This window comes from Parasteatoda tepidariorum, chromosome X2 (genome assembly GCF_043381705.1).
Source record: "Parasteatoda tepidariorum isolate YZ-2023 chromosome X2, CAS_Ptep_4.0, whole genome shotgun sequence".
Taxonomy (NCBI): Eukaryota; Metazoa; Arthropoda; class Arachnida; order Araneae; family Theridiidae; genus Parasteatoda; species Parasteatoda tepidariorum.
Window position 1 is genome coordinate 41,216,604 of NC_092215.1, and position 72,089 is coordinate 41,288,692.

The window sequence follows — 72,089 nt, forward strand, 5'->3', positions numbered from 1 at the left end:
CTACAGTTTAATTTCATTTATTTTGAGGATAATTCTAAATAATATGAAAATAAAAAGAAGTAATAATAAAACCTGAAACACTAAACTACTAAATCAAAATTTATCCAACGGAATAGTTTATGGAGATTTCGTAGAGGAACTGATTGCTTTGATTTTGAACGGGAAAGCAAACTAGACACTTTTCTAAAGACTAGGCAGTTTTGGAGTTCTGTCCTTCTCGCAATTTCATACTCATTAGAAAAAGCTGGAAGTGTATGAACATGAAGCTCACAATATGGCAACATTTCAAATGATCGTAATATTCTAGTTACTTGCGCAATATCTACAATTTGTCGGCAAACTTTTATTTTGGACATAAAAATTAAAATACACGTTTAAAAAAATAAACATAATTGTGATACGTCACTAGGGATCTAGTGAAAATGGACTTAGCTCTAAGTTGCTATTGAAGAAATCGAGCCTAGTTTAAAATGCGTATTTGAGAAGAAAAAAAATGAGATTGTTAAAAATGCGTGTTTAAGAAAATGGACAGCGCTTGATATGAGCTTTTGAAAAAACAAACCTAACTCAGAATGAATATTTAAATAAATGAGCATGCACTTTTATTCTTTTTTTTTATCTACTGTTACGACTATTGTTTTTGAAACAATTACACCGGAAATCCAAACATAATGAGTAAAATCAGCAGTTGACAGTTATTCAACAAAATTTGAAGATCAAAAAATTCTTTCATGCAGCTTTACTCTGTTATTTTAGGAGTTACACTTGTGTTTAAAGGTTAGATATATCATTTAACATTCAAAATACGTATTTTGTGCTATATCCATTTTTTAAAACGCACACAACTTTCTTAAACCACGTTACTCTTTTTTTAATAGTTACATTGTTGCTCATATGTTAGATATATCGTTTAACATTACAAATACGTATTTGTGCTATATCCGTTTCATTAAACACACATTTTGAACTATGTTCAAAATGTGGTAAAAAAAAAATAACCTTATCACTTTATTCGAGAAAGTTAAAGCTCTTCTCTGCAACCCGTCATCCTCACACACTATAATTTGTCTACGGTAAGAGCTCCCCCCAGCACAAAGTTTGAGGTCTTCTGCTGCCATGGAAACAAAAATAGCTCATTTCAGGGAGTTACACTCTTCACAAGATTCCATTTTTCTCACTGACTCGAGCCAAACCTGTCCTAAGCAATAACCCCACACCCCTACTTCAAATAGTTAAACCTCGTTACCATGGTCACCGCCACGGGTCCAGACGAATAGCAAGAGGAGTTCTTACTTTAGGCAAACTATATTCATTCCTTGTGTTCGTTATTATGTTGTGTCATGTCTTGTGTGAGTTAATGCGTTAAGTCAGATGACATTTACGTGTGTACTATGATTGAGTTGATAATATGTGTCAAAAACTATTTTGTCAAGTTTTTCTGCTTTTTTAAGCATTTTTCAAAAGCTAAGAGAAAATACTTTCATATGCAAAATATAAAATATATAACTGATATGCATATTAATTTGAGTGCTGATATTTTAGGCGATAAGGGTGAAAAAGGTGATCGAGGACCTGAAGGCGTAGGTGTCGAAGGACCAATGGGTCTTAGAGGTGTTCCAGGTAAAATATGCTTAAACCTTTTCTTTTTTAAAATTAATGGAACGATTTTAAACATTTTAATATATCTTGATCATGAAAATAAATCATTTTTGCACAGAAATTATTATACATGGCCAAAAACAAACCACTTGGAAAATTTAGAAACGAACTTATAAAATAGAAGTCTAAAACTAATTTTACGTAAATAATAATTTCTAATAACCCAATAACCAATGATATCACCTAATAACCTAAAGTAGATGTAATTTAAAGTTAGTTTAAAATTTATGAAATGCACTTTTTAATTAAAATTGAGTAATGAGAGATCATAGCGAACCAGTAAAATTGAGATTAAAATACTTTTTTTACTTACTCTACCATGAAAATAGCAATTTGCGTGTATTTTTTACGTTGATTGTGAGTAACTCAATTAAATTCAAAGCATATTTTATTTGCATAAAAAATTAAGTTAAAGAAATAAAATGTAAAAATAAAATTTAAAAATAACATTAAAATAACATTAAATTTAAAAATACATATTAAAATTTTAAAAAAAATATATTAAAAAAATAATATTTGAAGAAATATAATATTATAAAATAAGAAAAATATTAAAAAAATATTATGTCAAAATTATGTCAATATTATGTCAAAAGAAATATAATATTACTATTATCATAAAATTTAAAAAATAGTCTCTCTTCAACGTGGAAAAAATTGTACGTACATTTCCTTATTTATTTGTAAGCTAAATAAGCTCAAAGCATATTTTATTTTTATCAAAAACAAGTATAAAAATTAATTATTAGAAATAAAATTAAAATTAATAAAATAAAAAATTACTGAAATTAAAATAGAATTTCAAATTAAATATAATCGAAATTGTTTTGTTCTGTATTTTTTAATGTTGTTATTTTTAAAATAATTTACTTTCAATGTAAACGAAATTTTTATCGTAATCTAAAAAATATTGAATTGTCTTTGGAGAATGAGTTATAAAATATTAGTAAATTCAACATCAAAGTGTTGAACAAAATATAAAACTACACGTTGTTATTTTTGCTTCATTAAGCAGATTTTATTGTTAACAGCTTAAAATAAGGTTAATAAACCATTCAAAAATAATTTTTTCGCTTTTCTTCAAGTTATAATGTTAGAAACCAGAAATCACTTCTACGATAGATTTTCTTAAGAGCAATTCGGAAAAATATGTATCTCATACTTATATTAAAATTTAGATCATTTTTAGAGTACAAGTAAACTATTCAGAACTTGTATCCTATTAGGGACTTTCACCCATAATGCAATAAAAAATGCAAAAATTAGTTAAATAATTAATTTAATCTGTCACTTCCTTTATGAAACAAGTTGTGATAGCAAATAAGATATTTCTGACTGTGACTTTAACATGAAATATCATATAGTTGATAGGTTGTTAAGAAACTTTAATTGAAGAATGAGATAAAAGGGCTTATTTTATTATGCATGTGAACTTCATGCTGAATTTTTGTTAAAGTTGCTGTCATTTAATTAATTTTTATATTGAAAACTCATGCACTTATTATTTTGAAAAATAGACTTCGATGCCTTGGTTAATTTTGAGTTCTCTTATAGTATTTAAAAGTTTTTATCTAAAAAAAAAAAGTTTGATATGATAATGGATTTAGCATTAAGTGATGTTGACACTCAGTACTGGGGGCTCAAGGTACAGTACTGTAAAATCTATATTTACCGGAACATGTTACGGAGCAAAAAATTTGATGTATCGCAAATTTTACAATAGTAATTACAGCAAAATCACTGAATCACTCTAATTAAATAGATGTTACTGCAAAAATTACGGCATAATATTTTACTGTAAAATTGATTTTTCGGAAGATGTGCACCTGAAGTGCCATTACTTCATTCCGTAATTTCATCCGTACTTTTTTTAAATAAATTAATTCATAAAACATAAAATGAAAATAATGAACTTTTGCTGGAAATGAAATTAAGCTGTTTTATGTCTAAATTATTGTCATTTAATTGGCTTATCGACTAATGATTCATACATTCGTTACTATTCAAATTGGACTTACAGTTTATTCTGAATTCTAAGCTATAGTTTTGTTTCAATGAAGATCACTCTCCGCGGGAACTTGTTATGAAATGACATTAAGTTGTTATATAGTAAATTACCCCAAGTTATTATTATTGGAAATAGAGTTAAATAGATTTGTTACATTATGGCTGTAACTTCTATATTCTGAAATTAGATTAAACATACTCTTGTCGATTTAAATTCTTGTTTAATCATTTAAATTCAATTTTATTATTATTATCCAATATAGATGTCGATGAATTCGGTAATTCCTAATACTAGCCTTAGTTTTAATCTTGTTCAAGTGAATTACGAACCATTAATTTAAAATTAGTTCTAAATATTTAACTCCTTCAGAACCATGATTTCAATTCGGTATTTGCGTATTATACTTCGTATTCGTTCGTAAACGTACTCCGTAGTACGTTTACTCTCGGAACATGCTGGCTTTTAGAAGCACTACTATCTCCTTCCACCGGTGATGAAGGGGTTTAAAATAAGGGTAATTAAAAATTGTAAACTATGTTTGAAAAAAGTACTTTGTGTTATACTGGATTCTTGTCTTTTGATAGGTCCACCAGGACCACCTGGTACAGGAGTACCTGGCAGACCTGGAGATCGAGGTCCACCAGGTCGTCAAGGTACTAGCGGAGTAAGAGGAGCTCCAGGACCACAAGGCCCTCCAGGATACTGTGAGCTTTGTAATTATCAGAATTCAGATCTCGCAAACTTTCTGCACCCACCTCATTCTCAAGTTGATAAGGGTAATACAGAAAACGACTGATTTTTCAAGTCTTTCGCTAAGTCAATCACTGCCAATTATATGGAATTACGGACTAAGGAAAAAGTGAGAAAAAACTGAGTTTAGTACTCGTTTTTTTATCTGCTCTAATTTATTCCGTCTGGAGTATTGCAATTAAAAATAGCACATATTCCTGGTGTGCACTTCCTAATTTATCAAATGATGCAGTCTAGAATAAGAGTCATAAGAGCCGTCTTCAAAGAATGCTGTTCGTAAAAAGAATGTAGCTATATGGAACGATTTGAACTCAAAAGTTTAAAATGTTGTTAAACGGCTCAAATGAATCCGTTCTTTGGTTGCATCCAAAATATAACTTTATCATCGATTTTTAAAGATTTAATTTTTTTTTTCACATTCATCTATGAAAGTGTGAATATAGTTTAAAATATTTTAAGAATAGTATTAGAGTTTGAATTACTTTAACAGTTGTTTGAAAAATTATGAATAAAATCAATCTATAATATTTTCAAACTTTTTTTAAATCGACGATTTATTTTTTGAATTGTTTTTTAGCATAAAGTTTATAAAGCATTTATGTCCAATTTTGCACAATACTCAATCAAAATTTTATATGTCATGTGAAAATAATGCTACTGAATATATATATATNATTAATATATATATATATATCAGTAGTAAATAGTGCTGGGTGATATCTGTATTTTGACATCCATCATAATTTGTCTTCGTGAAGTATCGATATTTCTCTATGTATCATCGTAATCTTTCTGAGCTCTTACATTAGTTAATATTTTCATTAAACAAATGAAATTTATCAATCCTCACGTTAATTTCTTATTCACTAAATATAGTTATTACTAATATTCGTATTGTTATTGTGCTCGAAAAATATCAATGTGGATAATTACAGATATTCACAATATGTAGTAAGAATACCTTTGAAGTATTGTTAAAAATATCAGTATTTATATATATATTTCTTAAATTTAGTGTTTATAACTAAATAATCTGAAATCTAAAGCACATTATTGTGAAATGAAATTTTTTAAATTATGATTTTTTATAAAATTTTTTTGTTGAAAGAAAATTTTGTTTCTTTCGTTTTTTGTTTAAAAATTTTATAATAAAAATTTATAACTTTATTAAGATTTTATAATCAAATTTTATTAATTAAGACACAAACTTTTTGAAAAGAGGTTTGAAATTTTAATACTGTGATTAAAAATTTAATTTTTCGTAAAGTATCGCAAAAGAATAAAATATTAATTTTTCTGAAACATACATTCAACTTCAGATTTTAGATTCTTATTCATTTATTAACCTACGTTTTAATTTAAATTTTAAAAGAATTAAAAAAGAAAATAAATATCTATTTTTTTTAAATACAGCATTCATACTTTTATTGTTTTCGGTACAGCATTCAAACTTTTTATTGACTAGTTTCAGTATTTTTAAAAATAACCTAAAACAATTTACTTTAACTCTCGGTTAATTTTGATTTATTATTATTAGTATTAATATTATTAGTATTAATGTTATTTAAGTAATGGCACTTTAGAAGAGATTCTTTTTTCCTTGTGAGTTCTTCGATTCTATTAAAAATCAAATATCGCAATTTTTTCTCCAGACATTTTGTATTATGAATTTGATTGCGCATAATGAATTTTTTAGTTAAAAACACTTTGAGAGTCATTTTTTCTGAAATTCTCAGATGCATAAACATATTTTTTACCCGGTGAATAAAGATGTAAGACCACGTCTTGATGTGATTATGCGGTGCTTTTATATTATTCCTTAATTTTTTTATCGCCATAATGCTTTCTTTGTGATATGTTAGTTATAACTGCCTTTTCTATATTTTGCTCAAATATAAACACTGCCATTAACTTCAAATAAAATATTTAAATATTTTTTTCCAAATTTTCTGCTAAAACAAAATCAACTTGTCTTGAACTAATTCTATGACTTACATTTTATTGAAAGTATAAATGTCAAATTGAATAGCAAAAGTCCTGATTGCTATAGATATAAACATGTATTTTTAATAAAAATTTTAGCAAAATTTATTTTAAGTGTTGTCCTTATTAACTATTTTGTTAGTATAAACATGTTTCATTGTCAATTTTCTTATTGATGATATTCTTCAGTATAAAAAATAGTGTACACAGTAAACAATTCCGGATCAAAAAAGGTGAAAAGTACTGGCACCCTGGGTGCCCTTACTTTTTATTATAATTCAATCCGGAATTTTTAACAGTGTATTTTGGATTGTTTTCGATATCATATTTGTGAAATTCATTTCATTTTCACTTAAAAAAATGTTTGATGTATGATAGAAATAAAATTGATTATGACAAGAAATGTGTGATTTATTTATGTTTTTGTTTGTTGTAGCGTGACATTTGTTTAAATTATCGACTATTCTTTCTATTCTATTTCGAGTAAGCCAAACCCTTAGCCAAATTCTGTTAAGTGGCCCATTCTATATTCTTTCGCAAAGATTCCAATTCTTTCACTATTTATTTCTTACTAAACGCAAGGGGAACATGAAGTCATGTAAATCATAAGTAATCTAATTATGTATGGAAGTTTCCAGATGCATGAAACAAAAATATATCATAAGCAAATAATAAATTTCAGGCGTATATATAGAAAGATTTGTATTCGGTGTGCGATACGGTGTTGTATTTAATTAACTTCATGCTAGTTAACATTTAAGCTCATGTGGAGAAACGTAGCTCGACTTTAATTTTGTTTCTAAACATCAACTGGCGCTGAGGTCTTAGGTCACATGTCTGATTATCACTGATAGTCTTTTTCTCTAGTTGCAAGTACCCAATTGTAGTTCTTGATCTTTTCTTACAATTTACCACTGTAAAAATACATTTAAATGGAAAAATAATAACATGCATACTTCAATGTATCTATTTTCAACCCTATGTTTTCGTTTAATTTCTTGAAAGAAAAGAAATCATCACAATTCAATTTAATTGAAATTTTGTGACTTTTGTTATTCTTCCAATAGGTGGCACCACCACGACGCATTAACACTCATTTAGTAATAACCAGGCTCTAAGGTGCCATTATAAAATAACAATTGTTACCAAATTTTACCTCATTTACAACAAAACTTATAGTAAAAAGAAAAAAAAAAAAAAAAAAAAACATTTCTGAGGCAAAAAAAAAAACCTATATATATTATTGATAATTTTACCAAAATAATTACCAAAGCGCTTCGGTAAAAATTTGCCAAGATTTTGATGTTCCCATAGAGCTGCCATTGTATTACAGGAAGTTTTGATCAAACTTTAAGAAAAGAAATAAAAACGATATAGAAATCTATTTTAAGATTAGTTAGGATGGCGGGATGAAAGACATCAAAACAAGCTTGGTGATTTTATTTAACTTGGATGCGTTTCTATAAATGTTTTTTAAATTGTCCATTCCCTCCGGCAATCAAACAGGTTTTGAAGATGGCATTTTTGTTTGTTTCTTCCTTAAATATTAATTTGCGAACGTAATAAATTTATATTTTTAGCTTTAATTTGGATAAGCGTTTGAAAAATATTTATTTAGGGTGGTTACTGCGGAACACATAATATTCATGAAGAGTCACTAGAGATAGTAATACGAGATATTATTATCTATCCTTATAATTATTGCTTTATCGTTAGAACTGTGGTTTCTTTTTTCGTGATTCCTCATTGAGCTAAATCTACTGTGAGAAATTTTTTTTAATCAAAACTACCTAAACTACCAGAATATAGTGTTGTTTTGGATCTATTTGAACATCAAAAGGCTCGATAATTTTTATCAAAGGGCTTTAGTAATTATTTCGGTAAAAATAGCATTGAAATATGGTTTTATAACCTGTGATAAAATTTGGTAATTTCATTATTTTACTTTCGAGTGGAGCCTCAAGGGTGTTTACTACGGAACACATAATATTCATGAAGAGTCACTAGAGATAGTAATACGAGATATTATTATCTATCCTTATAATTATTGGTTTATCGGCAGAACTGTGGTTCCTTTTTTCGTGATTCTTCAATGAGCTAAATCTACTGTGAGAAATTTTTTTTTTAATCAAAACTACATAAACTACCAGAATATTGTTTTGGCTCTATTTGAACATCAAAAGGCTCGATAATTTTTATCAAAGGGCTTTAGTAATGATTTCGGTAAAAATAACATTGAAATATGGTTTTATAACCTGTGATAAAATTTGGTAATTTTTTTATTTTACTTTAGAGTGGAGCCTAAAGCCTATTTATTCTTTTAAATCTATTTTTCAGTTCTGTATTTTTTACTATATGTGCAGTAATAAAAACTATAATTTTAGAAACCTAAATTTCTTTCAAACCGTTACCATATCAACAGAAAAATTACCAAATCGTTATAAATATAGTCTATTTTGGAGTTTATTTCCAGAATTATGTTTTTTATTTATTTAATTAGGAGAGTTATTATTGGGATACTTATTATTTGGAATTACTTTTCTTTTAAAATCAGAAATGCCATCACTATACAGTACTGTAATTTTGCTAGAAATTTTTCTTAGTGCATTATTAACTGTAATTTATAACCGTTGTTGTTCTTGTCATGCTACGCATGCAGTGCTAGTGCAAAGATTAGAGTCCTCCAAAAGTCTTTATAACAAGATTGTAATTTATAACTAAAATAATTAAAAACAAAAGTTTAAAAAAGAATCCGCAAAAATGAAAAGTATTGGAACTAAACTATAACTAACTGAAGAGTCGCTGTAACTAAATTTTAATTGAACGAACTTATTAAAAGTAATCGGACATAGAAACAGTGAGAACAATTAAAAATACAAATGATAAAAAAAACTTAAACGCTTAACTTTTTTATTCTTATTCACATTTTGGTCATAAATATTAAATGCTGAATGCATACTCATTTAAGATTTTAAGTATGATTAAATCATGATATTTAATCTTTATCATAACTATTAGTTAGCCGTTGAGTAATTTCTAAAATTTGTATAAGAGTTTAGCATTGAAATATTTTAAGTACATAACTTTTAAGTCCGAAATATAAACTGTATAATGATTGTTATCTTATGGTATCATATGGCATATGTTTTATGTTTTTTAACTTAACACTAGTTAATCATGATCTAGATGAACATTTAGGGAGAAATTTTATCTGCACATTCTGCAAAAATCGGAAAATATTTAACTTTCAGTGTAGAATATTTTAACCTCAACCCAATAAAATTTTATGTCCATACGACAAGACATCTCGTCATTAGTGTACAACGAAAATATGTCGTTCGCTTTAGTGAAAATTGAAAAACACTGTTTTAATGTTTCTTAAACCAAAAAGTTTCGATTCACAACTCATTTTGGCCTTTCCTGAAACTTTTTATGTTTTTGAGATTGCTGGTTTTGCAGCATTGCAACACAAAATTACAATATACAAATCTGTATAAAAGAAACTCATTTTTATTCAATAAAAACTTATAAAAAAGCATATTTAAACCCAACTCCGTAATGAATCATAGTCATTTTCGGATAAAGTCCATGGAATAAATACGCATATAGTCAACAATAAATGAACTCCAAAATCAACAAAATGCTCACGATGTGTACAAAATATAACAGGCTGAATAAAATGAAACCATATTGTGATGAATGTAGAAAGAAATCTCTGGATGTTTTCTTCTCGCTCCCACCATAAGCACTGCTGCCCTCCTGTAACAAAAAAGTAAACTAAATTAGAAACTTAGAGGTAGAATTAGCTCATTTGACATATTTACATTATCAATTGAAGCCCTCACAACGACAGGTCTCATTTTATTTGATATCTACGTTTGTCAAAAGAATAAAATTAATTTTGCTTAACTTCTGACTTCAGACAAATTTTGAAGGTTGAATATGAATTCTGATTCATTTCATACTTCACTTGAAATATAGATGGCAGTAGTGTAGTGTTAAAATACATAAATCTTAAAATTCGTCTAGCATCACAAATGTTCATTATAATGTTTCTGTAAGAATACGTTTATACTATTTTTCTTTCTTTTTCTTTCACTTTGTTTCTCTATTCTTAAAAATTTATTTTGTCTAACTTATAAACGACTTTCTATGCTATCTATTTAATATAACAACTTTCGTGTAGCGTAATTATTTTGTCGGTGTTTATTTATAAAAATTACTTTAAATGAGAAATTTAAATTTTTAATTTACTTATTTATTTATTTTTTTAATTTATGACAGCCATTCACACCAGATGAATTTCAATTAAATTCGATTGTACGCTCACAACAGCAGTATAATAGTTTCCTTTTCTGAGAAACCCTGAAAGAACTTAAAAAAATAAAATAAAATAAATAAAAAAATTAGAAAAAAAAAGTTTTTTAATATATAGCAGATCATATAGCATTTTCAATTTATGAATTTTCTCTGTACTCATGCTTAAACAATTTAGAAAAAGTACAAAGAATAAAACGTAAACAAAAACACTTCGAAAATAATAACTATAAAACTATTTTAACGAACAGAGCTGAAACTAACACTTTCTCTACTAGATGGCAGCAGTAGAAAAAATACTCATTTTATTACCGACCACTAACTACTGGTAAAGCCTTCTTAACTGGTTAAAAACCTTGACCCGCGTTTATATGAAAGGAGTTGAATATTTAATGTTTGTTGATACATCAGCGAAAGTCAGCCATCCGTTCAGCTGGATTATGGGTCTATAAAATTTGTATTCATTCATGGTAAAGAAAGTAAACGAATAGCTTTTATGAATAGAATAGTGTTTCAATAAAATGTTTACGTTAAAGATCATTAATTAAATAGGAACCTTTTTTTTTCTGTTTATTGAATTGGAACATTTGGCTCGTTTTTCCCTATAGTTGAGATCTAATTTTATTTTAAAGATATTTGTTTATAGATTGATTTGTTTTATGGGAAATAGAATTTATTGAATAATATAAGGATAAATGATAATAATAAATAATAATAATAAATGAATAAATAAATAATAATAATAATAATAAATAAAATAATAATAATAATAATAATAAATAAATAAAATAATAATAATAAGTAAATAAATAAAATAATAATAATAAGTAAATAAATAATGATGGCGCATAGTTTCCTTCAGATATAGTTATAGTATCCCCAAAAATATCTTAATTGCATACTTTTATTCGAAACCTGCTTTTATTTTCCAATACTTTTACTTTCTAACACAGAAACAAATACTTTGGATTTAGGACCTTAATTCAGATCTAAAAATTCCTCATCAAATTGAAAAAAAAAGAAAAAAAATCGCTCTTTAAAGAAGCCCATTTTTAAATTAAAAAAAAGAAAAAATATGAAGTATTTTTACCTTAAATTTTTTATTTTATATGAGAGCATTGAAAAATTGTTAAAAATAATGCTAATACGTTAGGGAATATGGTGGGAATGTTTAGGGGGGGATGGAGATAATATTAGGAGTTTGGAAGTCATTTCCCGAAAGATTGGCGTTTTAAAATTTTTTTAGGCTTCACCTGATCCTCGTAATATTATTTATTTACTTATTTACTTTTTTATGGAAAGGAGTAAAACAATAAGAAATTGCAAAAATGCTGTTTCAAAATTATAAAGTTTACCATTATCGATTGACAATATAATTTTTTGCGAAACTTTAATTATACAAGCAGTATTATTTATAAAAGTAAGGGCAAGCTTCAGATGCTGTCAGATTTAAAAATAAATTATTAAAATTAGATCTTCTAAGTATTTCGTGTCTCAAAACTCTTGAAATTTAGTTTATAGTCTTAATATAATTTTTCTCCTCCATTTTTAAGGTCATTCAAACTGAATTTTAAAGGAATCAACAAAACCAGGCTGTCTAGAAAAGAGCTTGTTTCTCCATCAAAATTTATTTATCTACAACAAAATATTTTGTTATGGAGCTTAATGCTCTGCAAAGTATATTAACTGAAAAGTACTTGGAATTATTTGCTAGTCAAGTTTTCATTTGTTGTGAAATAAAATCATGAAAGTATTATTTATCCCCCAACGAAGACATTTTAAATTGGATATAATTTTTTTTTATTATTATACGACTCTATTGTCTATATCTTTAATAATACGGCCTCAGGTTTGATAAATTATTCAGCTTCATACGTTTTGCCAATGCATTTTTTTTTTTTGGAACATAGTATTTTTATGAAGAAAAAAAACTTTTTCAAAGAGAGAAAGAGAGGCATATAGAATGATAAATGCTTTAAAAGTCAGACTTTATTAATTATTTAATCAATTACAAATAGTATAAATCATTAGAAAACGTCTAACGGAACTTACACTAGTAATGCATTCGTTGCTTATCAATAAACTGATAAGGGAATAAATTTTTTTTAAAAAAACTTAATATTGTATGAATTAAGAAACCACAAATATGAAAAAAATCTGCTCCATTGCATCATGAAACGTTTTCTAAAACTTGCCAAATTTTGCATTTATTCACTTTAAATGTATTTGCGATTTCCTGTGCAAATATTAGAACTGTATAAAAATGAAATCTAAAATATGTCTAAGCAAAATTTGAGATCGGATTTTTGAAAATTCCTTATTGATGTCCTCTATGAGTCTTAAACTAAGGAAGTTCAACTATCACAAGGCCAAAATATTTAAGAACATCATTAACATGCTCATATTTAGGTAACAGGTCACAAACCGGTTGGTGTAACAACATAGAATGATTAGAAAATTGTACCAACATTAACTCGCCAACATGATATTATCATCTTCAATGCCCATTGCGATTAAGAAATAATCTTACTACGCTAGAAATTTAGTGACGAGAACTTGTTTTCTTATCTTTGATGTGTCTTGTTTCGGCGAATAAAAATGAAATAAAATAAAAATAAATTAACAATACAATATGATAAAATGATATTCCGGATGTCTGTGTTCCATCTTTTAACACGCTTTTATTTTCCGTCATGCCTTCCTGCCCCTGAAGAAGAAGATATAAATCTGAATAACATTCCTAGTATTCTACAACCATTGAGAAAATAATCGTCATACCGTTTGCCGGTTTCTATTCGCGGCGGCGCTTTATATTATATCAATTTTATTTGAAGTTTCTGTCTATGTGCGGTAAACTTTCTTTATATTTCAAAATGGCATTTTACAGGATTATCATACAATCGATGTTTAGAAAAAATAACATAAATAAGCCTATTTGATACTTAGCTTATTGAGGAGGAGGCAATAAACAAGAAAAGAAAATGCTCGAGATGCTTATTGATTTTTGTTATTATTATTATTAATAATAATATTTATTTATTTGTTTGTATTATTATTCGGTTTGCAAAAAAGCAAAGCAAGTATAACATTTAATAAACATTAATTTCGCCATCACTTTTTATTCCATTCTTTCCTTAATTATTGAATTGATATAGGCAGGTATAGAATTATTGATTCAAATTAAATTGTTCGATTGCAAAAGTACATTAAAGCAAATAGTGATAAGTATCTTTTATACTTTTTGGCGGTATCTACTTGAGGCGGCGCTTTAGTTTATGTAAATTTTATTTTAAATTTCTGTATATGTACGGTAAACTTTCTTTATATTTCAAAATGGCACTTTACTAGATCATCATACAATCAATGTTTAGGAAAAATAACATAAATAAGCCTATTTGATACTTAGCTTATTGAGGAGGAGGCAATAAACAAGAAAAAAAATGCTCGAGATGCTTATTGATTTTTGTTATTATTATTACTAATAATAATATTTATTTATTTATTTGTATTATTATTCGGTTTGCAAAAAAGCAGAGCAAGTATAACATTTAATAAACATTAATTATTAATTAATTTAATAAACATTAATTAACATCACTTTTTATTCTATTTTTTCCTTAGTTATTGAATTGATATAGACAGGTATAGAATTATTGTTTCAAGTTAAATTTTTCGATTGCATAAGTACATTAAAGCAAATAATGATAAGTACCTTCTATACCTTTGGCCGGTATCTGCTTAAGGCGGCGCTTAAGTTTATGTAAACTTTATTTTAAATTTCTGCATATGTGAGGTAAACTTTCTTTCTATTTCAAAATGGCATTTTATAAAATTATCATACAATCTATGATTATTGAGGAGGAGGCAATATACAAAAAAATAAGGCTTCTTGCTTATTAATTTTTTGATTATTATTCTTTGATACTTATTTATTGATTTATTTCTTCTTTGTATTGTTATTTGATTTGTAACAAAGCAAGGCAAGTGCAACATTTAGTAACATTATTTCGCTGTCACTTTTTATTCTATTTTTTCCTCTTAAATATCGATGTAAGCAGATATAGAAATACTATTTCAAACTAAACTTTTCGATTGTAAAAGCAATGTAAAGCAAATATATACATAAATTTTATTTGACGTTTCTCTATAAGTACGGTAAAATTTCTTTGTATTTCAATCAAAATGGCATTTTACAAGATTTCCATACAATCTGTGTTAAGAATAACTGTCATAAATAAGCCTATTTGATACTTTAGCTTATTGAGGAGAAGAAAAGACAATGTACAAAAAAAAAATGTTTCTGGTGTTTATTGAATTTTCTTCGTATTATATTTTGATGCTTATTGTTTTATTTATTTTTATATTGTTATTTTATTTGTTATAAAACAGGACAAGTATAACAATTAGTATTATTAATTTCGCCATCCCTTTTTTATTATATTTTTTTCTTAGTTACCAAACTGATGTAGGCAGGTTAAAAGTTATTGTTTTAAATTGAACTTTTCGATTGCAGAAATATTAGAAAGCAAATAAAGATAAATATTGTCTATACCATTTGCCGGTTTCTATTTGAAGAGGTATTTAAGTTAATAGCAATTTTATTTAAAGCTTCTCTATAAGTACGGTAAACTTTCTTTATATTTTAAAATGGTATTTTACAAGATTTCCATACAATCGATAATTAGAACCGCTGTTACAATTAAGCCTGTTTGATATTTAGCTAATTGAAGAGAAGGACATAATTTTTTTTGACGTTTATTTATTTATTTCCTATATTTTTATATTATTTGTAACAAAGCAGAACAAGCAAAACATTTCGTAAAATGTTTCGTAACTTTGCCATTTCCTTTTTTTTCCTTAATTATCAAATTGATGTAGGTAGATACGGACTCATATTAAATTTTTCAATTGTTAACTATGTACAATAAAGCAAATAGAGATAAGTATATTCCATACCGTTTACTCGTTTTTATTTGAAGAATAGAGAGAAGTATACTCCATACCGCTTACTGGTTTTTATTTGAAGCGGCGTTTTAGTTGATATCAATTTTATTTAACGATGTACAATAAAGCAAATAGAGATAAGTATATTCCATACCGTTTACTGGTTTTTATTTGAAGAATAGAGAGAAGTATATTCCATACCGTTTACTGGTTTTTATTTGAAGAATGGAAAGAAGAATATTCCATACCGTTTACTGGTTTTTATTTGAAGCGGCTCTTTAGTTGATATCAATTTTGTTTGAAATTTCTCTATAAGAGCGATAAACTTTCTTTATATTTCAAAATGGCATTTTACAAGATTTCCATACAATCGAGGTGTAAGAAAATGGACATAAATAAGCCTATTTAGTATAGCTTATTGAGAAGATATACAAAAAAAATTGCTTTTGACGATTTTTGCATTGTTATTTTATTCATAAAAACGCAGAGAAAAGAATCTATCAACTTCAATTTCGCCATTAATCTTAATTTCATTTTTTCCCTCAGTTATTGATCATTAGTCACTTATCATTGTTTCACATTAAGCTTTTCGATTATAAAAATCAAATCAAATCAATCTAAGTCGATCAAATACAAATATGTCAAATCAAATTCGATCAAATGCAAATATGTGCAAACAATATCGATCTCAGATTTTTATTTAAACCAATTGTTTAGTTTATTTAATATTAAGTGTTTGTATATGTGAAGTAAAAATTATTTATAAATTTCTAAATAACATTTTACAAGATTAGAAAACAAGTATAAAATGACGAATAAAAATTAAATTACTAAGCTTCTTTGATGCAATATATTGAGTTAGCGGAGGCGATAATTGCAGTAAAGATTGTAACAATATTATTAGCTAATTATACATTGCAATAATATATTAATAGAGATTATAATAATTATAATAATATAGTATTATTATTTAATTCATAATAAATCAGAGCAGTGGAAGCTTTAGCAATAAATAAACTGGTATAAATTCATCATTGTTTTATATTTAATTGAAATATTATTAATAAAAATTAAACCAAAGAGGGCTTTACTATAAGAAATTTCCTATCAAATTACGGTAAAAACATCAGGAACTTAGCGTGCCGGTACGTTTTACTATAAAATCCATTTTTACTGGAACATGTTACGGAACAAAAAGTTTAATATACCGTAATTTTTACAGTAATAATTACAATAAAATCACTAAATCACTCTAATTAAATAATTACCGTTGAAAAATTAAGGTGCGGTAAAAAGGATTTTTTAATCTGTTAGCGGATTAAGTACCGGCACTCAAAGTGCCGGTACTTAATACCGTAATTTGATTTGGTTGGAATTTTTTTTACAGTATATGCTAGCTTCTGATGAATTTATACAAATTTGCAATATATTAATCGAAAGAAGAAAAGAAAGAAAACACTAAAACTCTAAAATACACATGATTTAGGCAAAAAAATAAAAAAGTGCTTAGGTACCAAACTTGGCATACTGGAGAACTATATTGAAAAGGCAACCTAACAGCAATTGTCATACGGAGTAAGGTGTGCGAAGTAAGGTGTCATATAAAGTGCCATACGAAGTAAGGTGGAGAATACTGAAAGAGCTATTGATAAGACTCGGACCGGCTAGTGGTCATTGCTCAAGTTGCTTTTGTTTTTATTGTTACTGAATAACGACACACATTTAAATGTTTAAAAATATCGAACTATAACAATTGTTAATAGATTAGATTTTAGATGTTTAAGCACTCAACGGAGCGAAGGTAAGTAACTACATTTTAAAAGGTTTGACTAAAGAATCCAAAAGGAGTTAAATGGAAAACGTTGAAAATAGTAGCTCTACACAATTTGCCGTAATTACTTTTCCAAAGGTGATGATTCCTTTAGAAATTTTCCGAATATCCAATAGATAATAAAAAATCTCAGAATCATCTTATTGCCAGCATTGAAATTGAGTCGTTTTCACATAAAACGTTCCACTGGAAAATTTGATAATGTGGCGCCATCATTATATTGCCCCAAGTTATTAAAATAAATATGCATTATAATTGCACTTTTGAAAATAATGTTAATCAAAATAAAAAGATAGATATAATTTATCATGTTCAAAAGTCGTTTAAAAAACCCACTTTTAGCATTTTAGATGGTTAGTTAAAGATAAGAGAATTTTTTATGAAATAAGTAATTATGATTGATAATAATAATAAAAACATCAGTGTTACACCCATACTCTTAAGAAAAATAAAACTCTATAATTATCTAGTATTACACCCAGCGATCTGAATTTACTTTCGATTGTTTTACTGCCAATTAATTTTACTCTTAACTCATCTCAAAGTATTCACGCAATTTTCATTCAAGAATACGAACAAGAAATTACGACAAACTATTCAACAGGTATTTGAGAGTCACTTAACTTTCATTTCATTTGTTTTCAATTTGAATTTTCATTTTCGACATAACCTGCGGCGACTTTTTGGCGATATTCCAAGATTTAAAATCTGGTTTTCCTTTTCTCACTGTTGAGAAGTAATTTTTTTTTCAAGGTGAAGAATCAATTACTATTTATATTTTTACCTCCTTACTAATTACTCATTGAAACGTGAAAGGATTGTTTAATTTATCACATCTAAGAATTTTCTCACGGTCTACAAATAGTATCTCATATATGCTTGGGTGCCCAAGGATAATGTTTGTCCATTTAACTGTTTTGCTCTTCTTTTAATATCCATTCAATGTCCATTAAACTGGTCTTATAAGTCGAACTTGGTATCAAAAAGAATGCACTGATTCATACAAATTCAATAAAATTTAAAAATTTGTTTTTACGAACTGCTATTTATTATATTCAATTTTATTATTCATCAATAGAGCCTGGTAAAAAAAAAGAATGCCCTCATTCAGGCAAATTGAAACAAATTTAACAATTATTCTGAAACAACTGCTTCGCTAATTATTATTCCAATATTGTTACTTAATAGAGCTTTATGGGAAAAATAATGCACTGATTCAGTCAAACTCAAACAAATTTAACTATTAGTCATGAACAACTGCTTAGTTATTTATTATATATCATTTATTACTCATTAATGGAGCTTGAAGTAAAAAAAAAGAAAAATAATACACTGATTCAGCCAAATATAATGAAATATTAACATTTAAATATGAACAACTGCTTTGTGAATTATTATACTCAACTTTCTTCCTTGTGAATAGAGTTTGATGAAAAAAAAGAATACACTGATTCTGCCAAATTTAATCAAGTTTAACATTTATTCATGAACAACTGTTTTGATATTTATTTTATTAAATGTTCTTACTTATTAATAGAGCGTGTTAAAAAAAGAACGCATTGAAAATTTGCCTTAAAATTTTATCCCACATATTCCTAAATCCAATAAGACAAGATAGCTTTCAATCAAATTCAACTAAATGTCACAATTATTAATGAAGAACTGTTTCTTTCATTCAGTTTTATTACTTATACTATTGTTGAACTTGATATAAAAAAAAACACACACCGAAACGTTGCTTTTAAATTTTACTGTAGCTTCTTTTTTCCAAAAAGACTAGACAGCTGCTCTGCTAAATGCAACTAAATTTAAGAATTATTTACTGTTAAATTTAGTTTCAACTGTTCTTCTGATGATTCCATGATATTACTCATTAATAGAGCATAATAGAAAAAAGAAAACACTGTTTTTTAAATTTTTACCTTCAGCTTTTTTTATCCAACAAGATAAGACAGCTATTCAATCAAATTCTACCTAACTTAACAATTATAATTCATATGAATTTAAATTTTACTATATACTAAATTAAGCATAAGCACTTCCCTAAAACATCATTTGTTGAAACTTCTCCCAGATAGAAAATAGTACAAAGAAAAATAGTCCAATAATAGAAACTATCATACATTTAACCTTATTTTATTTTTAAATCTTTAACCGAAAATTTTACTGTAGCTTCCTCTATCCAACAAGACTAGACAACTGTTTAGTCAAATTCAACTAAATATAACAATTATTCTTTTTTAAATTTCGTTTTACACTTTATTCAGTTTTATTACTCATAAGTAGAGCGTGATAGAAAAACGAAAACACTCTTCTTAAAATTTACCCAGCAACTTCCTTTAACCAACAAGATAGACAGCTATTTAGACAAAATCAACTGAATTTAACTATTATAACAGATCCGATTATAATGTCTGCTACAGTACTAAATTAAATATAAACACTTTTCTAATTGAACATTACTTGTTGATACTGCTCCCAAATAGAAGTTAGTACAAAAAATAGTCCTATGATCAAAAATTAACCGCTCATTTATTTGACCTTATTTACTCCCCATCAACCGAAAGCAGGTCATCAATATATTCCTTGAAAAGCTTAATGAAGTATTACATCTAATTCTTTGTGCTTAAATTATTAGGAGGACCCGAAAATAATGTCGTTTCGGTTGAATATGATATTTGTTAACAAGATTTTATTTTTAATCAAAAGCGTCGCTAGCAACAACCTTTCAATGTCGGATAGAAAATGAATCGAAATGAATCGAGGAAAAAAATGAATTGATTATTAAGACTAACCAATTTTTTATCAAGAATCTATTTTTAATCAATAATGTATTCACCCTCGTTAGCAACAACCTTTCAATGCCGGATCGAAAACGAATCGAAATGGATTGAAAAAAATGAATTGATTCCTGAGAATTACGAATTTGCTATCAAGATTCTATTTTTTAACAAGAATGTATTCACCCTCGTTAGTAACAACTTTCCAATACCGGATCGAAAATGAATCGAAATGGATCGAAAAAAAAATGAATTGATTATTAAGACTAACGAATTTGTTATCAAGATTCTATTCTTAATCAATAATGTATTCACCCTCGTTAGCAACAACCTTTTAATGCCGGATCGAAAACGAATCGAAATGGATTGAAAAAAAATGAATTGATTCCTGAGAATAACGAATTTGCTATCAAGATTTTATTTTTTAACAAAAATGTATTCACCCTCGTCAGCAACAACTTTCCAATACCGGATCGAAAATGAATCGAAATGGATCGAAAAAAATGAATTGATTCGTGAGAATAACGAATTTGTAATCAAGATTTTATTTTTAATCAATAATGTATTCACCCTCGTTAGCAACAACCTTTCAATGTCAGATCGAAAACGAATCGAAATGGATCGAAAAAAATGAATTGATTCTTGAGAATAACGAATTTGTTATCAAGATTTTATTTTTAATCAATAATGTATTCACCCTCGTTAACAACAACCTTTCAATGCCGGATCCAAAATGAATCGAAATGGTATCAAAAGAATGAATTGGTTTTTAAGACTAACGAATATTTAATACACCGAAACGACATTACGTTCCTGTCCCCCTAACATCATCAAAAAATTCTTAATAATGATTTTGAAAAGCATTTTATACAATTATTTAAATTTGGCACCAAATTTTTAGTTGCCTTAGTACTATTTTAAATCGAATTCTAACAAATAATAAATAAACAAAGCATTTACCTTCATTTGCCTTATCCAAAATTTCTTCTGAAGTGTTCTCAGAAACGTCCTCTTTACCCTTACCATATTTCCATTTATAAATTACACCCAGCAAAAACAAGGGCAATAACAAAAATGTATAAGACACACACAGATAGCTAAGTATTTCATTTTCTTCTAAGGAACTTTCACACAACAACAGTTGTAGTCTAACCACTTGAGAAGGCCTTTCAGCGGGTGATGAAATCCAATAACTGAATGAAGAGTTACCACTTTTAGTCGCAAGATCAGTATAAAATGTTTTACTATCACCATCATGCATGAAGTAGCTCCGGCACAAAATGAGAATCGTAACATATGATGCAGAAAAATAAACAAAGGCTTTATGTTTGATGAAGGATAAAATGTAATTGTTGCTCTTTATTCTTAGTGAGTATATGTATTCTAATATCCAATTTATAAAAATTAAGTTATGGAGAGCAACTGCTATCATACAAACAAATTTTTGGGCCATACATAAATACCCACTGTCCAATACAGAACTGACTAAATCAGAACTAACAAGGAGAAGGATTAAAGATTGTGGTAGTAGACCAAGAAGATATGTTATACCCGCAAGGGCAAAGCACCGCTTTTGGCAATCTTGGACAATGTTTCGTTTGGAGATGGCACGTAGCTGTATCCACATACCGCAACATATCAGCACCAGGCGGAATATGGCTATACCTGTTGCTAAATGTGAGATCCAATCCATGTTGAGTTCATGCGTTAAGACATTTAACGTGATATCTAAAATAAAAATGAAATTATTTTAGAATGTATCTAAAATACTTTATAGAAACTACATGAGCAATGGAAAATGAAATATTTTAAATAACCTTTGATCTAATAATCGGATTATTATGTTCTAGGAATCAATCTCAATGGCTCGATGCTGTGAACTCAAATATGCTAAATCACAAGTACAGACGATATTTTAAGTTATAAAATCAGACACAAAAACGTACTTTCTCTGAGTAAACATACCTTTTTTAAACGGATTCAGATTTCTGACTCCAAAAAAATAGGGGGGTAACCGCAATCTGAGAAATATGGTCCCAATGGTTTGGTCAGGAGAGCGCTCCAAAGTTTGGACCCCTTAATCTTAATTTTATTTTTTTTTGTATTCGAAAATTTCGAAAATTTTCAAAGCGAATTGTAAAAATTTTGCACACAATTCTGAAATTCTGTTTTCCAAAGATAATTCCATGCAAAACTAGTTTTTAGTAAATATTTATTATATTATGTAATTATGTTATTTCATTTAATAACAGTTGAAATTTTGGGCATAGAATTTTTTGCATAATTTAAAAGAAGGAAATTTTGCATGGCAAAATACGAAGCTTGAGCAAAATTGCTCGAATAGTTCCTGAGAATATTAATTTTGAGTATCTGACTTATTTGAAATTCAATTTCTCAGGAATTATTCATCCGGTTTCGATCAAATTTTGTATTTTGCAATGTAAATTTACATTCTTTTAAATAATGCAAAAATTGTATACCATTCAATTCAAAATTTTGACGTCCATTATTGAATAAAATAATAAAAAATACTAAATATTTTTTTGCATGGAATTTTCTTTGTATAAATGAATTTTGTAATTGTACGCAAAAACTTTTGAATTCCTTTAAACATTTCTTGAGATATAGCAAAATACCCAGAAAGTAAAATAAAGTTACGGGGTACAAACTTTAAAGCTTTCTTCTGACCAAACCATCGGGACCATGTTTTCCAGATTGCTGATACTCCTTATATTTTCGAAGTCAAAAACCCGAATCCGTCGAAAAAAATGTTTTTTTTTTTAGAGAAAGTGCGTTTTTCTCCTGACTTTATAACTTTAAATATCGTCCTCACTGATTAATTATCATATTTAAGGTCACCCCCTTGAGTCATTAGGATTGAGTCCTAGAACGTGAAAATCCGATCATTAGATCAAAAATTATTCAGGGTGATACTGAATGAAGTAAAATAACAAAAAAAGTGTACTCAAATATAAATAACAAATAATGTAACAAAAGTATTTAATTACTAATGAAGTAAGTGTTTTATTTATGCTGCTCGAGTATTTTGCTTGACACTTATAAATTTTAGTGTTTAAAACCTTTATATACTATAAATTATTAACCTGAAAACATGAAAAAAATTGTGTCAATTTGAAAAGTTGAGAATCTTGAAGTTAAAACGTTTATCATTCCATTTCTATACAAGAGTAATAGAGATTTAGCGATAAATAGCTTTAGAACATACACGTACTATCCTGCAAGTTCACGTACGCTCTTATAAAATTGAGTACGCGTTGCTTTAAGAAATTCGATCATGAACGATTTTAAAATATACCTCCGTGAATATACGAGATGATGCTAAAAAGTGCTGAAAATAGAGATTTCGTACTTTAATAAAGCATCTCGAACGTTCGTGTACGCTACAATACATACTGGAACGTGCGTAATATTAAGTATGTTCTGAAGTAAGTGCGCAAGTCTGCGACCAGATTCTCCACTATTGCTCATCCTCAGTAACTTAAGAATATTCGTACGTGGATGCATAAATGGTTATTCGTCTAATATTGTTTAATCTCTATAATTAATGTTAATCATTCTTTTGAAATTTTTTATTCTACAAACTTAAAGTTATTAATTTAATGACGGTTTTATATTTTTATTTATTTTTTACAGTAGTTTTTGATTTGTAACAATCTCTAAAAAATTTTTAACTGTTTTTTAAAAATAATGCTTTATTATTTTTTTTACAAAATTCAATAAACATTATTAAAACATTTTCATTCTAAAAATGTTGATTTTGCCAGAATAATACAAATGGTTTTTTTACGCTTTGCATTCGTTTTGAATAATTTGTAACCCTTTTTCTAGTAGAACCTCATATAGTGATCATTTTTTTTCAAAACACTTGTTCCAATGAAAAAATTATCCTATTTAGTCACATTTTGCACTTTTATTTCCCGTTTAATATCATTGATAAGTAAGTAATGATCATGTAATAAAGTTAATATGTAAGAAAATTTAAAACACAATTCAAGTAAGTGCTACTTATTTGTATTTTATCGTCAATTTCCTATTATTTTAATGATTAAAAACATTTTCTGCTACAATTAAAAACCCCAAAACTCATGATGCATAAAAATTCAACCTTATTTTTAAACTGAACTGAACATAACTAAATCAATAACCCATAATAAGGAAAGGAATTACTTAATTTTTTTTTCTGTTATATTATTGGTAAAAGAAGTAACTTCCATTTTTTAATTTTTTAATCATTACAATGTTTAAGAAAATATATAAATCCTTCCTTGATTTTAGTTTCAGTGTCTAAGAAAATATCTAAATCATCCATTCTTTCATTTTCCTAATATTTTTATCAAAATACAAAAATCCCTTGATAAACATGAAAAATTGTGGTTTTTTCCGAATTCCATTGTTAAGCAACAAAGCAAACTCCCTTTAAGAGGTCACATGCAAAATAAAATCAACTAAAAAAAGAATAGAGTATCATAAAATATGTTTTTATTACTTAGACCTATGCCTTTCAAATGATTGATCTGGATGCAAAAATTGTGCAAGACAGTCATACAGTTATATGACTTTTATAGCCGTGTTTGGCTATTTATACCGCCTTTGAACTATAGCAATGTATTCTAACCCTATTTCGCTTTATTATAAGATAGATATAAAGTTTTATAGATCATTAAGTACTGGAAAAAAGCTTATTGTTTGAAGAAAGTTAAGATGAGTTTTTTGTTGTATGGTATTATAGAACTTTTATTTATTTTGCATAGTATGATAATTCGAGGAGTTTTGTAAAAGGTTTGTTGATTTAATCTTAAGTATTGGTATTGTATATGACTTTTTTGAAAGATTTTAAATTGATTGGAATGCATAAATCTTTTTTAAAAAGTTTAAAAAAAGTACCATCACGGATTTTAACACGTATTTTAATTTAGTAATTTTATTATTATGATTTTTTAAAAGTCGACACAAAATTATTTTGATTTAAAAAAAAACGTGATGAGCGAAATTGTTATCATTTTTTACCAGTTTTTGAAACATTTGAAATCAATTACACTAGCGAACAATTATTTTCTTTTGTTTTTTTTTGCATGGGAGTTTTTAACGGATCTTCTATATTTTAACGTAGCTGATTTCAAATCTGCAATCAATTTATTTTTCTCTCAAAAAATGGTAAATGCGGTGAAATCTGGTAATTTTATCATGATACCATAGAGCATGACATATGTCATGCTCTATGGTATCATGATAAAATTACCAGATTTCACCGCATTTACCATTTTTTGAGAGAAAAATAAATTGATATTAAAACCATTCATTCGGTTCAATTTACTTTTCAGTTATGTATTTTTCGCAAAATGTGAAGCAATAAGCGCTAGAATTTTTAAAAACCAAAATTTTCGATAAACCGCATAAAAAAATTACCAAATAAATTATTTAAAAACCGTATATTTCAGTTTTATTAACAGGATTTAAGTTCTTTTTTTACAGAAATGGCATTACCATATAGTGAGGTAATTTTACCAGAATTTTTTCTCCCTATAAAAATTTAAATTAAATCGCTAATAGGAAATGCGGATTTTATGCCCTCTGAATGTTAAAATTTACTTATCTTATATAATATAAATAATTTCAAGATCAAATGATGCCAAAATGTCAAGTTAGTTCAGAAAAAAGAATCATGACTAAGGAAAAAAAAATCCAAAAGTGACCTTTTCACTGCTTATTATATTCGACGCTTTCACAAAGCTTGAAACTTTTTGAATATAAGAAAATAAAGAGAGCAAAATCTGTTTGAAAAGATTTCTAAAGACAGTAATACGATCTTTTCTTTGTATCTACTGACTTAAGTCCACTAAGTTTTGTGTTCTCTTTTTTTAAGTTCATTGGCCTAAGATAGACAAACAATAGCATTTCTAAAGATGAAAAGCAAAGGCTATAAGTCACTCTTATAGAGTTACGAGCAGTATATTTCAATCGTAAAGAGTACTATATAAAAAAAAATCTCTTCCGGAAATCAGTACGAAAATAACAATTACAAATAGTTGAAACGAACATAAATTTTCGAATGTGTAATCAAAGTGTCAACGATAAGAATATTTAGAGGTGAGATTTTGTTAAGTAATTGTGTTGTTCTAACATTCCAATTATCGCGCTTGTCACAATATGTGTAAAAAACAAAAATTTCTTGTAATGCATAAAAGCTTTTTTTATGGAAAAAAAACTTTCAAAACATAAAGAAATGACAAACTACTTAGGAAAACATGTTAAAAGCGAATTTTTAACATATTTTCTGCCAATAAATTATTTTAATGTCATAAATTTTAAATTGTGATTTTTGATAAAAAATGTTTTGGAGTTTCACTTAAAAACAAAAATCACGTATTTGCTGTTCAGTAAGCAAAATAAAAAAAAATCGTTTGATATAATGATTGGAATGACCCTAGGGCTAAATTTAAATGGTGCAAGGGTGTGACTTCAAATTTTGCTAATTAATTAGAGTAGGCGATATTTCAACGTACGTATTTTCTTTGTATTTTCATTTGTTTTGTACTTGTACAAAAACGTTTAAGCATGCCATTTTTTCGAAAGGAATTTTGACCATCAAGATATAAAGAGTAGTCGCAATCTAGGAAATATGGACCCAATAGTTTGGTCAGGAAAGAGCTCCAAAGTTTGAACCCCGTAATGTACTTTTGGGGTATTTTGCTATAGCTCGAGAAATTTTTCATTAAATTAAAAAAAATGTTTGCTATAAATTATAAAATTCGTTTATTCAAAAATAAACCATGGAGAAATAACATTTAGTAAATATAGATAATTTTTTATGATTTTATTCAATAATGGTTCAGGGATCAAGAGAGAAAAAGAAAAAAGCTTTACCATATTGCACAATGCGCAAAATAAAAGATGAACCACCCGGAGTAACTTTTAATCTAAGGATAGGATCTACACGTTCTAGGTCTCAATCTTCAAGATTCAAGGGGATGCCATCAAATATGCTGATTAATCGGTGCAACCGATATTTTAAGTTACAAAATCAGGACTGAATTCATCCTATACAAAATCCTATACAAAAAATATAGGAGATCAAATAGTTTGATCAGGAGAAAGGATCCAAAGTTTGAACCCCTTAATGTTCAATTTTACTTTTGCGACCAGGAAAACTTTGACGCGAATTGAAAAAAATTTACACACAATTATAAAATTCGCTTATGCAGAGATATTTCATGCAAAATGTAACTTATAGTAAATATTTACTATTTTTTATTATTTTATTTAATAGTAGTCGAAAGACTTTTAAATGGTAAGGTATACAGTTTTTTACATTGTTTTAAAGAAGATAATTTTAAAAGGTAGAATACAAAATTTGAGCGAAATCGGTCGAATTGATCGTAAGAAACCGAATTTTAAAAATACGACTTTATTTTCATTAATTAAAGAATTATTATGTGGTCTTTCTTCCTTAACAATTTGATGCAGAATTTTTATTAAACATATTTTTTATACTGTACATTACATTAATTATACATTACATACATTAATATCTCACATGTTAACAAATGCTATTAGTTATCATCATAACTGAAAACTTAAATACTTTTATGACATGTTTTGTTTTGAATACTAAACGTTAAACAAATTTTATAAAAGCGTTATTTCGATCTGGCACGCAGGAGTATTCAAAAATGAATAGCAGCTACTAACAAACATATGAAAACTAACAAACATATATTCAGAAAGCTACTAAGCAACTAACAAACTATAAGCTATAAGCTACTAACAAACATATATTCAGAAAAAAAATTTAGTTGTCTTACAAGCATCTTTTCGTCAATATACATCACAGCTCATTAAAATATATCGTATGCTGACGAATATTCTTCAGCTATTGACGTTACTTACAGTATGAATTCTTGTTTAGAGAAAAATTCACAACATATTAAAATATCTCATATGTTAACAAATACTCTTAACTATTACCGTAACTCAAAACTTAAATATTTTTTAGTCAAGTTTTTTTTTCAAAACTGAATGTCAAAATAAATTTTTACCAATCTTCATTTATGTCCGGCACGTAGGAGTATTCAAAAATAAATAGCAGCTACTAACAAATATATGAAACACAATTCAGAAAAATAATTGAGTTGTCTTACACGCATCTTTTCGTCAATATACATCACAGCTCATTAAAATACATCGTATGTTGACGAATATTCTTCAGCTATTGACGTAACTTAAAGTATGAATTCTTGTTTAGAGAAAAATTCACAACATATTAAAATATCTCACGTGTTAACAAATATTCTTAACTATTACCGTAACTCAAAACTTAATTTTTTTTCAAAATTAAAAATTAAATAAATTTTTACCGATCTTCATTTCTATCCGGCACGTAGGAGTATTCGAAAGTGAATTCGCAGCTACGACCAAAAGTACGACACAAAATTCAGAACATTAATTAAATGGTTTTATACGCATCTTTTCGTTTTTATACACCATCGCTCATTAAAATATGTTAACGAATATTCCTTAGCTATTGTCGTGATTCGAAGAATAAATCCTTATTCCGAGAAAATTCAATTAAAAGCAGAAAAAGAAACCAAAAAATCTTAGAAACTGAAAATTTGGTAACATCCTTTAGTGCATTGTCAGTAGTTCTAAAAAGATTTATGTCCTTCGTCTTTTTACTACCTAATCATTCAACCATTTTAACGTTTCTACGTATTGTAAAAACCCTAGTTTCAGACATGTTATGACATATTATTGACTACAACTGCATAAAAGTTTGTTTTATTTGGTGTAGTCTTTTTTATCCAACAATTTCAATCACTTCCTATAAGCTTGGCTATTTTTTATGAGGTAAATTGTACTTGTACGTGTAGTAAATGTTAATTTTAGCCTGACCCAGACGATAAACTTAGTCCTACTTTTTTATTTATAGTTATAAAGTATTTGTATCTTTATAACAGGCTATCAATTAATAATAATTGATGGCATGTTATATTGAAATAGTACATTTTGAGAATAGATAAGGCTTAGTTAGATTACTGGAACAGTGATTGGTTAAAACTTGCTGACAGTTTTTCCAATACGGAAATATTATGTTTGTTTCTGCAGCGCTGGCAAAACTTTCAAGATTTATTGGGTTATTTTAATGGTTTCTTTTTTCTAAAAAAAACAATCAATTATTTTTTGATTAATGTCTTCATATTTTTTTCAAATTATGCACACAACTTACCTTGTATAGATTAAGCTGACATACAATAAATAAGATTTCTAGTATGAAAAATAAAAATAGTTCGTTTTTAAGGTTCACTATCCCCTAAAGTTTTGGATATGAATATATTGCTTTCGATCAATTTTTTTATAAGAATTAATATCCTGATTAAGGTATGCCAAAACTTTGCTTCGTAATAATTAGTCGCACTATTATTTAAATCTTGCTATATTGTCAGCAATGAAATCTTTACTTTTACACTGTTAAAACTTTCTTTGAAAAAATGGTTATATAATAAATTATTTAATTGTTGTTTTACCACATTCGACCAAAACAGTCAAATAACCTTGAAAAATGGTATTCAAGCTGTTAACTGTGGAAAGAATCGGTTATTGACTGTTTTCACCTTACATGGTTCAACAACCAACATATTATCCGCGCCAATTAGGCCCTCAGCCTATGAGAATTGAGAGCACGTTCTTTGAAAGCTAGAAGCTAAGTCATATGACAAAGATTCATTTTAACTTTCTGTCATCAGATGCCCAATAATTTTGTAGTGGCAAACACCTTATGAAGCCATTTGGATCCTTGCAGCTGGATATGTACTTCAGCCGAGCTAACTATCAATCTCATGATCAACTGAAGGAAGGTTCGAATTCCAGCGTTGACATTACAATATTTCCTCCATTCCATCAACATATGAAGAGCTTTCAGTTCCCTGCACTCCTCAATTGGTGACCCTTGACTATTGAAGAACGAAACACTTACTCACACATAGATGGCAGCAACATAAAATAGCTTAACACAAAAAAAATCTGGTATTTCAATTCTCTCACGTTAGGTGGCACCATTAGATAACCACTACCTACCTCCCCCTAATGAAAAGTTTTTCATTACTTAACTCCAATATCCAGTTAAATTTGCTTCTACAGTTTTTAGCTCATGTTGTAAATGGCTACAAGACCTTAGAGTTTTGTACTCATGTTTTTTTACCATACCAGTTGTAAACGGTTTTAAATCCGTAAACGTAAGGAAATGTTCCTGCACGTAAACGTTATGGTTAATTGAATGGACAGACTGCTGCCGCTTGTTTTACCAAAATTTAAGGATGAATATTCTGACAGTGTACTTAAGATACTTTTAAAATAATGGAAACCCTGAAAACTCAACTATTATTAAAAAAATTGTAAGGATAATTTTGTAATTCTTGTAATAAATCAACATTTGATGTAAGATAAGATTTGTTTGGATTCTCTAAAAGACTTCTATCAGAAATATTTTTAAAAAGTATAAAGTTTTTATAAGGTTATTTCAAAAGAGAACTTTAGCGTTAGAATGTTAGTTTAAAAAGTTATTTTTTAGTACTATTATTTTATGAAAAAAGATACCAAGAATAGTTATGATATCTTCAAGGTTTTCGATTGCTTTATGAATAGATCTGTTTTAAGTTAAAGTAAAATTTTGTTTTTAAAATGTTTTATACTTTTTTGAAAAAGCGGCAAATATGTTTTTTTTATCATGAATGCCTTTAAATTATTTTAACTGGTGAAAAATCAAATTTTGTTAAAAACACGTATACTATGTTTTCACACGTAACCTGTATATGAATAGTATACTTACACGTATACTATTCATATACAGGTTTTTCGCCGAAATGAAAAGATTCAAATCTTAAACAGAAATTAAATCAAAATTAATGCTTGAATTAACTAAAATACACGATAAGGGCAATAGCTCAAATTTCTGTAAGCTGTTTTTTTTATTTATCAGATTTGAAAACTTGATTTTTTTTCTAATTCAACTTTGTTTTCTTGGAGTTATAGAATAAATTTTAATTAGAAAGTCACACATGCAGTTTATTTATTTGATTTATAATCCTAAGATGTTTTCTAATTTAACTTTTGGATTAAATATCTTAAGGGAGAGAATTGTCTTTTATGAAACACATGTTCAAAATAAATTACTGACCTCTCATTAGTACATTTATTGTTTTTTTTAAATTTTCTAAGAAATGCTCTAATTAATAAAATCTCGAATGCATATAATCTTTCATTCAAGAAAAGAAAGGTAGTTCCTTACTTAATTTAGTAAACATTACAGAATTTTATTTTCTAAATCTTTCTTTAATCAAAATAACCTTCTTTGGAGGTAACTACCAGGTCATAAATTTGCAGCATTTTATTGGTTAATAGTTTTTCTAAAAATTCGGATCCAATGTTATTCCAAATACATTCAATAATATTTTCATATATCTGGTGCACTTGGCTCAATTATTCAACCAAACATCATCACGATTTTGCGTACTATGGAAATATGGTACATTGATGGTACATACGTAATATGATACATGGAAATATGGTGCTAGGTACATGTGTATGGTGATCAAATATTTGATCTATTTTATAGACAGAGTGCTAAATATTTTTTTCAACTGATTGCTCGATGCAGAAAAAATAGGATTAGTTTAAAAGACAAAAGCTGTGTAAATATTGTAGTTCTATTATTTCTCAAGCTTTATATAAAAAAATGAATCAATAAATAAAAAAAATAGGAGAGTAATTAATTAGCAGTAATGAATACAATAACGTCAGTAAAAAAATGCTTCATTTTAAAGATTGCTTTTTGTTAGAAGCCACATACAAAATTATGCATATGCTCTATGTTACAAATGGTCTTTGGTCTTCTTTTATGACGTGAAAATTTTTTAAAACAAATGCACAATTGTTTTAAAAATTCAGGCCAAAAAAATTTTTTGTAATTAAAACCTTGGGCACTATAAAGAATATTTTGTTAGAAATCACTAAAAACAATTATTTTGTATATGATTTTGATTTATTTCCGTTCTTAGATGTTATAAATAGTGTTCTTATAAATCATACAAGCTATTCATAAAACTTATTCAGACACCAAATATGTTTTTCACTTGAACTTTTTTGACTTATTAAAAATTGTTTTTGTTACATATCACGCTTACAATTTAAACAGTTGATATCTTCATCCTCATATTCAAAATGTCGCCAACACGCAACTAAATTCTGAATAATATTCACATACCTGTTTTTGTAACATGATGAAAATGACAGAATAATAGAAAAATACTCAGGTGTAGATAACATTACTAATCGCGTTGAAAAGGAGTTGTTCTTGAAGAAAGAAAAAGGCGAAAAACATGCTAAGTAATAAAATATTCTACCGTATTTAAACAGTGGTCTAATAATCTCTGTAATAGAAATCGTCAAGTTCTTTTCCTTGGGTTATTAATTGGAACGTGTGCCTGTTTGATCACGTGCTTGATATTTATAACGATAAAACTTTAATAACTATTTTAAACATTGAGGCACAGTCAAAACACGCTTTTAGAAATCATTTAAAATTCAACTGGGAATGTTTTTGAAATGTTTTGCTTCCTTTTATCATAATTGAATTGTTAACACGTGTTTAATAATTTTAATTACTCTTTCAAACACTGGAAGTTTAGTCAAAAAAGCTTCTTAGTAAAAATCTATTAAAAGACAAAGGGTAGTATTTTTGCAAAAATTTGCTTCCTGCTATCTTGTTTCCTACATGATTGAGTTGTTAAGAAAAAGTGTGCCTGTTTGATCACGTGTTTGATATTTATAATCATAAAACTTTAATAACTATTTTGCACATTGAGGCACAATCTTTTAGAAATCATTTAAAATTCAACTGGGAATGTGTTTGAAATGATTTGATTCATAATTTAATGTAATTTTCTTTTTAACATAATATCATAATTATGTTAATATTTTTTAACAATAATTTTTAACGTAATATCTTTTTAGCATAAATCATAATTTAATTTTTAGCAAAAATGTTGAATTACTTTCTTATACATTAAGGTTTAGTCAAAAAAGCTTTTTAGTAAAAATCTATTAAAAGAGGAATGGTCGTATTTTTGTAAAAATCTGCCTCTTTCAATCTTGTTTCCTACATGATTGAATTGTTAAGAAAAAGTTATCACGTGTTTGATAATTATAAAGATAAAATTTTAATTACTCGTTCAAACATTGAAGTACAGACAAAACTAATTTTTAGTAAGAAGCATTTAAATATCAAATAGAAATATTTATGCTTCCTTTATCTTTGTCTTCTACATAATTGAATTACTGACAAAAAGTTAACACGTATTTAGCGTTATAAAGATTGGAAAAGATTTTTTTTTACATATTGCGGTTTACGGCTGTGACAGCCTGGCAGATGAGGCGTTGGGCTCATGTCCAAGAAGTTGTGAGTTCGATTCCCACCGACCGAAGACTCCCCGCGGATAAATGGTGACTGGTGCACGTTAAATCTGTTGGGTCACAAAGTCCTCCATGTTCTAAAAACATACTTTCCATAAAAAAACCTTCCCATACTTGTGGGGTTACTGAATTGGAGATTGATAGTTCTCTGGTTCAGGTCAAAATTGCTATCTGTGGATGAATAAATGGAGATGAGAATGGGTCCCCCTTGTAAACGAGCTATGGATGAAGTTGTATTTTCGGTCATAAATGGCGCCACTGAAAAGCAAGAAAGACACCCACTGCCTTAAATTCGCTTGGTTTTGCCAAATAGGTTTGCTGGTATTTGACAAGTCTCATTAGTAACAACAACAGCACATATTGAGGTTTAGTCAAAACAAGCTTTTAGGGAAAAGTATTTTGAAGCTAAATGCGAATATTTTTAAAACGAAAAGCTTCCTTCATCTTTGACTTCTACATATTTGAATCGTTAAAAAAAGTTAACATGCGCTTGATATTTATAAAGGTAAAACTTTAATTACTATTTTTTACATTGAGGTTTAGTTAAATCAAACTTCTTAGTAAGAATTATTTAAAAGACAAATGAAAGTATTTTTGCAACACTTTTTTTCCCTTCTAGCGTCTCTTAAATCATTGAAGTGTTAATAAAAAGTAAACACGAGTTTAATAATTATAAGGATAAAACTTTAATTACTATTTTGCTTATTGAGATTACAGTAAAGACAAGCTTCTTAGTAAAAACCCTCTGATAGACAAATGGAAGTATTTTTGCAAAAATTTGCTTCTTTTAACTTTGTTTCCTACGTTATTGACTTGTTAAGAAAAAGTTAACACGTGTTTGATAATTATGAAGATAAAACTTCAATTGCACTTTTATATATTGAGGTTTAGTCAAACAAAGATTATTAGGAAAATTTATTTTACTTTATCTTCTACATACATAAAATGCTAGCAAAATATTTATTCGCTTTTGATATACAAATATCTAGCGCGTTTGATTTATAAAAGATAAAACTTTAATTAATTTTTTAAACATTAAAGTTTAGTCAAAAGAAGCTTTTAGTGAGAAGCATTTGAAGTCAAATGGAAATATTTTTGCAACGATTTGCTTTCTCTTTTCCAAGTAAATAAATTGTTTAAGAAAAGTTAACTCGTGTTTGATTTTTATATGGATTAAACTTTAATGACTGTTTCATACATTTGAAGTTTAGTCAAAGCAAGGTTTTAGCAAGAGTTCTTTAAATATCAAATAGAAATATTTAAGTGAAGATTTTCTTCCTTTAATTGTCACTTACATAGTTCAACTGTTAACAAAAAGATAATGTGTCCAAAAGATTTTAAATTGCTTTGTGTGAAAAGAAATATAGTTTTTTGTTAGCAGACGCATCAATTAGAGCAAAATTTTTAAAGGGTATCGAAAAAAGTATGATGCTACAATTGCGGGCTAAATTCTCTAGCCAGCATATTGTAATGATAATTTTATTATAATAAAATGGATATTAATTGCGTTTCAAAACAGCCTTATGTTTTCAATACAGTGCAGTTTTTACATTCATTTTTTAAAAGATTTATAAAGATGTGTAAGCAGTCGAAAGCTTAAGACAGTTATAAAAAATAATCTGATCAGAGCTCACCACTCTAATTCGAAAAACGTGTTAAACGCAAAAAAGGATTAAGTCGCAAGCACGCTTAGAATCTAGGTTAAAACTTACTCGAGGAAGAAGCCTACGCGAAAAAAAATAACTATTTATGTGTTAAAAATGAATGAATTTAAGAAAACGTTTATGTATAAATTCTGCTTAGAAAATTCTTTTGAAGCAACCATTGTTATGTTCGTATTGCCTAACAAATGTTTAATTTACATCGAAAAGGACTTAAGTTAGTAAAATTAGCTTATTTTAATTTAATTGTAATCATTATCAATATTTTAATTTTATTAAAAATATGCGGATCGTTTGCAAACAAATTATTTTAATTAGAAAATTTGAAAGAATTAAATTTTCTTGTGAAGAAAGCTTACTCATCCAAAATGTTAATGCATTAGAAAAGAAAATATACGATTGATGAAAAGGTTTTTTACGGTACATTGCGCAGTTTGCTAACAGGATTTACGACAGCTTTTTAAGTTTAACAGACCTTAATTTACAGACTAAATAAGCTGCTCAGACATATTTAGTTTTCTTAAAAACTGAAAAAAAATTAATCAAAGTTAAGTTTTTTAATTGTTTACGGAAGTTTACATTTAAAACTTTTTTGTTTAAACTCCAGATCAAATATAGCTTTGTAATAAATATATGTGCTATTAAACCGCTTTTATAGTTTTATGATTTATTTATTTGAAGAAAATTGAAATATGCAAATTTTTTGTATTGTGGTTTCTGCATGTGACCATCTAAGAAAATCAAAATTAAGATTGATCAAAAGAAAGTAAATGAAAATAAAAAGAACACGAATAAAAACAAAATATTATTTAAAGTTATGTCTGTTATTAAATAAAATTATTATTTAACATCAATGAGTTACGACGTTAAAAAAATAAACCAAATACCTGCATTTTGACATTAAATAATTAAATAAAAGATAAAAAACAGGAAAAAAAAGAAGTAAATGCAGTCAGAAAGAAAAGAACGTGAAAAGGAAATGTTGCCATATAAAACATGTATATGATTGCTTTGGTACTATAATTAAGCACCTTATTGAGTGTCGAAAACACCAATGTGTTACTAGTAGAAAAAGAAACTGAACGCCTGTATTTCGACACTTCATAAAAGAAAGAAAAGAAAAAGAAATAAATTGAGCCAAATATGAAAGAACGTGAAAAAGTACAAATAATATCATATAAAACGCGTATATAATCGTTTATGAGGCACTATAATGCGCGTATATGAGGCACTATAATGAAGCGCCAGTGTCGAAGCACAGGTGTGTTACAACTCTGAGACACCGTACACTTGTCATGAAATAAGAATAATTGTTAAAATAAAATAATGAAGAGTGAAAAAGAAAGTGAGCGAAAAAATACGATAATATGATATAAAGTACGCATTCTGTAATGAAGAACTTCGTTCAGTGTCGGTACACCAAAGTGTCAGGATGTTAAAAAAGACACTGAACGTTTGTGTTTGGAACACTAAGGATTACACATTGGATGTTTTCGTTTGGCATTAATCTGTTTTCGATAACGCAGTGTCCACCATATATTTTTTTACCGAAACTAGATTTCTTTTAATTCAATGTAATTTACATGTTATGGTCCTATTCTTTTATCAAATTAAATATACAAGAAAAGAAAGGATTCTTCCCTTTGTCAAATAACAAAACAATACATATGAGGATAGCTTACTAAAGAAGAATATCTTTAATATTCGTATTATTGAATAGGCTCTTAATTTAAAATGAATAACAATAATAGTTATTAAAATATATTTGATTTAATTTTATTATGGAAAATTTCCTTCAAACTTTCCATAATTTTAATACAAAATAAGCATAAATTTTTTTTAAATTAACAACGTGCGTAATTCATATTCATGCTATTATGTTTTACAAAATATCTTATCAGATCTATACCACGTTCAAGAAGGATGAGTAGTAGCATTTAAATGAGTTTTTAAAAGGTTTCTTTACATCAAATCTAGCATTTCAGGAATTATTTATTTCCTGCAAAAATCTATTCAATTTATTATATGACGAAAATAACACACATGTTATATCAACTTTAAAATGTTCCTTCTATTTTTATTTTTAACAACTAGAGATAGTTATAAAGTGATAAAAATGATCTAGTGACTGCACTATGTTTGTTTAATGTATTTTCCAGACGATTGAGACAGCCAAATAAGCATTTTTCTTGTCCAGACATAATGAAAAGTAAAATTCATGGAAAATCCTCTCGACATTAAAAAACGAATAAATTTTTCTACTAAATATATGTTGTGTAATTGTTCTTAAAAATGTTGTGTTTGAAATATGAACTAAAACATATGTTTAAAACTAAATGTAAGAATAAGAGAAGCGTAATTTATTTATTTTACGCAATAAAATTAGCGTTTGTTTTCACAAAGTCCATCAATTATATCTTCTAAATCATTACACAATTATATTTTCCAAACAAATATAATTTAAAGTAGAACATAAAACTACTAATGATTATTATAGGACAAAAATGCTAGAAATTAATGTGTTATGGAATTAAAAAATCTTATCTCTAAGTTAAAAAGGATAAGTAAGAAGAATATAAAGTTAAAACAAAACAAACGAAATAAAAAATTAAACAACAATAAACAAACATTCAAGTTAACCGAACATTAACCAACATCCACAATCTTTTCGGTATTTAAAACCTAACAAAATTTAGTTCTTAGTTCATAAACTTTAATGTAAACCAAAAGTTAACAGATTCTACTTGAGAGTTAACTGATATTAACTAAAAATTCACTAATGAGATGCAGGAAACTAAAATTCATTTCTTCGCTATTTCTTAACAGAATTAACGGAGCTCGAAATGTCATTTATAAAAAAACTATCAGTTAGTTTTTCAGATTTGAAAATCGTGTCTAAAGTTTATTTTGGCTGTTTGGAGCAATTGTTAGGATGCATTTTTTCCTCCATTTTCTTGGAAACCATTCGTTTGGTAATTTTTCTGTTCCTAAGGTAAGCAGTAAAGTAAGCATAGTAAGCAAAGTAAGATAGTTCTTACTACTTACTGTATCTAAAACATTCATTTGGTAATTTTTCTTTCGTATGATAACGGTTTACTGGAAAATTATGGCTATCAAAATTATAATTCTTGTTACCTCACATTTAGTAATAAATACAAAACTGAAAAACAAATTTGACTGAATAAATGGATTTTATGCCATGCTCTAAGGCATCATGCTAAAATTACCAAACTTTACCACATTTACCGAATTTTATCACATATTATAAAATCGTATTTTATTGTAAACTTTACCTAACTCGCTAAAGGGCTTCAGTAAATAGTACCAAGTGTTTTGGTGTTCTCATAGAGCCAGAAACACTGTAACTTATACCATTTATTAGTAGTTTTGACCATACATTTTTCTCGAGTGCAGTTTTATGTTCTTATTTTATAAAAACACCGACATCCACCCGTATTTAAATCTCTCAATACGAGATATTTTATATTACTCATTTAAATTGCTAAAGTTGTATTTTCATATTATAATTTTCGTTTATTCAAGAGCTTCTGCGTATGATTCTTTTCGATATTAAAAATAAAAACGATAGCAAAGGACACTAAATCATTGATATGAATATTGAAAAGACAATAAAAGAGAAATCGGAGCAGAATATCTTGATCCGAATGAATATTTTTTATTTATATTTTTGTTTCTACTATAAATATAGAAACTTGTCTACATTTATGACCATGAAATATTGCAAATATCGTGATGCGGAAATACAATATCAAAGTATAAATAACATGATATGAATAGTAAGAAAAAGAACAAATAACAAATCTTCATTGAAAATCGAATTATTTTTCCATACTCGCAGCTGCCACTAAAACGTAGCTAAACACCTAAACTTTTTATGCAATACATATTACATAATATATATTTATGAAATATATATTAAAGCAGTAGAAAGTTAATTGATGAATGAAATAAAAAAATGGCAATAGAAGACTTGAGTAAGATATAAGACGGTGAGATTGTGTTTGAGAATTGGTCACAGTTGAATAAAACACAAGGATTAGGGAAATAGAAGAAATAAAAATCAGAAGATATTATTTGAATGAATTAATATTATTTTTGCAATATTTTTATGAATTTATACTGAAGATTATTCCGAAAAAATTACATTTATTTTTATACTGTAATACTGCAATCATGACATAAATTTTATCAAGAGAGGATGCAATAAAAACTGAAACAATACTTAGCTTTAATACAAACAGAGTTGAAAATATTAGAGTGTGTTGAAATTTAATATCGTTCAAATTTGTTTCCAATTGTATCGTTTAATATTTCGTATGAATTTATATTCTTGATAATTATTCCTAAAAATTACTTATATTTTATTTTAGTTAATACTAAACTGTAATAACGAAATAATTTTTATCAATGGAACTCAATTAATGACGCAATAAAAACCGAAACAATCCTTAGTTTTGATACAAACAACGGCTGAAATTTCAGAGTGCATTGAAGCACAATATCATTGAAATTTATTACAAATTGTGTCGCATAAACTTTTTATAAATATATACTGAAAAATATTCCTAATAAATAGGGTTTATTTATTATTAATGTTTTTGAAAACGCTAAGCATATTGTAATTATACGATAATTTGTATCACTGGAACTCAATGGATGAGAACAATAAAAATTGAAACAATACTTCGCTTTAATAAAAACACTGTCGTAAATTTCAAAGCACGTTGAACCATAATATCTAACCATATCCACGTTGAACCATAATATTGATATAATATTAATAGGACGCCATACAACAGAAGAAATTTTCTCGCCGCAATTTACCTTTCACCTCCATGATTAATTTCAATTTTAAATACAAAAAAGGTTATTGCAGTAAACGTAGAGTAAGCCATGAAATTTACATTACTGAAAAGAAATTTTTAAGATATCAAAATAAAAATAAATTATGAGACGATAACTGACGCAATGGATATGCTCTCCTCCAATAATTGGTTTGCATTTTGATATTTTAAATTTTTTTCAGCAAATTGAAACTTCCTGGTTTACTCTAGGTTCCTGGTTTATTTTCTGGTTTACTCATTTTTTCCTTCCTTTATATTCTAAACTAATAATAGACGTGAAAGAGAATTTGCAACGAAAAGTTTCTCCCGTGGTATGGCTTCCTCTTAACACGATCACAAGTTGTACTATATAACCGCACTTCTTAAACGAGATTACAAGTATAATGGTTTAGTTTTAAATGGTTGAATTTAACATCTCATTAAGGCTACAGAAAATTTGGTGACAGGGTATAATGGGATGAGAAAATGGTTGAATTTATCAATCTCAATAAGGTTACAGATAATTTGATAGAAGGATATAATGAAACAGAAACATAGTAGAGTGTAGCATCTAATTAAGGCAGCAGAAAATTTGTTTGTAGTGTATAATGAAATAGAAAAATGGTTAAAGAAAAATGCTTGAATTTAACATCTCATTAAGGTTGCAGGAAATTTAATTGCAGGATATAATTGAATGGAAAAATGGCTGAATGATTGATTTGAATGGTTGCAGAAAATTTGATTACAAGGTATAATGGAACTGAAAAATTGTTGAATTTAATAATTTATTAAGGTTGCAGAAAATTTGATTGCAGAGCATAAAGATAAGGAAAAAAGGTTGAATTTAACATCTCATTAGGTTCGCAGAAATTTTAATTGCATGGCATAATGAAACGGAAAAATGATTGAATTTAACATCTCATTAAGGTTGTAGAAAATTTGATTGCAGGGTATAGGTGTAATGAAACGGGAAAATGGTTGAATTTAACATCTCATCAAGGTTGCAGAAAATTTCAATACAAATTTATTGCTAAATGAAACGAAAAAAAAGTTGAATTTAACACTTTAAGGTTATTGTAAACTTTATTACATGGTATAATGGTTCAGTTTTAACGAAAATATACTTGAATATACAATCTCATAAGGTCGCAAAAAATTTTCATCGTATTATGATGCAAGATACTGATATTACGATTCAATGTTGAACCAATTTTTCTGAAAGAGTATAATTAGTAAAACGATATATTTTCTACTTACTTCAGCATTATAGTCACTTGATCAATCTCAAATTAGTATCAAAATAATTTCAATTCACTTTCATTATTCATAATTTGATGTTTATTGGATTTCTCAAAATGGTTCGATAATTTATCTAAGGAAAATATCTTGAATGGCATGAAAGAAAAACAGTAATGTTCAAAACCTGAAAAAAGATAACAAATTATCAAAAACAAATATTAAAATGCTTCAACATCAGAAATATTTTAAAAACGGTTAAACAGCAACAATTTAAAAGATTTGCTTTAAACAAATGCCTTTACAGTGCCTCTATTAAAAATTTTAGAATTTTCAATTAAATTTAAATTTTAATCTAGAAAATATTTTAAAAAATGAGATGAAGTAAAAATCAAAAAATAAATAAATAAATTATTTTAGTAAAGAATATATGTTTAATCTGAAAAAGGAATACCGAAAATATTCATTCGAAAAAATATTAAAATGAAAAACATTAATATAAAATGAATTATTTTGGTAAATAATATAAATTTAATATAAAAAAAAGAATACCGAAAGTATTCATTCGAAACAATATTAAATTAAAGTGCCAGTAAAAAAAAGAAAATCTAGAAGGTCAACATATGTGCCTGTTAAACAATTTTTACAAGGTCAACGAAATTCTAAGTATAAAGATTTCATTTTTTTTTTTTTTTTTTTTTTTTTTTTTTTTTTTTTGCCGGTGCAGCAAATTTTGACAAGTTAAATATAACTACAAGTGTTAAAAAATTGTCTTTCAGGTAAACCAAGTACCACATGCTACTTAGAACGGGTTTTTGTTATGCAACCGATTTCTAGAACAGAATTTGCATTTGAGAAAAAATACTACCTGTTTCCTTCCTTCTGGACAGATTTAAAAATAGAGATTTTAGTACAACTATTTTAAGTTTAGCTCTGAACTTTCTCCAATTTAGCAAAAATTGGCCTGAGAAACTTTTCATTTATCCGTTACACGAGATTATTTTATAGTTCTTAGATCTATTCGTATCGCTGATTTCAAATCTGCAATTAGTTTCACTCTCTAAGCTTCAGTTTTTTTTTAAATGACGTTGTTAGCCTATTTCTTGTTGAAATGTACAAGTTTAAAAACTTTATGTATAACAAAGGGTCGCCTAAGTTTTGAGGCAAACTTCTAAACAAGCTAGGGCACATCATTAAAATTAAAATTGGCCAGAAATGTCAAGTGTTTCGAAATATAAATAGAAAGAAGTAGCTGGAAAATGTTTGGAACAAAATCAGGAAACAACTAGCAATAATATTATTTATTGTAATCCAAATAAAAATAAATCAATGTGAATCATTATTATATATTGCAAATCGAAGGAAAATTTATATAGTATAATTTTCTTTTCTTTTTTACCAAAACAAAAGTTTAATCACTTTTAATTTTATTTTGATTTCAATTTTAAATTATGTTGATGATAATGTTGAGAGTTTATGTAAAATGTTCGAATTTTATCGCAATTCAAAGTTTTTAAACTTGCCCAATAAGAACATTTTGATTTTTTTACTTTCTTTTGTAAAAGTTTTCTTTCTGTTTATTCTAGATTTTTATTTAACCTTTAATGATGCTTTGTTTATGTAAAGCGTTTGAAATGTAAATTGTTATGACTTTATGGTGTTAATATATAAGCTTATGACTGCAAAATTTAAAACTACAAAAATATAGTTTATCAAAAAAGAATTAACTTAAAATAAGTTTTGTAAAAGCTAATCCCTCACCAATAAAGAATAACACAAATATTATTATAATTGCCCCTTCCTAAAAATCTGTGACACAAAAAATCGATACTATTTTCATAAAATAATTAGCAAAAAATGCCATTTTTAAATTTTGTCAAAATGAAGAGCTTACTTCTGTTTTACAATGCAAGCCGTAAAAATGAGAAAAATAATTTATCACTTAAAAAAAAAGAACATTAATTCCGACTGAAAAAATGTACAAAATAACTTATTCTATAAAACATTAACACTGACATGCGAATAAATATAGACAAAAAAAGAAGAAAAAAAAGCGAAATAATATATTTTCTTAAAATGAAAAATATCTATGCGTATAATGATGCAAATCTAAAATGTGTAAAATAATTTAATTTCTTGAAAACAAATATATAAAAACTTATAGTAATGTAGGTAAAAGAATTCTAGAAAAAAATTTATTCCGTTAAGAATAAAAATACAAAATAAAAATAATATATATAGATATATATATATAAAAAAATCTAATAATACACACCAAAAAAGAAACTGTGCAATGCAAGTTATTCCCTTAAAAATATAAATATATATATTTGTATAACAATGAAGGCCAAAATGTATATATATATATATATCCAAAACAATTTATTTCCTTAAAAATAAAAATGAACCTACGCATAATAATACAGACCGAATAAAAATGTGCAAAATAATTTACTTCCTTAAAAATAAAAATATGCATACGTGTAAATGAAGCAAATCTTAAATGTTTGAAACAATTTAATTCCTGAAAAACAAATATATAAAAACGTATAATAATGCAGGTTTAAAAAAACGTGGAAAAAAATTTATTCCTTTAAATAAAAATATTATATATATATTCACATAATAATACACTTCAAAAAGCAGTGAAAAACAAGTTTACTTTAAAAAATTCGAAAAATTATTCAAAACAGTTTATTTCCTTAAGAATAAAAATGAATCTACGCATAATAATGCATACCGAATGAAAATGTGCAAAATAATTTATTTCCTTAAAAATAAAAATATGCATGCGTGTAAATGAAGCAAATCTAAAATGTTTAAAATACTTTAATTCCTTAAAAACAAATGTATAAAAACGTCTGATAATGTGGATCGAAAAAGTGTGTAAAACAATTTTTTCCTTTAAAAATANAAAAACTGTGCAGAACAAGTTATTCCTTTGAAAATAAAAATATATATTCATTTAGCGACGCAAGTCGAAAAAATGTGCAAAACGATTTATTCTCTTAAAAGTAAAAATGTATGTACGCATCATAATAATACATACCGAATAAAAATGCGTAAAATAATTCATTTTGTTCAAAGAAAAAACTGTGCAGAACAAGTTATTCCTTTGAAAATAAAAATATATATTCATTTAGCGACGCAAGTCGAAAAAATGTGCAAAACGATTTATTCTCTTAAAAGTAAAAATGTATATACGCATCATAATAATACATAGCGAATAAAAATGCGTAAAATAATTCATTTTCTTAAAAAAAATAATAAATAAAAATAGGCATACGTATAATAAAGCAGACCTATAGACAGTTTATAACCATAATAATAAAAATATATCTGCGCATAGTATAGCAGGCCGAAAAATGTGCCAAACAATTAATTCTTTAAAAACAAACACAAACGAAAATATCGTTTGAAAAAAATCTTTTTTCATTTTTTATTCACTGACAAAAATATCGTTTGTAAAAAAAATTATTTTTGTGCATAACTCAAAACAAGATTAAAAACAGAAATATTTGAAACTATTTAAATGAAGAAAACTGAAACCGCGCATAAACAAGATTGTTTACATCGCGCGAAGGAAAGGAAGAGCGAAAAGAAGTCCAGAATGACGTCCTTACCTGTTCACTGCTCCGCGATCATCGTAAGAATGGCTGCGCTCTCTATTCAATGTAGGAAAAACTCAACGAGGTCACTAGATCAAACACAAACGAGTTTTCGTCGCTTCTAACGGCGAGTAACGCTGCTTCCGGGACACTTAGAACTGCCCCCTTCTTATTCTTTAGGGAACCCTTGAGAAATCGGGGTCAAGTTTAAAGAAATCTGATGGAAATATCTTGTATGAACGAAATAAGCATCCGGGTTTACGAATAATTTATTAAGTAATAACTCATAGTTTAAAATTTAAACTTAATAAAGCTTTTTCTGTCGTTTTGGTTTTTAGAGGAAAATTTACATATTTATATCCGTTTATAATTGGTTAAGCATTACATAAAGTAAAATTAATTAAATATTGTTATTTTTTTCCCTATAAAACTATGAAATAAAAATACATCATGTAGAATTTATGAGAATATGTATAAATCTTATGACTATTTCAATAATTAAAAAAATGCAATAATTAAAATTTTATGGATTGAAATAATATATAAAAACACATTCATTGATAAAAGAGATAACTTTATTACATCTCATTTGAAATTAGTTTAATTGTGGATCTGGAGATTATAAAATTACAAGTAAAAAAAAAAAGAGTACCCTTCCAATATCGTGATCGCAGCACGCTTTTAAACTTAGCTCTTCATTACGTATACTTTAAAGTAGACTTAATGACAACGATTTTTTCATTAATTTTAGCTAATACGTTCTTTCACAAATCTTTTAATTAAGTTTATGAAAGAAATATTTTTCATAAATGTTTTTTAACAAGCTTTTTCACTTATCTCCTTATTAGCGTATTGAAGATATGATCTTCATTAATGTTAATATACATCCCCACTAATCGCTTCATTATGTGTATTGAAGAGGTGCTTTTTTTTATAATTTTAGCTAACACATTTTCCCACAAATCTCTTCATTATGTTTATTGAAGAAGTATTTTTCACTAATGCTCATTAGCATGCTTTTTCACTAATCTCTTTATTAGTATACTGAAGACGTGATTTTCATTATTTAACATGCTTTTCATTATTTGACATTTTTCCATAAATCTTTTCATTACGTTGATTGAAGATGTATTTTTCACTAATGCTCATTAGCATGCTTTTTCACTGATCTCCTTATTAGCATACTGAAGACGTGATTTTCATTATTTAACATGCTTTTCATTATTTGACATTTTTCCATAAATTTTTTAATTAAGTTTATGTGAGAAATATTTTTCATAAATGTTATTTAACTTGTCTTTTCACTAATCTCTTTATTAGTATACTGAAGACGTGATTTTCATTATTTAACATGCTTTTCATTATTTGACATTTTGAGTGGATTTTCAAGTATCAAGAGGATATCTTAATGGTTCAAAAGAGAAAAGAGCATCAGATGAACTTTTTATTTTTATTTCTGAAAAGATGATATTTTATGTCACTAAACTAGTTACAAATATGTACTCTCCCTAGATGAACATACTTTTTTTTCTGACTTATTTGAATTCTTGACGGTCAAAATATGGAGTATAACCACAATTTGGATGATTAGGTCCTAATAATTCAGGCAGGATATTGATCAAAAGCCTGGACCCATTAATGCTAATTTTAGTTTTCAGCTCTAACACCTCTGTCTTATAGAAATCATATTTTTAAACTTTTATTTCTCAAGAACTATTCAACCAATTACCTTTAAATTTTTTTCGTTAAAAATTACGAAGATTAAATTTTTGGATAAAACTTTAACTTAAATTCTTTCAACAATTATTAAATTAAAAAATAAAAATATAAGCAACCACGAAAAATAAATTTTTGCACGGAATTTTCTGGTTCAAATCTGGTAACAGAGAGGACAAGTTTACTCAGAGAAAGTCAATCATGGCACCAGACTTTGTCCAACAGGGGGTCAAGTCACCCCCGATAGGCTCAAAGAATTTCAAATAATTAAATTAAAACGCATTTTCTACTTTAAATTTTTTTTTCACATAATTTTTTTCAAGTGAGTTTCTAAGAAGCTAAAATCGCTAATTTTGATACCATAATGTGCAGATTCATTTACTACTCTGTTTTAATATTTTTACTCATATATGAGCAATTATAATTGAATTTATTAGCATATATAAATATATACACAATTTTAGAGCAAATTAAAGAAGAATGATTGACAAAACATACTTACTCCTTCATTTCCTCCAAATAATTTAAAGACGGAATTCTTCACGTAAAATGGTGTGACGTTTAACAAAATATTGTCCGTTACTGAATGCGGTGAAAGTGTGCAGGTATTATAGTCAATTCCAAAAAGTAAAATAAACTGTGGACAATGGGGTAGGAGCTAGGACAGTCTTCTTGTCCCTCTGGGGTGTTGAATAACTTTCCATATGGACACAAACAAAAGACTTGTCTATCAGAATTTTTTGAGAAAAAGTGAACACGAAGTAGTGGTAAAGTGTAAGTAAAAAGAGAACGTTCTCATGTTAATGTTTTTAATTTATTCTTATTTACAAAAAATAAGTTTTGTTTGATAATGTAATTATATTTCTTTTTAAGACGGTAGCATTTTCCCAACAATTTTTAAATTTGTCCCGATAGCCGGGTAAACGATGCCCGATAGGGGACAAATGCCCCCTGATCCCCTACTGGCGCCGCTCTTGCAGAAAGTAAATTTTTTTGTCAAATTTTGTAACTTACAGTCTGACTCCCGGTGGCTGAGCAGTAGCGCTTCACGCTGTGTTGTCACAAGTCCCTGGTTCGATCCTTGGGCCGGGCAATAGGTTGACTCAGCCTTTCATCCCTTCAGGGGGTCGATAAAATGATTTCCAAGCTGGGAGCTAAACACTGGGGGTTCCACATTGGGCTGACCAACCAACCGGAACATCTGCTCTTACACCTCAGAGCCCAAAGGTTAAGAAAACTGAGAAGGGCACAGTAGGCCTTGGCCTTCTATGGGCTGTCAGGCCACGGAGTTTAGTTTAGTTTTAAAATACCGTCTACACTTATATATATTATATACCGTCTACGCTAACACATTTAAGGATAGGCCCCTTAAACCATAAAGATTGAGAACAAATTCGAGATCCGTTCATTAGATAAAAAGTTATGTCATCCTTTTTCTGCGTATAATACATGAATTATAGAGAGAATTTTTAATTTTGCTTCATTGCATATTTTAAAATACTTTTGCTTTATCAAAATAGAAATATTTGTCTATCTCATACTAAACAGGAATGACCTTTTCGATAAAGATTAAAAAAAAAAAAAAATAAAGCTCGCAAGATCGAGGCCATAAAGTTAAAATTTTTAAAGGTTGTTGGATTAGCAATTTAAATTAATCATTAATACTCATATCTTGTTTTTCTTCGAAAGAAATGGTAATAAAAAGTTGTATCGAGGAGAATAGTTTATTTCTCGTTGGTTTTAAGGATAGAATTCCATGTTTCCCGATTCTTTAAATTGCTCCCATGTTATTCGATAGGAAACCCTTGAGTAAAAGGATTCAATTTAGATATCGCTTTTTGGTTACGTAAAATGTGAAATCGTAGAATAATTTTGCGTTTTCAATTTTTTTGCATTTCAAGCAGTTTGTTTAAATATTTCAATCTATCATTTAGCTATGGAGAGTAATTTAAGTATTTCTTTATGTATTTCTAAGTTTTAAATGAATAAACATTGCATTGAATATGATTATAGTGCTCACTAATTAGTAAATTTACATTCATTCTGAGGGCTTTTGATTTGATAAATCAGCGTATATACATTTAAAAACTGTCAATGGTAACTTTTACAAGTACACTAAAAGCCATTTATTTGCTTCATGCATACTTTATTTATAATGTTTTAATTTGCATTTGACATTTTGATTAAACATAAGCTACACTTTTATTTTTTATTTTTACTAAAAGGTCGTAAAATATTGACTTATTGTTTGCTAAACAGAATTTGGTGTTGAAGAGGTATTGAAGTATTGGCATATTGAAATTTTAACATCTTTTTAATGTTTATAAATTTTTTCAAGATAAATTCGGATCGATTTTTAATTAATCTTTGAAACTAATTACGAACAATTTTTAATTAATGAATAATTTATTAATTTTTTCAATTAATGAGTAATTTTCAATTAAGGAGTATGTATTAAGGAGTATGCATAAAAATAGAAATAAAAAAGTATAACCATATTGCACAGTGGGCATAATAAAAGATGGACCACACTGAATAACTTTTAATCTAAAGATAGGATTTTCACCTTCTAGAACTCATTCTTAACGGTTCAAGGGGATGACCTCAAATATGCTAATTAAATGATGTAAACGATATTTCAATCAGACACAAAAACGTATTTCTCTGTATAAACTTACCTTTTTTCCGACGGATTCAGATTTCTTACTCCCAAATTATTATCGGTAGCCTCAATGTTGGAAATATGGTCCCAATAGTTCGGTTAGGTCCAAAGTTGGGAATCCTTAATGTTAATCTTACATTTTGAATATTTCACCATATCTCAATAATTTTTTAAGTGATTTAAAAATATTAACAATTTTAAATTCGTTTATTCAACGATAATTTCATAGAGATTATAACTTTTAGTAAATATTTTTTTTTATTTAATAACAGTCAAAAAATTTTTGAATTTTAAGGCATGAATTTTTTAACATTATTTTAAAGAATGCAATTTTAACAGTTAAAATACAAAATTTGAGTGAAATTGGTCGAAGAAATCAAAATTTGAAAAGGTCATATTTCAAAAATTTTAAATTCGTTTATTCAAGGATAATTTCGTAGAGAATATAACTTTCAGTAAATATTTATTTTTTTATTTACTAAGAGTCGAAAACATTTTGAATTTTAAGGCATAAATTTTGTAACATTATTTTAAAGAATGCAATTGTAACAGTTAAAATACAAAATTTAAGTGTAATTGCTCGAAGATATCAAAATTTGAAAAGGTCGTATTTTAAATATTTTAAATTCGTTTATCCAAAGATAATTTCATAAAGAATAGAACTTTTAGTAAATATTTATTTTTTTATTTACAAACAGTCGAAAACATTTTGAATTTTAAGGCATAAATTTTGTAACATTATTTTAAAGAATGCAATTGTAACAGTTAAAATACAAAATTTAAGTGAAATTGGTCGAAGAAATCACAATTTGAAAAGCTCATATTTTAAATATTTTAAATTCGTTTATCGAAAGATAATTTCGTAGAGAATATAACTTTCAGTAAATACTTATTTTTTTATTTACTAAGAGTCGAAAACATTTTGAATTTTAAGGCATAATTTTTTTAACTTTTTGAAGAATGCAATCGTAACAGTTAAAATGCGAAATTTAAGTGAAATTGGCCGAAGAAATCACAATTTGAAAAGGTCGTATTTTAAAAATTTTAAATTCGTTTATCCAAAGATAGTTTCATAGAGAATATAACTTTTAGTAAATATTTAATTTTTTATTTACTAACAGTCGAAAACATTTTGAATTTTAAGGCATAAATTTTGTAACATTATTTTAAAAAATGCAATTGTAACTGTTAAAATACAAAATTTAAGTGAAATTGCTCGAAGATATCAAAATTTGAAAAGGTCATATTTTAAAAATTTTAAATTCGTTTATCCAAAGATAATTTCATACAGAATAGAACTTTTAGTAAATATTTATTTTTTTATTTACTAACAGTCGAAAATATTTTGAATTTTAAGGCATAAATATTTTAACATTATTTTAAAGAATTCAATTGTAACAGTTAAAATACAAAGTTTGAGTGAAATTGGTCGAAGAAATCACAATTTGAAAAGGTCATATTTTAAAAATTTTAAATTTGTTTATCCAAAGATGATTTCGTAGAGAATATAACTTTTAGTAAATATTTATTTTTTTATTTACTAAGAGTCGAAAACATTTTGAATTTTATGGCATACATTTTGTAATATTATTTTAAAAAACGCAATTGTAACTGTTAAAATACAAAATTTAAGTGAAATTGCTCGAAGATATCAAAATTTGAAAAGGTCATATTTTAAAAATTTTAAATTCGTTTATCCAAAGATAATTTCGTAGAGAATATAACTTTCAGTAAATATTTATTTTTTTATTTACTAAGAGTCGAAAACATTTTGAATTTTAAGGCATACATTTTGTAACATTATTTTAAAGAATGCAATTGTAACAGTTAAAATAGAAAATTTAAGTGTAATTGGTCGAAGAAATCAAAATTTGAAAAGATCGTATTTCAACAATTTTAAATTCGTTTATCCGACGATAATTTCATACAGAATATAACTTTTAGTAAATATTTATTTTTTTATTCAATAACAGTCGAAAAAAATTTGAATTTTAAGTCATAATTTTTTTAATTTTTTAAACAATGCAATCGTAACAGTTAAAATACAAAATTTAAGTGAAATTGGTTGAAGAAATCAAAATTTGAAAAGGTCGTATTTTAACAATTTTAAATTCGTTTATCCAAAGATAATTTCATACAGAATAGAACTTTTAGTAAATATTTATTTTTTTATTTACTAACAGTCGAAAATATTTTGAATTTTAAGGCATAAATATTTTAACATTATTTTAAAGAATTCAATTTTAACAGTTAAAATACAAAATGTAAGTGAAATTGGTCGAAGAAATCAAAATTTGAAAAAGTCGTATTTTTAAAATTCGATCGAGTCCTAGAATGATTCGGTCATTACATCAAAAGTTATTTTGGGTGGTCCGTTTATCTTTTTGCGCACTGTAGCTTTGAAGAAAGAAGTTACACCAGATGTATCGGTTCGCTTAGTTTTCTTTAGATAGTAAATGCGTAACCTTTGTTAAACTTAGTAAATGCTCTTGGATGGTCAACCAAGGTCAGTTTGAGACGAAGAGATTCATTCAAAGTCGCAAACGAGTCTTTGATCATCGCGGTAGGTTTTTCTGATAATACAAGTCGGAAAAATTTAATTAACGGAGTCGGAACCCAAAAACAATTTTTTTTTTGCGGCATTTATGAAGTCTTATGCTCTTTGGTAAATATTGCAAATGTTTTCGGTGTGCCGCACTATTTTTAAAACTCAAAAAAATATACAATTATGAAAATCTACATATTTTGAAATTCGGAGGCTCATTTAAGCAGAAATTGAAAGAAAAAATTAAAAGTTTATTAACCTCAAATCATTTCACCTTAAAATGTCTAAAGCGTTTGTGAAGTACACAATAATGATAAAGACATATTGAAACGTTCAGAAAAGACATTATTTTTCTGATTCAATTATTGTAAAAAAAGAGATGTAATAATTAATTTAAATTAATATTTAAAAGATAAAAGGATATCCTTTTAAAAGATAAATTCATATAAGTATTTGAAAAACAAAATAAAATCAATTATTCACAAAAAGAGCTTCTGAAAAAATGCCTCTAATGAGAATTTCTTAGATCTAATTTTTTTCACAAATTATTCTATGAATTGTTATTTTTGTTTAATTTAAAAAGATGAGACAAATGTAAAGAAATATTTTTATTACGTAGCTTTAATTTTAGAAATTAGACATAAAAATTTTTTTTTCTTTGATTTCAGTTTAATTTAAGGAAAAAAAGGGCTAGTATATTAAATTTTTTAATAACTGATTTAAATAAATTCAACAATTTAAACCTTTTTTGTCATTTTGAAATCCGTTTTTAAATTTTGGCAACGTTTAATCTCTATCAAATGGAACAGAACATTTTCAGAAAAATTTGTATGAGTAATTTCCCAGTTCAGTTCAAGATATTTAATATTATAATAAGATTATTTTTTTAAAAAAAATGCGATCTTGATATTGAGATGTTAAAATAATATAAAACATAAATTCGACATTAAATTTTAATTTATAGTATTTACAGCAAATTTATTATAAGAGTGAAGGCAAATTAATGTAGGCAAATTAAACATTTCTGTTATTTATCACTCGAAATTTTTCTGTTAATTTTGGAAGATTAGCAAAAGTGCCTTACACTTTCCTTAGCAGTTGTTAAGACAACTGATTTTTAAGCAGCAAATTTTAAAAAAAAAGGTTTTTATGTTGAGAAGGTAAAATCTAAACTTGCTTTTTAAACATTATTTGATGGTATTTTAGATCATCGGTTTTAATAATTAGAGATAATATGTCATGAGTGGAGCCGGTATAACCTGGTTGGTAGGGAGTTGGGCTCATGTCCAAGAGGTCACGAGGTTGCTCCCTGCTGGCAGAAGACTCTCCGTGGATTATATGGTGAAAGTAAATCTACCAACCAGGCACGTAGACACGTAGGTATGGGATTTATTTATTTATTGCAACCATACAAATGCAAGCTTTGGTGCTCATTAAAAAGTACGACTTATAAGCCCTTGTCAAGATTAAGAACAGATAGCGCAAATTAAGACAGTACAGGGCGCAAAAAAAAAATAACGCCAACCCTGAATAACTTTTGAGCATCGGATCCTAACATCGGATCTTAACCTTCTAGGACTCATTCTTTATGGTTTGAGAGGCTGACTTCAAATATGCTACTTTATAAGTACAGACGTTGCCTTAAGTTATGAAATCAGACATTAAAACGCAATCACGCATAGAAACGTACATTCTTAGAATAAACATGGGTTTTTTCCCAATGAATTCGTTTTTTTTTTAGTACCGAAAATATAGGGAATGGCCACAATCTGGGAGACATGATCCTAATAGTTTGGTCAGGAGAACGATTCAATCTGTGGTCCCCTTAAACTTAATTTTACTTTTTGTGTATTTCATCATATCTCGATAATTTATTGAGTGAATTGAAATTTTTTTACTTGCAATTATAAAATTCGTTCAGATACAGGTAGTTCTAAGCAAAAAAATATATGTTTCGGTTAATATTTGTTATTTTTCATTAATTTATTTAAAAATAGTCGAAAAGTTTTTGAATTTTAAGGTATACAAATTTTTACATTTGCAAAGGCATAAGGTATGCAAAATTTCAGTTATATCATTTTGAAGATTGTTATTTTAAATGGCAAAATGCAAAATTTGAACGAAATCGGTTGAATAGTTGAATTTTAGGTATAGAAAAATTGAATTTTAAATGTTTTTCATAGATGTATATTTGGATAAATTTAATTTCATAAATGTGTGCAAAATTTTTTTAATTCACTTAAGAAGTTTGCGAAATATGACAAAATATGCAACAAGTAAAATCAGCATTATGAGGTCCCAAATTTTGAATCACTTTCATGACTAAACTATTGAGACCATATTTCCCAGATTATGGCTAACCCCTATATTTAAGGGGGTTATAAATCGAAATCAGTCAACAACAAAAAAGATATGTTTATTCAGAGCAAGTACGTTTTGTGTCAGATTTCGTATCTTAAAATATCGTTTGCATTATTTAATTAGCATATATGAAATCAACCCCTCGAACCATTACGATTGAGTTCAAGAACGTGAATTTTCGATCATTGGATCAAAAGTTATTCAGGTTGATCCTTTTATTTTTTTGTACGTGACACTGTACATGACAAAGATACGCACAAAGAGACGCACTGTTTATAACAAAAATACAGCCAGGGTTATAGCTGGATTTGCACCCGCTGCAACCATCCGATATTCACGGATCAGCGAAAATATCAGTCGGACCTCTATTTAACAAAGTCGCTAAATCCCGATAATAAGTTCTTTACATAGAAAATTCACTAAATAGAAAATCACCTTTTGAAATACTTAAGCGACACAAAACAGGTTTTAAATTCATAAAAAGTAGACATCATTAAAATAGCAATTAATACACCTTTATCTTTCAAGGTAGTATCGACTATTTATTTTATAAATCTTAAGACTATAAGGAAAGTGCATGGAAAGCAAATAGAGCAAAACATTATCCAGTGTTATACTATCATGCTACATACATTTCAAACTAAAAGAAGCTAAATTTATGAGTAAAATTATCGCTGCATTAATTATTAAAGTAATATTAAACCCGCATTACCACATGCATTCTTAAGTTTAATGGCTACTGATAAAATCCGTTAATTTTGTTTGAGTTTTTTGCTTGAAATGCAAAAAAAAAAAAAAAAGGGAAATGAATTTTACTGCTTTCTCTAAATGTTAAGTGGCTTTAAAAATCAATTCAAGGGCATTTCCCCCATAAAATGCGTTAACAAGTTTAAAATATTCTGAAATTTTACGGAAATAAGAAAAGTGGATCTCAAAAAAAAGTTCGTTAAATAGAAACTTCACTTCGCTATTTGGAAGTTATTTCACGAAGAAATTTCCAAAAATGTNATATATATATATAATTCAAAACAAATTTAAATAAAAAAAAACTAGAAGCGTTCAAAAAAGTGATTGGTAAGCTTTTCTTGGAAAACTTATAAAGAATGTACACACTAGCTACCTCTTCCTTATAATTTATCAAATTTAGTTATCATTCTCATAAAAATTATCAGTTGATTAGATGTTTAAATCAATTGAATATTTTACCTCCTCAAGTTTATTTCATTTATTCGCTTTGCATGACTGACGCAATTATTATTTTCTTTTTCTAACGGAGGGCACTGTTCGTCACTAGATATACTGGAACTGTTGCGCATTTTATGTTATGCCCAGTGAGCAATTGGGAACATAAGTCACGGAGGCTGGTAAAAATACCCACACCACACTGCCACAGATACGTTCATAAGAAGAGCCACATTCACACAGCAGAAGACAACACACATAGAGAAACATTCATGCCCTGAGAGGGATTCGAGCAACCGTTGGCGCGCATCGAGCAACATCCATGCGCTGCAAGGGATTCGATATCAGGCTCGCTAACCGCTCGGCCACCTACGAGGCGGGGGCAATAAGTATGAAGCAGTAAATATAAAATAATTTAAAATTTTTTGTTCTTGTTGTAGTAGGCCATTACGGCAAGGGTTGCGTTTGTTCCTGTTCCCCAGTGGCGCCCTCTATGGGCAAGAATTCGACTCTGCCACAGCCGTTTATAGGATGCACCCATTCATACATTCATTTATTCATCCACAGATCGCAATTTTAACTTGAATCAATCTCCTGTTTAGTACCACAAGTGGTATTGATTTGTTATGAGAAAATCGAGAACTTTGTGACCGGACAGAGTTAGCGTGCACCAGTCACCATTTACTACATGGGGAATCTTCGGTCGGCTCGATTTGAACTCCTGCTTTTACGAAAGCGAGATTTTTTGTTATATTAATCATATAATTCAACAATGTCAAACATTTCGTAATGATGTAAAAATGTTTGGAATTTTAAGGATAAGAAATATGAAGTTGAAATGAATCCATCTAATAGTTCGCAAGAAAAAAATACAAAAATAATACTGTTTTTAAAAGAATGTCATTTATTTTCACAAATTATTTGTATCCAGTAATTAAACACATTTTATCGACTGACAGTTTAAATAACTATGGACTGTTTAATTTAAATAAATTTAAATTACAAGACACAAACATAACTAGTTACAAAATAATTATTTTTTGTACCACTCTAGCTCAGAAAAAACTTTTATTTTCAACTGCACAAATATTCCGATTAATTAAATTAAACTAAAATAATTAAACTTATTCATCAATATCGTCTCTTTGCGTTTACTAGTATTGTATGCTTTTATCTTATCTCTAAAAAAAATAAATATTTATTTTGGCAAGAGTTGATTCAACAGGAAAAATAGAATAACTTTTTTGTTATTTTCACAGCTTAGTTGCTTACAAAGCAAGCAAATAAACTTTTATTTTAAAACTTCAATAAATTTAAGTGCTATTTCCGACTAAAAAGGAAATACTCATTTGTAGAAGTGGTTCGGAAATGAGACACTAAAAGTAAATTTGTAAGCTGTAAAATATAGCAAGAAATGATAAAATAAAAAACTATCTTCTGAGTGATAATTTTTTTTTCTTCATTTACTATGTTTCTAATTTCGAACTTAAAAATGTGTACATTCAGAACTACTTTTATTTTATAAATAGATTGCATAAAAAAGTGGGAAAGAAATTTTTTTATTTATACTAAAATTTAGCTTACGAAATTATAAAAATTTCAGAATTCAAAACTTAAAAAAAAAATTAATTAATTTTCGATTTACTGTGGAGAAAAATTCTTTTAAAATTACCGTATTGCATGTTAATGACATTTCTGGTTTAAAAAAAAATAATAATTCTGACATTAAAAACCAAAATTTAGACCATTCATTTGGCAGTTTTCTGTTCATATGATAATGATTTACCGGAAATTCCGGTTTAAAAATTATAGCTCAGATTACCACTTATTTACTAAAAAATACAAAACTAAAAAGCAATTCTAATCAAATAAATGGTTTTTATGCCTTACTCTAAGTTATCATGATAAAAATTACCAAATTTTACCACATTTACAAAATTTTATCACGCATTAAAAAACCATTACCAAATCGCATCGGTAAAAATTACCGAGCTTTTCAGGGTTCCCATAAAACCAGAAATATGTTAAATTTTACCATATTTTGGTAGTTTTAAACATACTTTTTACTCAGTGAATGATCATGTTTTTCATTTCACCGTAAATCAACCTGCATCATTAAAAATATTGGATTATTTTAAACTTCATTATCGTACAAATTGACTGCATTCTTAATAATTGTAAAAATCAATCATATTTCAGTAAACTTCATTTATTCAACTTGAACTAAAACATTACATTAAATTTGAGACGAATATTAACTTTGATGAGGTTCAAAGTTAAAATATTACGGTTTAGTTTTCAACGGATTATGTTATAGAAGCTGAAATAGGTAATATTGCCGCAAGAAAATAAGGTTCTATGACTTTTAGCAACTGTAATTAAGAATATTTTTTATGGAGCTAATTTTAAATTCTAACGTTTTGGAAATCGAAATGTTTTATAGATTTTAGGGAATTACAGCTGCTTATTTAAACAATTTTAAGAAACAAACTTTTATTTCATTTAAAATATTATGTCGTATTTATAAAATCAAATAATAAGATTTAAATTTACTTTAATTTAACAGTCAAACTTCATAACTTTTATCTTTTTACACATTACCAAAAACTTATACTAAAATTTGGTATAAGCTAAATTTAAGTAACATTTTTTAGGTGTATCTTTCTTAAATCTATAATACTAAAATATTCCCTTTTTTTAAGGTCAAAAAATGTTTTTTTCTATTCTCGGATGTAAAATTCAGCGAAGCACTATCCGACCAAAATAAATAAAAAAATAAGAAAGAAAAACATGCATTTGATAAGACATGCCGGTAATAATTAAACAGCTAAGAGCAATTCGAGTCGCATTGAGTGCATATATTTAAACTCTTGACATTGTTTATCAACCTCACCACCAAATATTCGAAGTTTAAAACCAGTTTATTAGAAGGGTATCTATACCAGCTGCAGCTGATTTCTGGTTTATTTATTATACTGAAAAAACCTACATTTTCGAAAATACATAAAAGATAGCGAGGAATTAGCATTTTTTTTCCGCTTTTATGTTGATGTCGAAAATTAAAAGAAGTCACAAATTAGAAATAAAAAGAAAAGAAAAGAAATCGCATAGGGCTCATTCGTGAAGATAATACATTATTTTCTAACCTTGATATTTCAACTTTTTTTGTCGATACCTTTAGGAATATAGAAGGATTTTTGTCAAAATTTTTGATTGCCAGCAAACATTTTCGCTTTTACATCAAATTATTAAATCCGTATGCGAAAAAATTATTTATATTTTTTTTCAAACTCCTATTTAATGTATTTCCGAAAATATCCAAAAGTGTGCGACGCATTTTCATTTGTTTTTCTTACATTTAACCTCAAAAATTAAAAGAAGCCGACAAATATGAATAAATGATGTATTAAAAAAAAAACGAATAGAAAAATTGCTCAGTTCTCGCTCGTGGAGATAATACATTATTTCTTAACCTTGAACCTAGCAGAATTTTTTTGTTTTCTTATGTTTATTTATCTAAACATTTCTAGGTACTTATTAAGTTTATTTTTAATATTATTAATTTGAAAAATATCAAAATACTTATTTTTCTACTTACGAGTAATATGATCTACAATCAATTAATTTCTATTAGCAAAGAGAATTTTTTTTTTGATTTCTTAAAGCTACAGATAAAACTATAATAATTTTTTTAAGCAAACGTTTCTGATAAAGGAAAAAATCACATTTTATTACTTTTTTTAAATTTATTACTTTTGAAAATTAATTATCATCATCTGACAATAAATGCTCAAGCAATTCTGGTTGCAATTTTGTAACTTAGTCAAATTTTCTCTCCTGAGCATAATGCTATTACACCTATTATTTTGAACGATTCTGAAAATATGCGTTTAAGATAATGGACACAGCTTGACGTAAGTATTTGAAAATTTAATGCAGCGTTTTATATTAATTAATTTTGGTAATCAGTTATCGACATCTGACTATAAATGTTCAAACACCTCTCTTTGCAATTTTTCATTTAATTTAGTCAAATTTGCACTCCAAAGCATAATGCTATTAAACTCATTTTCAATTTTCAAACACCTCTCTTTACAATTTTTTATTTGATTTAGTCAAATTATCACTCCAAAGCATAATGCTATTAAACTCATTATTTTGAACACAGCTGAAAATATACGTTTAAGATAATGGACACAGCTTGAAGTATGTGTTTGAAATTGAATATAGCGTTTTATATTAATTAATTTTGGTAATTAATTATCAACATCTGACTATAAAGTTCAAACACTTCTCTTTGCAATTTTTCATTTAATTTAGTCAAATTTCCACTCCTAAGCATAATACTATTAAACTCATTATTTTGAACACAGCTGAAAATATACGTTTAAGATAATGGACACAGCTTGAAGTATGTGTTTGAAAATTGAATACAGCGTTTTATCTTAATTAATTTCGGTTATCAGTTATCGACATCTGACTATAAATTTTCAAACACCTCTCTTTACAATTTTTTATTTAATTTAGTCAAATTTGCACTCCTAAGCATATCGTTATTGAATTTATTATATTTGAAAGAATTCTACTTCTGTCACACATATACGTCACATCCCGTTTTACAAGGCGGAAACATTCACACACCATCCATCCAACCACAGATCGTGGTTTTGACCTGAACCAGAGCACGATCAATTTCCAATCCAGTACCCCCAGAGTTATTGATTTGCTACGGGAACTTGGAGGTTTTTGTGATCCCGACAGATTTAGCGTGCACCTGTTCGTTGTTTTTCGAATAAACAGTATTCACTAATTCATTTTTTAAAACAAAACAGTCACAATAGTTGTTAAAAAACGGATGCAATTGTTTCATCCATTTTCTTAAACGCGGTTTTTAATGTTTATTTTCTTAAACACAGCTTTTACTCTTTGTCTATTTCCTTAAACGTACCTTTCAAAATGCGTCCATTTTTTCATATATGCATTTCAAGCAATGCCTAATTTCTTGATTCATTTGAAACTATATCCATTCAAAAATCTTTTTAGTTAAACCATCTCAAATCTGCGTCATTAGGGGACGAAAACAACGAAATCACGATTCTAAGAATTTAATGCCTAAATATTTTATTAATGAAGATATTTTACGTATACTGTAAGAAAAAAAGATATATACTTGCTACGATTTTTGGTGTTGAAGTAAACTGAATACATTTTTAAGTACAAAACTGTAATTATCGAACAATAAAATAATTTACGAAATAATAATTGTTTGAAAGGATTAGTGGAAGCCTATTATTATAAATATGCTTGTTTTCTTAACGAAATGTTTTCTCAAGGAAGCCATTAATTGATCCTAATGCTTACGAAAAAAATCCGTTGCCATTAAATAAACAAACAAAAATTTAATGAATTAATAACAGAAGCTATAACAGTGAAAAATTAAATTAAAATTTGTGAGCATCAGATTATTGATAAAAAGAAAGAATATGAGATTTTAAAAAAAAATTATTAGTGAAATTAATTGAAAGTTTCGCTCTTGTGTTGTCTCATGCAACATATTATAAAAATAATGAATACGTGAGACATACTTTTTTTAAAGATGACAATTAATTAAAAGATTTAAAAGCAATTTCTTTACTTTTAAATAAAAAAGACATTACGTGAGTAGTTGGGAAGATTCATGGCTATCCATTCCATGAGTTTTTCCTTAAGATATTATTTTTATATTTAAAAAAATATAGCAAAATTTAAGATATGATATTCTATTTCTTACTTAATAAATTTTATTTGAAATAATATTAATCACTAAAAAGGATATCAACCACTAATGGCTTTAAATATATATATAAAAGGCTCAATAATCTTTTAATGCATGAATTTAGAAACTGATGATTTTTTTAATTTTTTTTCAATAAAAAGAAAGATTATCAGAGCATAGTTCTGAATGCAACATTTATTTCATTACTACTAAAAAAGTGCTCTCCAAAAAGTTTAAATGTCGGCAAATATGGGAATAATCGCTTGTTTCAAAATTAGCTTTTTCTATACGCCTTCACGATTTATTCAAGTCGAATTGAAGGGGAAAAAATTTTGGCAAAAATACCGTAATTGTATGGTAAGGACATTTCTGGAAAAAAGAATTATTGTTGTAAAAAATTACAATATATGGAATTTAAACCCATTCATGGCTACCCATTCCTCGATTTTTACCCGAAGAATTTATTTTTATATTAAAAGTAGTGTAGCGAAATTTAAGCTTTGATATTTTGTTTCTTATTTAATACCACTAAATGATATCAACCACTAATAAATTTAAATATAAATATAAAAGGTTAAATAATAATCATTTAATGCATAATTTTAGAAACTGTTTATTTTTTTTTAAAAAAAAAAAGAACAATTATCTGCATATAGTTTATTAATGCAATATTTATTTCATTGCTACAATGAAAAATGTTCTTCAAAAAGTTTAAATGTTGAAAGCTATGAAAATATTCTCTCGGATCGAAATTGACTTTTTCTATGCGTCTTCACGATTTCCAAATGTAGAGGGAAAAATTTAGTAAAAATACCGTGATTGTATGGTGAGAACATTTCTGAAAATAAGAAAATAAAAATTCTTACATAAAATTAAAATATGCATAATTTATACCCATTCATGGTTACCCATTTTTCGATTTTTACCTGAAGATTTTATTTTTATATTTAAAGTTAATTAGAAAAATTTAAGTTTCGATATTATGTTTCTTATTTAATAAATTCTATTTGAAATAATATTAACCAATAAATGATTTCAACCTCTAATGAATTTAAATTAAAAAAGCTCAATAATAATCCTTTAATGCGATTTTAGAAACTGCTGATTTTTTTAAAAAATTATCTGCGTACAATTATCAATGCAATATTTATTTCATTACTAATTGGAAAAATGTTCCTCAAAATGTTTAAATCTTGATAGCTATGGAAATCAGCAGTCAAATATTCGTTTGTGCCAAATTTATCTTTTTTCATACCTCATCACAGGGCCCCCATGGACTCTGCCAACGCCTCCTGTAACTCAAAGCCTCCACACGGTTTTTTACAGGTAGTCCGATCAGACCACTGTGAAGGATATCCACTTACCGAACGAGTCATTTAATACAGAATATAGTTAAAATAAGAAAGTGGTAGCAAATATATGATTAAAATTTTATTTTATTTATGAATATTATTGGTTTGCCTTATTCATTTGTCAACCACTACAGATTCAATTCACAAATATATAAGATAAATTTCTCTCAATTACTTTTATAAAGGGTTTTGGGTTCATGCGCGAAACTGGTTCACTTTTTAAACAGTCTGCGCGGACTATTTATAAAAGACCGTGTGGAGGCTTCTTGATGTAGGAGGTGATGACTCCGCTGGGACTTCACGGGCCCCAATGGGCTCCACTTGAGCTTCACGGGCCACCAATGGACTCCGCCTGGACTTCACGAGCCGCCAGTGGACTGAGGTTTATAAGTCTTCAAGTCTAATTGCAGGGGAAAAAAATTGGCAAAAATATCACATTTATATGGTTAGGACATTTCAGGTAAAAAAATAATAACAATAGTAATAATACTTATAATAAAACAGAAAAGTACGATATTTAAACCATTCATTTGGTAAATTTTCCGTTAGTATGGTAACGGTATCCCGGAAATTCTGGTTTTCAACATTACAGTTCCTATTGCCACATATTTAGTAAAAATACAGCACCTAAAAGCTAATTTAACCTAATAAAATTATTAAAATTTACCACATTAAGTACCAAACTGCATGCCACTTAAGTACCAAACTACAATAAAACAATATCGTATTACAAATTTTACCAAAAGTCAATGCATATCGCTTCGCTGAAAATTACCATGCTTTTTGGTGCTCAAATAGAGCCAAACAGCACGGTAAATGTTGCCATATTTTAGTAGTTTTGACAATACTTTTTTTCTGACTGAAGTTTCATTATTTCATATTAATCAACATTTCTTGAGTATCGATGATGGCAACTTTATTCATAAACTAATGAAACTAACAGGGCCGAGATAGCCTGGTTGGTAGGGCGTTGAACTCGTGTTCATGAGGACGGAAGTTTGAAACTCACTGGCAGAAGAAACCCGTTTAATAAACGATGACTGATGGACGTTAAATCTCTCGGAGTCACAAAGTCCTCCAAGTTCCCATAACAAATAAATACCTCTAGGGATACCGAATTGGAGTTTGATTGTTCTCTGATTCAAGTCAAAATTACGATCTTTGGATGAATGAATGCATGAATGGGTTAGCCCTGTAAAACGGGCTGCGACGTGTGAGTGGCTGAAATCGTATTCTGGACCATAGATGGAGCCCCTGAAAAACAGGAGACACACTCTCTGCCTTAAATTCGCTTGGTTTCCCATCAGGCTTGCTGGTATTGGCAATAGAAACAACAACAACAACAGAAACTAACAAAAAGAAATAAGAAACTTATTATTATTTATCTTTTTAAATTTACCGACAATAACATTTAAAGAAATGTCAATAGGTTTAACGTTATTTCTGATTTATCGTTCTTATTATATAGTGAGAAATAAGTACATAAATAAATTAAAGAAGATTTATACAGACATGCTTAAACAGATGTGCAGAAATATAGATGCATGCATGGATAGATAAGTAGATAGATGTCTAGATAAGATAATAGCGAGAACAAAAGAATGAAAGAAGGTTTTCAAATTCACCACGTTTTAATTTCATTTAAATATAAGATATGATAAATTTTTTTCATAAAAAAAATCTAAACTTGTTAAAAGTAATAGTACAAATATGTATGCAATTGCAGTTGAAACTATTGTCATTGTTTGTTTTACTGCCTTTCATGCTTCAATTAAAAGAAAACAAAAATTTAAAGCTTGAAATTAAAGCATTGAACTGCATTAGATTAGTATAGTTGCTAATTACTTTTCAATAATTTTGAAGGAAATTTTATTCCGTGGTAAAAAAAAGGAAGATGTAAATGACATAACAATAAACTGACATTTATGAAAGTAAAAATACATTTTTTAATTTATTTTTTCTTAAAAATGTCACAGAATTGTTTTGAAAAATGTTAAAATTAGCAAGTATAACTTTGTATTAAATTATCGGATCTGCAATCATACGTTGCTTAGTGTCTCAATAAAAAAATTTCGTACGATAATCATCACTTTAATTCGTTCGAAATTTTTTTGACTATAGGTCGGCTCAGAAGTCATGGGAAGGAAGAAGAAGAAAAACTCATTACGAAATCATTAGAGAAAAACTGAAAATCATATTTAACTTTTGGTTTACATCCACCATAAAGTTTACCCCCTTCTCCTTAAAGTTGATCTTATTTAGTGTAAAAGTAAGAAATAAAACGGAAATACTATCCTTATACAATTGTGAGTGTTTTCAATCGTTAAAGCATAAATAAAAATATTGAAAACAATACCTCACTCGTCTAGATAGCAATTTTAAGGATTTTTCTTTTTTCGACCTCCCTTATAGTAAATGCAGAATGGCAACTAAAGCTCACATCGGGAAACGGGCACACTTCAATAACAATACTGGCCTAAATCATACCTCTTTAAACAATCTACAGCTTTCTGCTGATTTTTTCCGTGTTTAACTACTTAGAAACTGAACTTCATTTGTACAGTCCTAAGTAGAGTTAACCATGATGAATTAAATGTAGCTGTCAACATAAACAAGAACTATTCTTTATAGACTTTTGAATTCCAGCATCCACTATAGTGGACAACATTCGGTATAATTTTTGCTCTTAAAAATTGTATTAAATTATTTCTTTCTGTTTGTATGCTCATATATATATATATATATANTATTTATTTCTTTTTCAATATTTCAACGTGAATAAAATGTTCTATATATATAGAAATTAAGACCTTTACTGACTTACTACATACTGACTTTTAAAGAATGTTGTGTAAAAATATTTGGGGGGAGCAAAATATATTTGATATTACTATTTTGGAATATGTGAATTGTTAAAGAATTCCCCTTCTGCATGTTTGTGTCAACCACGAATTGATAGATTCTCAAAGTATCTTTTAGCATTGGCGTACTTATACATTAAATGACTTTTTAAAAAAGCATTTGTTTATTTAACACTTTTCGCCTCTTTTTTTGTTGACTTTCCATGATATGTTATTGACTTATTGCCCGTTTAGGCAGAGGGGGTGCGATTGTTCTTGTTTTCCAGTGGCTCTATCTATGGCCCCGAAATCGACTTCTGCCACACCCATACGTCACACCCGTTTAAAGGATGGACCCTATCATACATCCATTCTTTCCTCCACTGATCGTAATTTTGACCTGAATCAGAGAACGATCGATCTCCAATCCAATACCCCCAGAGGTATTGATTTGTTACGGGAACATGGAGGACTTTTGCGACTCGACAGATTTAACGTACATCAGTCACTTTAATACACGGGTCGGCCGGCGGAGTTCGAACCCACGAGCTCTCGGACATGGGCCTATCGCCCTACCGACCAGGCTAACCCGGCCCTCTTAAATTTGGTGATCACTTACAAAGAAAGAAAAAGGAAATAATTAAAATAATTAGTGTATTTTCTCCCTTCAAAATGCGAGAAAATAGCTCATAATAATAGAATAAAAAATATTACATATTCAATTTTAAAAATTACATTATTTTTTCAGAAAAGTTTTTTTCTTTTGAAGTTGACGTTTCTTTTTACTTTAAATTAGTAACACATATATTTGTAATTATTAGAAGTATCTTGCAGATATATATATATACATGTAATTGAACTACTTTTGCGAAACAAGTGTGCAGGAAGGAACGAAAGCTGTGGCGGTTAATGAGTTATAAGACATTTTCGAAGGTGAATACGTATTTCATCCATATTCCCCTTTCGACTTTTCGTATACTTAGGTTATGCAACTTCGGGTAAAATGATAATAATAAACGGCTCTCAAATATATGTGATTTGAAGCTTAACAAGTATATTCCATTACGAAATTGAAATGCGTTTTGATTTAATGGTTGTTCAGACGGTATCAAGGAACTAACTTAATTAAGCTGCCAATTTTGGAGCAAGTATATAAATATTGCTTTGCAACGACGTCAATTACAAATAGCTTGTTATTTCAAAATAAAGAACACTGACTTATAAATTCTATTTTATTGTTTGAAGGAAGTCTTAAAAAGGAATAAGTTCAATCAGCTTTGAGTGCAGCTATAATATTGTTATTTATAGTCTGAAATGTAAATATATTACGAAATAGTATTTAACTGTTTCCTTACGTTCTTGACGCAAAACGCAACTTATTAAAAATATATACTATAATAACTCTTTCCCTAACAATTTCCATTTAAGAATACGAAAATAGGTAAAGACAGACGGGGGAGAATAGTTGAACATCTTCTTTGGTTTAGTCCTAGTCCTAGTGTTTAGATTTTACTGGGCACCTGGGCCGCGAAGCGGCCCCTATCCCATTCATCTGGAATTTTTGAACAGTTTTGGTTGAGCAATGAGGTAAGCAAGCAATGGAGTTGCTTTTATGAATTCTTTGGTTTAAAGTTCGATAATTCTAATGTTATTTAATGTATTATATTTTGTAACCGGTATTTTAGAGAATTTAATGTACACAAATCATTTATACACACTAAGTTACTTTTTCAGCTTAAAGACAGTTATATTATCTATAAACGATTTGGCAGTAGAGGAGATAAATATCGTTTATTAACTCATTAACCCTTTGCTGATGCAGTTTAGCCGGTCTGGCAAAACTAATTCAACAAATATTACAAAGCGCTAGAAATTAGCGATGAGAAGAGCTTAGCCTGAAAGACAGAACCCGACGTGGGATCGGGCTTGTTTATGGAAAAAAAGAAGGTGATTATTGAAGTTTATTGAAAAATGCAGGCTCGAATTCATAATAAAACTTTAAGAAACTTTTTACTATTTTTAATCTAAAGTTTTGTCCAGTAATTAAGTATAAAAAATGCTAAATTCATAAGGTATAAAAAATTAGAGATATACTGCTTCTGTTCATCGCTTTTGTTTTGTGAGGCTTAACCCTTTCGCGCCGACTGCATGCCTGCCAACTCTTCCGGATTTTCCGGAAGACTTTATCTTCATATTTAAAGTGGTAGCAATACTCAAGTTATTCCAATTAACTTTTTGAATTATAATGATAATTATAGATGAGTCTGACCACCACTACATATGAATATTTACAATAAATATATGAAAGCATAATAATCCTTACGCAAGCAAATTTCATCGGGATCAAAATATAAATATATTTTTGAATCAGATTGATTTTCGGTTATTGTTTTACAACCACTCTAGAAATCCATTCTCGGAAGGAGTGAAAGTTGGCAGGTATGCGACTGTCACAAATACGTGCCTGCATAAAACCGTATCAACCCAACGCTTCCTATAACTGAAAGCCTCCACACGGTTTTTTATAGGTAGTCCGATCAGACCACTGTGAAGGATATCCACTAACCGAACGAGTCACTTAATACGGAATATAGTTAAAAAAAGAAAGTGGTAGCAAATATATGACTAAAAATTTATTTTATTTATGAATATTATTGGCTTGCCTTATTAACTTGTCAACCACTACAGATTCAATTCTCAAATATATAAGATAAATTTCTCTCAATTACTTTTAAAAAAGGTTTTGGGTACATGCGCACAACTGGTTCCTTTTTTAAGCAGTCTGCGCGGACTACTTATGAAAGACCGTGTGGAGGCTTCTTGATGTAGGAGGTGATGATCAGCTACGGTAAAAAGATAAAAATGGTAATCAAAGTAATTCGTTAGCAGTTTATTTGTGGGCGGAGTTATAATTGTTTGATTTATTTAATTCACCATTACTTTGTTCAAAATAAAACTATTTAGTTATACTTTGAATTAACATTGATTATATATATGATTAAACTAACAATAATTAAAGCAAAGCAAGTCTGTCAAATTAGAAACGTCTACATTTAAGTTACCGTTTTTTATTTAATTATTTTCTGATTCTGATTTTGTACGAATGCTTTTCTGAATCACCCGTCCCCAAGGGGTTAAAAAATGAGGTGTTTAGATACAAATGATGTTCTTGCAGTAATTTTATATTACGGTTGACAAAACTATCATGTTTCTGCAATGAAAACTCTTAATAATAAAATACTCTCGCCACCGTTTTATTTTTTTATTTTATTTCTTTTGCCAGCTGATCGTCTTTGATGTGTATGCACAACAGATTGAATCTCGATTCCGGTACTCGATTCTATATACTCGTCGCGTAAAATAAAAATAAAAAATTTATCGTTAACTATCAAACTTGAAATTTCAATAAAATACAATGAAACTATTATTTGGTAATATATTTCTTTTACATCACCTATAGAACTGCTAAATATTTCAAGTAACGAGGTGGAGTGGGCTCTGCGGAAAGAAACCTGTTAAATACGGAAGTTGTGTCTAGGAAGGTAGGCGCTGAAGTGATGTTGCGTAAACTATTGTGTTCAAATTTCGTAAACAATTAGCAGAGCCATTCCTGGTCCCTTGCTCTACAAGACAGTGTCCTACACATTCTTAAATTGATTCTTGTCCTTCATTCCCTTTACTTTTGTAACATCTTAAGTAGGACTGAAAGTTAGACGAAAGGAAGCGAAACTTGTAGCAAAAGCATTTCATTCAAAGTTGGGTTTTGTGAGGAGAGAAAAATATTCTTGCTATTTCTAAAATATCTAAACTCGTCGCTATTTTTTTATTTTGGATTTAAAAAAAACCGTCTTATACACGGGTTATAATTCTGAAAAAAATCTTGGTAGTAAGTTATTCGTAAAATTTAAAATAGGATAATTGCTCTCTTCGTTCGACGCGTATAAACGTCATTGCTTGATAGTAATCCCGTGCTCCGTGGGGGATTTCTAAAATTAAATTCCGTACTAAACTGGTTAAATAAATTCGCCCCCCCCCCTTAAAAAACAACGAAAAGAATTTTTTTTCCAATGCCCACCTGAGTTAACATCCGTCAATTCAGGCATTTACAGGGCAATTTTGTTGGCCTCTCTTTCTGGGGCACCATATTAAGTGGGCCAACGTCGTTCCCACAGTGAGGACAGATAACAAAGAGAAGGCCCGGGATTCGAACCCAGAACCTTTCTGATGCAAAGACAGTTCCCTGCCCCCTACACAGGCCGGTCGGCTAAACAACGAAAAGTAGATATAATGAAATCGTCAGCGTTCATCAACGCTATTTAAACTTTTGATATAACTAATGCGGGGATGCCAGAGGTGATTAAAAAATAAAAAGTGGTAGAATCTCAATCCAAATTTATTTATTTATTATATCTTTAATCATGAAATCGTTACTACCATAAGTCCCCCAGTGAACTGATCATAATGGCACGGTCTTCAGTTGAACACCGAAGTCAAATAAACGGGTGACTGACCACTTTGATCAACCTGTGTTGGGACCGAGGGTGTGCGGTATCTGTCCTCATTAAATTGCTCTGCCGTAAGGTTCTTGTCCTCGAGTGCAGGTCATAGGGCTACCAAAGCAGGGGAGCTATCTCCTCAGCAGAAAATAGAAATTGTGATGGCATGTCTTCGGATCATCCTCAGGGATGTTTCCCGAATCGTCGCCTATAGCCCAGTTGGCAGCTCTAGTGTGACGTAAATGAAGTATTGAAATACCAAGTTACTATCACTATGTCTTACATTACTAATCATTCATAATTAAATGAAAAACTTTTTTCGTAATCACTTTCAATAGTAAACTGAAAAGATATGTTATAAAAAGTTGCTAATTTTGCTCTCTTTAAATAAAGTGTTGTATTTTTTAAGTCACTACGTTTTACATTTTTAGTCGCTTGTAGTTTTATTTGCACGTAGAAAAGTTTCCCTACGTATCACGTTTTTTTTTTTTTTTTTTTTTTTTTTTTTTTTTAGATTAAATAAATGATCTACTCACACCTCATTATCAAAATTAATCTGCGCACCTCAGTCCGATTACTGCCCTTCTCCCATCCATTTTGAAGTTTTAACTTTAAGATGGTACTTTTTGCTAACTGGACTGCGGAAATGTACAATTGAAATATTAACACTTTGCGAACCAGGTGAGGCATATTAACAGTTACCATCAATATAGTTGTTAAATTCTTACCTGACAAGGCTAAAAAACTTATCAAAACTTTATCGTACAGTGCGCCAAAAAAAAGGCAAACCTGTATAACTTTTGTTCTAATGATCGGATCTTCACGTTCAAAGACAAATTCTTAAGCTCTCGAAGGGGTGGTCCTCAAATATGATGATTAATTAGTACAGACGTTATCTTAAGTTAAAAAATCTGAAAAACGTACTTTCTCTGAATAAACATACCTTTTTTTTGCAACGGAGTCTGATTTCTGACCCCCAAAGTATAAGGGGTAGCAGTAATCTGGGAAATATGGTCCCCATAGCTTGATCAGGAGGGCGATCGAAAGTAAGGACCTCTTTATGTTAAATTTACTTCTGTTTATTTATCCACATCTCGTAAACTTTTTGAAGCGAATTGGAAGATTTTCGCACACAATTATAAAATTCGTTCATCCAAAGATAATCCAATACAAAAAAAAAATTTTAGTAAATATTCATTCTTTTTATATATTCATTCTTTTTATTATTTTATTTTAAAAAAATTTTGAATTGTAAGAAAATTTGCAATGAAAAATGTAAATTGTAAAGTATACAATTTCTACGTCATTTTAAAGTATGTAATTTTGTATAGCAATACACAAAATTTGAGTGTAATCGGCTGAATAGTTCTTGAAAAATCTCATTTTAAATATACGACTTTTTTTCTCTCCGATTCGTGAAGATTCAATCATTAGATTAATAGTTATTCAGAGTGGTCCGTTTTTTTGACACACTGTACATAACAGTCGAAACTATATAGATATGTTTCAGATTTGAAATATTATGTAGTGGAATAGGAAATTCTAGAAAGCTCATGAGTCATCAACAAAATGTTATTATATTGTTGAGTTTTTGATTCATACTAAATATCCTTCGAAATAAATATTTAACGAATTATTTTGTTACCACTGTAAATATTTTGACGAATCGTGGAGAGTTCTAAATACATAAGCTAAATATTATTTGTAACTAATCAAGAACGAAGATGTCAAAACAAGGTGTCAAGATAGGATAATCAAGTCGTCGAAATAAGAATAAAAAAAAAAGTAGCGAAACGGTTGCTAACAGTTACACTTTATTGAATCTATTTTAGGCGTAAACACTTCCTATTATTATTGTCCGAGAGTTCTATTTCAAGATAAGATGGAAAGCAAATGTGTGCATAAAATAAAGAAATAAATAACTTTTGTTATAATGATTGGATCTTCACAAAGTGCAAATCTTAATAGCTGAAAAGAGTGACCTCAAACATGCTAATTAATAAGGGTTAATAATCAATTAAGTTACAGAAAGAGACATAAAAAAATACTTTTTCTGAAAAATATGCCTTTTTTG

At 27.9% G+C, this 72,089-nt stretch overlaps 2 protein-coding genes across 3 annotated transcripts in view; one reads left to right on the forward strand and one right to left on the reverse strand.

Annotated features, from left to right (window-relative positions):
• Positions 1-5,084, forward strand: part of LOC107440641 (collagen alpha-1(IX) chain) — an 86,969-nt gene extending 81,885 nt beyond the window's left edge. Inside the window, exons 38-39 of the mRNA XM_043047672.2 lie at positions 1,543-1,620; positions 4,252-5,084. Coding sequence (XP_042903606.2) covers positions 1,543-1,620; positions 4,252-4,463 — 290 coding nt within the window. The 3' untranslated portion in view covers positions 4,464-5,084. The remainder of the gene's footprint in view (positions 1-1,542; positions 1,621-4,251) is intronic.
• A 4,806-nt stretch (positions 5,085-9,890) lies between these two features.
• On the reverse strand, positions 9,891-45,254 carry LOC107440224 (uncharacterized). Of its 2 annotated transcripts, XM_016053082.3 has the most exons (4): positions 45,122-45,254; positions 41,520-41,685; positions 21,233-22,000; positions 9,891-10,159 (listed from the first exon to the last, which is right to left on the reverse strand). In XM_016053082.3, exons 3-4 carry the CDS (start codon positions 21,963-21,965, stop codon positions 9,942-9,944), a joined length of 951 nt encoding a protein of 316 aa, XP_015908568.1. In that variant the 5' UTR covers positions 21,966-22,000; positions 41,520-41,685; positions 45,122-45,254; the 3' UTR covers positions 9,891-9,941. The 2 variants fall into 2 exon arrangements, with proteins under 2 accessions (XP_015908568.1, XP_015908569.1); XM_016053083.4 differs by lacking the exons at positions 41,520-41,685; positions 45,122-45,254 and adding an exon at positions 32,550-32,685.
• Between the last annotated feature and the right edge of the window lie 26,835 nt (positions 45,255-72,089).

What these genes read in the sequence shown, in the direction of transcription:
- LOC107440224 (XM_016053082.3), bottom strand. Translation starts at nt 21,965, where the DNA reads ATGGATTGGATCTCACATTTAGCAACAGGTATAGCCATATTCCGCCTG. An exon ending in TTTGGATAAGGCAAATGAAG is followed by an intron (nt 10,160 to 21,232) that starts GTAAATGCTTTG and finishes TTTTTGTTACAG; the next exon opens with GAGGGCAGCAGTGCTTATGG.